Source organism: Cariama cristata, unplaced genomic scaffold (genome assembly GCF_000690535.1).
Source record: "Cariama cristata isolate BGI_N322 unplaced genomic scaffold, ASM69053v1 scaffold18613, whole genome shotgun sequence".
NCBI lineage: Eukaryota > Metazoa > Chordata > Aves > Cariamiformes > Cariamidae > Cariama > Cariama cristata.
In genome coordinates, this window is record NW_009610370.1 from 19,085 (window position 1) to 72,809 (window position 53,725).

Here is a 53,725-nt window from a genome sequence, read left to right on the forward strand (position 1 = left end):
TGCTTTGTAAGTGGCTGTTCCTCTCACTGTTACCGTGATTCTTGATTCATTCCATTTTTTGACATTCTTGTACATATGTATTCATTGGCTACATGGGGGCTTGAAAGAACAGCACATTAAACTGTTTGCTCAAGTGGTCTGTTACAACGTTTTCTGATAATAAGAGAGCATGAAATCATCCAGCTATCTGCTGGAAAATGTACTAATTATTTTCTGAGTGGGTAAAAGGTCACAGCCGACAGGGCAAACGAAAGACAAGCAAGCTCCACATAACTGTGCATTGGAATTATGCCTAGGGAGGGAAAATAATATTTATAAATACAGTCCATAAAAATAATTGTAAAGCTTTCCTAAAGGCTTTTCCATGTTGTCAAACAGGAAATTTAAGAATTATTTTGTGTCAAGACCAGAAAGACCTGCTCATAGAAGCAGAGTTTTGGTACTAGCAAAGAACAGGAACATTTTATTTTCAAATTTGTAAAGCAAACTTTGATCATCATGCAGGAAATAGACCAGACTTAAGAAATCCTATGGCAGAACAAAACTAAGAGAGAAGGGGAAATAACTCACCAATTTTTTAATTACTATTATTCCAAGACTTTTAAGAGAGTTTGAATCCCAAATGTGCATTCTAAGAAAGGAAAACATTTTCTTTCATTGAACAACCCTGGGGGGGCTGTGGGCTTTTTCTATCCCCCCCACCCCACCCCTTGCTGAGAGCCTTTTTTTTAATTTTTCTTGCAAGTACGTGTAAAAATACAAAGTCATTTGCAAGAAGTTCACTTAATTCCTCACTCTCAGCTCACATTTGTTACAGATTTTGTTTGGCTTCCAGTTTGCCAGAAGGGAAGGGAAGAGTGTGCTCCAGCCAGGAATGCTGCTGTCCACTGAAAAATGTGTTTGGATGGAGGAGCTCTTTTTCATGGCTGGATTGTGGATTTTGCAGCAGAGGGGGCAGGAAGCAGTTGCCATAACTACTATACCATTAAAAAAAAAAAAAGTCTCTAAGTAAAGAGATATTTTTGAAATTATGCTTTTATTAACAATCCTGGTAGAATCAATCGGTTCAATATGATGGGTACAGGATACTGGATGTGGTCTGTCGAGTGTATGCTAAGGATATGCTTTTAGGGCTATATTGAGGCATTGGCTTGTAAGGTACGTAGGGGAGGAAAAATATGTAGACAGCCAGAGAACCGAACATAATCTGCCTTGCGTGGGATTTCAGGGCTTGGCTAGAATCACACTATGGTGTTAAATAGCAGACTAAAAAAATAATAATATATGTTTTTCCAAAACTGTAAGTACAGGATTTACAAATTCACTGAAGTGATTTAGAAACATGAGCTGCATTTTAAGTCAACACTAAGGACTCTGCCTTAAGTGTAGACACAATTTAATATTTATCTATATTCAAGTGACAGATACTACTCAGATATAGTTGGTTAACACTAAATATGACTGGAGTAGACCCAGGGATGGTTTACACTGGGTCAAACTCAGCCGAAGGTTTTTCATCCTCAACATTACACCACACATTATTATCACTGGCAAATTGCTTTGGCACTTCTTTTGTATGCTGTTGGAATCAGAAAACATTTCACACTGCTAAAATAACCTCTGCCTATTGCTATATAGACACCAACGTCATTTTTGTGGTCCTCTAGCTACTTTCCTGCAGTGCTTTGAGACATGTCCCAAATGACCAAGCTATTTATTTACTCGCGGGACCTTTACTGAACTAGTCAGGTGAATTGGACTCATGCCCCTGCTTAAACACTGGCTCCCAGGCAGGCTTTCTCCCTTCATTCTCATGAATTTCTGGGATCAGCACCTACGAGACTGTCCCTCAATGAGCCTTTGCGACCCATGGTCATGGTGCACCTTCAGCCGGGACCCTTGCTCTGGTCCCACGGGGAGGAGAAGCGCTCTCACGTCCCCGTTTCATTCAGCCAGTGCCTTTCTCTTGTGTAACAACACCAAGAACCCTTGGGGCATTTGTTAATCAAGCTTAAGTCTAAAGCCCTTGTCCGTGAGGTGCCCATCTTCCTGAGCACATGTATGAAAGAAACTTTCTAGTCTACCTACCAACGCTTTGCTTTAAAAGCAGGTGTTTTAGGAGGAGGTACATTGGGAATGACCGATCCACTCCCACCGTGCTGTGAGTTGTAATGCGTATTATGGCTACCGTTGCTTCCATGCAAGAGTAGGAACCTCCTGGCGTATCTGATTGAATGAATCAACTAAGACTTTATTTTGAGCTTTAAAAAGGCTTAAAATGATAAACCCATCTGGGCTGCAATCTTCAGGTTTTTTAGTAACAATATCTACATTCCCATAAACAATTGGGCTGTTAAGTCTTCAGCTACTACTTCTAATGGGAATCCATATTTATCCTTACAGAATCGAAAATTTTTGTTCCTTACCTTTATCTGAGAAGTTTAATCTTGTATGAAATTATCCTTAACTACCCGAGTTCCCTTCTTAGTCACTTCTTGTCCCTCGCTGTATCTAACTGAAAAATAAACCGTTTTTTCCTCTCTCGCTACTCCATTCTCTTATTTTAGCTGTTCTGCTTTGTATTTTAAAGTTTACTCCAATATATGGATTTCTATGAGAGCTAAATTAACTGTCTGAGTTTTCCACAGTTTTTGGATGCTGCCTGTCTATGGCTCACATCCAGAGTCAAGACAGAAGAGATGCTGTTCATAGATACATGGAGTCACCATCCCTGGAGGTGTTCAAAAAACGTTTAGATGTGGCACTTCAAGACATGGTTTAGCGGACATGATGGCATCAGGTATACGGTTGGACTTGATGATCTTTGAGGTCTCTTCCAACCATAATGATTCTATGAGTCTATGATTCTATACGGTTCCTTCTTGGAGATTTTTCCCCTCTTTTTTCTTTTGTAGTTGTAAATGAGAAGTAACTACGTCTCCTAATTTTTTTGCCAATGTCTTCCCCCCTAATCTACTGGGTCTTTAACATCCTTTTTTACATATTTCTAGAAACCCAACTATCTCTGGAAACAAACCAGGTGATGATTTAAGTGGGCATTATAAATGGAGCCAAAGGAACTCGCTCCTGGGGTAGAACGTGGAGACTCTGGGGAAGAGGAGCCGGAGCCCGCAGCCATCCTGGAAGGGCCTTCAGCAGGCTGAGGCAGGCAGAGACCTTTTGGAGGCAAAGTTGTTCCACAGTAACCTCACAACTTGTCTTAGGTTCTGGCTCTGTCTCTGCCTTGCCTGAAGACACTATTTTGGGGGAGGAAAAAAAAAAAAAAGCCCAAAATTTCACAACTAACACATCCCAAAATAATAATTATTCTGATGGAGAGAGAAACAACACATCCTTTTGTTCTTCCTCCTCTCCTCCAGAGGAAGGGTTTTTCATATACAATACTTTAGTTCACCGTTTCGTTTTAATGGGATGAAGGGCCAACGTTTTGATGCTGATTGCCTGCATGCACGAAGAGGCTGAAGTTTTCACAGAGAGGTTCTGCAACTTCCCTTCTCCCTTTGAAGCGAAGCTGAAGAGCATTACAGCGTGCCCGTACGGCCAAGAGTCTGACTGTGTATTTTGGCGTTTGGATGCCAGACTGGTTGGTAATTTCCCCTTAAATCCCTTCATAGCTCAAATTCCTGTCGAAAGAACCTATGTCTCCGTAGCCTCTGGTTTACCATATGGAGCCTGTCTCCGCTATCTGCAGCCGCTCTGCCATTCGGTTTGCCCCTCAGAAGCAATGCCATTTCACGTGCTTTTATTCGGTTGGGTGCAGCATATATTTAAAATGAAATATTGGCCGAAACCCCTCTGGATAGCTGTCAGATCTTAGCATGCCACATAAATATCAGTGTGAAAACATTCCTCCCAGCCCACACAGAATGCATCTAACACTGTTTTTTCTGGACAAAACCAGCCCTAGTACAGCGAGACCTTCAGCAAAGCACCACTTCCAGTGGGCAGGGCCCGGTCTTAAACTGACCACTTTAAAGTGCTCTGAACGTTTCCAGTATAATTTTCGTTACCCTTTAGTTACAGACCACCTTTACTAGGTAACTAAGCGTGTTTGCCAACCCGTTGGGTAGCTGCCATCTCAGCAATTGCCTCGGTAGCCTGCTGCCAGCTTTCAACTATTTCAAGATGTGAGTTACCTGATGCTCTCAGGCACTCCGGGACCGTGGCGATGTTCCCTGCGCCGGTGCCTTCCTGCTTACCAAGCAGATGTTTCTCTGTGGTACCTTCACGGCTTTACGGCTCCATGGGTTTGGTTTCCAACGGGCCTCTCTGCTGGGTTGCCAGTCGAGTGCAATTTGCACATTTTTTTGCAAGGATGTGCACTTTATGCGCCCGAACACATGCACACAGCCCTTCTGCGGTTACCGGCACGGCTAGAGCAGAATTTACATCTGCAAACCTCACCGGGGCGTATGGCCTTCAGTCTTTACAGCAGATAAGCAAAATTATCAACGGGCACGAGAACACCCAGCTCCCATCAGCCCGGGCACAGCACCTGCTACCGCAGCAACCTACACCTTAAAAGGAGTGAATGCCTTGGTGCCTCCGGAGCAAAAAATGTAAAATCTCTTTTGATGGTGCTATAAAAAGAATTAATTTCTGATGCACAGCGGTGGGAAGCACTGAGATGAGCTGGAGATGGGCATGTCCTTGCACATACACAGGATCTGAAAGTTCAGCCGGGTTCACCCCTTGAGGCAGTCCGAGAGCCGATGCCAGCGACTTACCGGGAAGCCTTGCTGCTAAGGCAGGTCTGTGTAGCAGAGCTCAGGCTTATGCAGTCAGAGACGTGCGGGAGGGTTGGGCTTTAAGTCTACAGATTCGGGTCCTTTAGGTAAAGTCTGACAGAGAGGAATAGATGGAAGAAATAAAATAAAGACACACCAGTGAACCAAATTACAGGTAGGTGGAAATACGGGCTTATGAGCTTCCAGGGGCAAAACGCATTAAGGCTAATAAAGATTACAGAATGCAACACTTCCTACCCCTTACGCCTCCCGAGACCCCTCTCTCTCCCCCATACCTAAATCACATGTGTCCTCCAGGATTTCATCCGACTATCTTGTCTGTTTGTTTAGCAACACTTGGAGCAGTGAGATGATGGTGGCCATGGCCACTATGGCTGTCTTGATGAGCTCATCCTGAGGTTCCACACGGTGGCTACAACAAAGCTTTCTTGAGCAGCTGCTTAAGAAAACGTCTGTACGCTTTCACTTAGTCATACTTTTCCCAGGATAATCAAGGGAAAGCAAAGAGGTTGCCGCCCTGGTCCTCCAAACATGGAAAATAATAATTTTTCCTTGCCTTTTGTTAAATTATTTTTCCCACGCATTTACTCTTCAACCCTATCCTTGGGTTAGCTTAGAATGCCATAAGTATGATAAATTTACTACTTTAAACTTTGCAGAGCACTGCATAAGGAGAGTGAGGAAATGGTGTAAGCAATGTGGAAAGACTTGAACATTTTCTAGTTTAATTATTGGATATATTTTGAGTTTCCAAAACTTATGAGTTTTTTTTAAAGGATCAGTTTGGCTAGAGGACTGAAATTGGATCAAATCCATCTCACGTCCCCACCTAAAAATGAGAGTTGGGTCTACAAGTTCAGACTCTTGGGAACAGAAGTCTCCCTCCTCGCATGTAATTACGTATAGTTTCTGAAGAGGTGAAATGTCACATTATGAAGAGATGGAAAATACATTAAGAGAGAATGAGTTCATCTCCCTGATACAGAACAGTCCCTGCACAGTAATGGGATTATGACAGCGTTGGACATTTGAGGAAGTCTATGCTCTGTGCCTGCTCCATTTGATTTGTATACAAATGGATTTCCATTCCCAGTAATGGCTTTCTCTGAGCTACTGCAAACTCTAAAATGGGAAATAAAAATGGAATTTTGGGAAGATAGGACCTGCCATGGTCACTCACTGAATTGCAGCTTGCTATGCAGACAAAAATACAGAGGAGGTAGTGGTGTATCTCTAAGGCAGTGACACTTGTGGAGTTCTCCAAGACAAAAAAATATCTAAAAGTAGAGGAGGAAGCTGCGGCATAGTTTGCATGTCTGCTCCTTCTACCTGCAGGTGGGCAGGAGAAGACAAGGAGCTGGTGGTGGTTTTCCTCTGCTCCAGGACCCTGGCTGAGGAAAGATGCAGGGAGGGATGAAAACCTGTTAGGTAATTTTTACTGAAGAGCGTAGCAGATGCCTTGTCTCCCTCAACCCTTTAGGCAGGGTAAATGGTAAAACTGCCTCCTAGCAGGGGGTTTTTACTGCACCCTTCACGGATGTTGACCACCGTATGCTTTCTGATGGGCCGCAACCACTCTTGTAACCACCTAATGTACACGAGTAAGCAAGATTTTCCGAAACATCTTTACCTGCATATAGACTACGTAGCAGTAATATTACAAATATGTGATATTATGCATATATATGACATATACTGTACCAAGCACTAGCAGGACAGCTCTCTCGCAATGTGGTTCAAGCAGATTCATATGTAGTGTAACAGATTATCAGACAAATTTTTCTGAAGACCTTCGGCCTCTCTATAGGTACTGGCAGCTCTGTAAAGCTTCACTACTGATGTCTGAACAACCTAGGAAGAAAAGCTATTCCTAGGCATATATAAATTGTTTCTGTAAACAAGAACCAATTATTTCATTTACAACTTGTAAAACAAAATAAAGCAAAAACTCCACATTAATAAAAGGCAAAATCCCAAATTCATAAAAATTCCAGCAATCAACAGATTAGACACACACATGGGGTAAGATTTAGACAGGATGAGTTTGCTTTCATTTTGGAAAGAAAGCATCATTTTGGGGAACAAGAAAAACTCCGACTTAGTGTTGTGGAATGAGAAAGGATAAGGAAGAAACCAGCATGAAGACTGAATTCCAATGCATAATACTACGAGGGAAGGAAATCTTGGTCATAATGTATCTTAAGAGCCCCACTTCAAGTGGGGTGTGTGTGCAACTCTGTCTAACCAGCCCAACCCCGAATTACTGCGCTTACCTTTCCTTTGACGCATACGCTGTGCCACCACTTCTGCACACGCCGTACACTGCCGTTACTCATTCTGGTGGGTTTTTTACTACTCTTAGATTGGTTTATATGGCTAATTATGAATCTCATTCTGAATATCTAATCCACTAATTCTGCAGGATGTTGCTTTTGGACAGATCCCATGGGTTTCATGGGGGCTTTGGGAAGGATCAGGAGATCACCGGTATATGCCTTGTTTCTGAACGGCAGCAAACAGGAACCTTCTCTAAGGCTCTGGAAGGGCACCCAACGCCGCGTTCTGCACCTTTCCCCTTATGTTTCGTGATTCACAAAACCACTTGGACAGAAACTCCACGCCACCACAACCAAAGTGCAGTGTTTTGATACAGAAAGAACATTTACGCCTTAACGGAGAGATCAGCTCAATCTCTTTATGCTCGTCTGTCTATAGTAGGGCACAAATGGCAACCAGTGGCCCACAAATACACCATATAGAACAAATATTTTGGACCTAGGATACAGTTTGTATTTATTACTTTTACTGAGATCACAGAATCAAATGTTTTAAGATTACAACTGGAAAATTATACATATGTAATAGTTCACAAAACAAAATATTGGCCTTCAATGTGTCATAGTACAGTGCAGACCTGGTACAATTCAGTTCAAATGAATGTCTATTTTGCGTAACATATTATTTGTGATGTAAACTGACTGACATAGTAGTGCTCTAAAAATGTTAACTCTCTTCGATTAGACACATACTAGAATGAAAAAAAGTTTTGTGACCCATCTTGGTTTTTCAAAGGGTACTGGTATTTCAGCCAAGTTACCTGTAATGCACAAAGTGACACGTCCCAGAATATGCCGATGCCGCTAAGAGTGTATAAAGAGGCACGTGAAATAAATTAAGCGAAACCAAACGGTGTGCTTTCCTGTTAAGTCTTCCCTACAATACCTCTCTTGTTTTATCTTATCTGATGTTAGGCAGATGACCTGGCAATAGAAATTAAATTGATTTATTGCTAAACAGGAGCATACACTGTCTCCAGCTTACTTGAATTCAGTGTATTCTTTCCCGTACCTGATGGGATTTTAACAATGCATATATGCTTGACTGTCAGTGAGAATATTTCATAGGATAAACTATCTGAAAATTTCACAGTTCATATGATAAATTGTGTAAACCAGTTCCTATAAATTAAAACACAAATTATGCTGTCACCTAAAGTGGTATAAGTCTAAAGCAGCTCCTGCAAAGCCAAATGATGTAATGAAGTTACTCTGAATTTACGTAGGTATAACTAAACCCCGTGTAACTATTTTGCCTTCTGAGTGGGAGTAATGTAGACCCACATACTCGTTTGTGTATATACGTACACGTATGTGTTTATACGTACACAAGTATACACATGCGCGCACAAAAACTATGCATTTGCATTTAGCCACAGTTACGTTCTACACGTGCCCACGTACGTGTTTCAACACGGACGATGCAAGGCTGATGTATGTGGAAATTATTTTAGGGTCCTCCCAGTGCCCGTGAGCCCCTGTAGACAATTTTCAGGGCAAATGCCATTGTGGGTTTGGTTTTTGACCCCCAACTCTGCGGCGTGCGGAGCAGCGGGACGGTATCGAGGTGTTTGGTGCGGTCTGTCCGGAGAGAAGTTCTTACACCACTCACCTGCCAGGCCAAGAATACGTCTGGGGTGTTACAAATTTTGTACGCTATCACTGAAAACTGGCACTTGTAATAAAGTCTGCTAAACCCCAAAGCTACATTTTGTGGTGCCAGCTGAGGACCTAATAATTTCTCTTATGTTAAGAGTCATTACCGGTACACATGATAAAAGAGAAATATTGCAAAGTTATTCGAAACAAGAAGAGCTTGTTTCGAATAATAATAATAATAATAATAGCAATTTTGAATAATCATAATAGCTTTGAAACAAACTAGCTTTACTATACAAGCTAGTATCAGCGTACCCACAGTAAAAAACCCACTTGAAAATGTTACAAATGACAAGTATGAATGCAGTGATGCACTCCGGCAACTCCATAAAAACTTAATTATTACAAATTAATTTTTAAAAATTAATAAATCAAAAAAAGGAACAAACCCCTCAAAACCAGCAAATTTTGTTCTGAAAATTGCAGCCCATGCTCAGAGAATTCAATTTTGGCTCTTGCCATAGGCTCCAGCTGCCTCAGTGACAAAGAGCAGCAAGGCATTCGATAGCATGAGGAGAAACACTCACCTAAACATATTGCTGAAACCTCACGATTATTAACGTTCCATCCTCACAAACCCTGTTTAAAGCCTGCCCTAAAGATCATCAAAGTCAAGGCTTATGGTCATTCCCTGGCATTTTGGAGTGGGTTTTAAGTGATGAAGCATCACCCACTGCCCATCACAAATTAATTTAAAGCTCCAGGTCTTTGGTGGTGCCCGGACAGCAGCAGGTGCTGGGCAGAAAGGCTGAGCTGGGATTTAACTTGGGTGAGTGTGGGCACCCAGAAGCAAGATAACTTTCAACAGCTTCAAACAGATTATTTGCAGTCTGTAGTACTGCCCTTACGGTGAAGTGTCTACAGAAGGCGTTTGTATTGTTGAACTAACTGACGGTCAACAAGCTGTAGGTTTGTTCAGCTTGTGTTTTTTTTTCCTTAGGCTGGACCCAATACAAGTTCCCTTGAGAAATGGACTGGATGAAAAGTGGAAGCAAACAGATAGTGCTATTTTCAAGGACACACTGGGAACTCATGCTTTGCTGGCTTTTTTGCATCTAACGTTGCCTGATGTGGTGCAAAGAGCTAGGATACATTGCAAAGCCTTCCAAATTGGGCTTTTGATTTTTAATAGCCTTGTATACATATTTATGTATGTATATAAACAGTGGAAAGACTGAAAAAGTAGCTTTTTTAATGGTTCAGTCTCCGTCAACCAAATGGTACATTGTTTCAGCTATATTTTTAAAGAGGCACGCAAGAGTTTCATAGAATCGTTGAGGTTGGAAAGGACCTTTAAGAGCATCGAGTCCAACCATAGTCTATACGTTTCTCTGTCGCTTTTTCACTTAAAGAGAAGAAGCTGCGTGAGCGAAGACTCACTTGCCACCCTGACGACTCAGGGAACCTTCTTGCACAAGGAGAAGACTCCCATTTACTGGAAAACTGAACTGGCTCCCACTGAAGCAAAGGACGAGGTTCCAACCAACGGAGGCATGTGAGCCACTCTGTTGTCCGATTTCTCCAGGAGCTGGTAGGGGGCTTTTTTGGTTTTTTGGTCCACAGACCTTTCTGACTTGCTAGCTGAGAGATTTTTCAAGAGGAGTGTAACAAGGGGCTTTGAGCATGAGGTGTCACCGAATTAAAAATCTACAACTTCTCCAAGAAATAGATAGTAGCAGAAAAAGAATATATATCTATACAGTGTGCGCACGTGTATACACATATACTCCTGTTTCATGCAGAAAGCTTTCTAAATAAAAACAAACAAAAAATAACCAGTGCCATACATTATGTAAACTCACAAGGCGTACTTTCAAAACAAATTTGAAGCATAAATTAAAAGAGAGCTAGAAAGAGAGAGACAGAGACGATAGGAAAACATTTTAAATATAGAATTTGCACAATTGGTATTTTTGTTAAATAAGAATAAATAAATTCATTACATCCGTTCACATACCAGTTGTAAAAACAATAAATTATTTTATTTTTTTCAGTGCTGTGTTGCTTTTTTTTTTTTTTACAGTTGTGATTAATCCACAAGATTATTCCCATTCCCCCTTGTGATAAAACTGTTTCCACAGGAGGGCAGCTAAATTTAATTTCTTGTATACAGTCAAACCAAAGACGACAGGCTTTTCCCTAATGAGAATGTCTTATTTAAAAAGCAGATGCTCTAAAACCCACCGATGCTTAGGGGTCCAACTCCACCTTAGGGCTCTGGAGATGTGTCCTCAGAAGTCAGGAGTGAATTTAACACTGAGGATTGTTTCCTTCTGTGTGAAGAGCAATACTCCAGCTTTCTATCCCCGAGATGCATTTCAGGAATCCTGTTTGGCAACACTCGGTAGTAATGGCAAACAATGGCATCAGAGGGTGAGTGACAAGGGATTTAGTTGAGACCAGAAGTTGAAATGACAAAGAAGTCACATCCCTCGCACCAATTCCTCATTCATCAGTTACATGGGAGAGCTCCGACTGACAAAAGCAAGGTCTGGAATTGGAATCTGATTACAAAGAACCGCTAAAAAGCAAGGTTTTTAGAGGAGGCTGACCTAGTGCATCCTACACTTTGAGCATTGCTTCCTTGGTCTGTCCCCTTTGCCCTCTAACCACATAAAGGCAACTGCTTTTTGCTCATGTTAATTTGCTTCATTTACTATGCTGGTGATAAGGGAAAAAGTCACTATAGTGGTTTGTTCTCATACTTACTCATTTTTTATAAATAAACTCTTTCTATGAAAAAGATACTCTTGAGCTAGGGAAGCTTTAAATTTATACCCGCATATGGTATTACTCTTCTGGAGCCTGAATAGCATCCAAAAGCTTTACTCATCCCGTCGAATATATAATAAATTATTACTATGATGCAAACACAAATACTTGCACATTCTGTCTCTACTATGATAAAACACAGGAAAAACAAATGCCACTTATTACAGCAGCTGTATGCCGAGACAAAGGTTAAATCTATGCTGAGACACACTAAGTCTCCTTGTTTTTCCTCTCATGCTGCTTTCTACTTGTTATGAACTTTCTGAGAGGTTCTAGAACATGTGTAATATATATATCTGAATACAAAAATTAGATTACTTGAAAGGAAAATAAGACACTTCAAAGTTATCTTATTTTAATAGGTAGAGAAGGCATAAATTTTAACTTTCCAGAACTCTGCAAACATTCAGAGTCTTGATCTCGGTTCTCAGGGTGGGATCAGAGATTAAGTGGGGAATTTTCCTCAAGATCCACAGTTTTGCATACGACTGCTCCTAAAAAGAAGGCCACGCTGTTTTTGAAAGCTGAAGATGACTAGTAACATCCGCTGGCAATTCATTTTGACAGAAGAGCAGGCCCTGCCCCTATTCCTGTTTATTTAGAACAGGTTACAAAAATAGATACTTCTCCAGGTTTCACACTTGCAGATGTAGCAATGCAACGCTGTTTTGAAATCATCACATGCTTTCTAAGAGTTCATAACAAACACGCCGCAGTTGCAAAAACATGTTTGTGTCAGCCTGGAGCGAGACCTGCCCTTCTTGCTACGCATGCCAAGGAGTTTTCTCTACTGATTTCATGACCGGGATTTTCAGAAGAGCCTCGGGTACTTCAGTGCTCACGTACCATGGACTTACAGCTTTGTCTGAAAATCCTCCTGCAGTCTCAAACTCTCCTGTGTGGACGAACGGAGGAATAAAAGACAGACGGGATTTTATTTTCATCAGTGTTTCCTTCGGTACCTGTTATCCTCGGGCTTAATTCAAAGCCTGCTGATGTAAAAGGAAGTGATTTTAACAGGGTTGCTTTCAGGCCCCCACCTCTTACCTGCGTGAGGTGAGATGCCCACCCTCAGTCACAGAACTACCGGACAACGAGGGGATACAGAAGCTGCTGCCAATTGCAGACTGCTGCCAGGTACTGCCTGTACTGTGGAAACAGTCTTATTGATAGTGGGCAAGCCCTCCACATCCCGATGTGGTCTGACTTCCTAGCGATCCCTCTTCCTCCCAAGTGGGGTAGATGATACACAAAACATGAATGCCTTCGATCGCTTTAAACCCCCCCCAAAACACACACAAAACAATCACAAAGGACAAACAGTTACAAACTTTTGCTGGTAAGATGAATACCAGAGTTAGACATGATGGACAAAACAGTGATAAAATATTAACTGCTTGCTGTGTTTTTTTGACCTTTATAGCCTCTTCAAAGGATGCAGGTACATTACACGTTGTGAGATTCAAGGTGGAAGGAAGCCATAGAGAAAATAACAGAGAAAGCAGTTGAACACAGCCTCAGAATATCTGAGTTAGAAGACACTTGATTATCTTACCTGTAATTTTTGGTTCTCTAACTAGTTTCTACAAAATACAGTATGCCTTTGTTTTACGGAAAGAAGCAGCTAGCAGCTCTTGCTCATCGACAACAAGGACCTCAAGCTGTGACACAGCTGGAACCAGGGGAAGGTTGACAAGCAGAGTGTACACAAATTCCTCCGAGCAGCCAAATCCTCCTTCTGCCTGTGTCTGACATACACGTGGTGAGGAGTCGCTGACGGTGCCGGTGTTTGAGCAGTGTACACGTGGGGATCCCTGGTCTGCAAGCTGCTGCCAACGCTCCTTCTGAGAATTTCTTGGTGGAAACACAGTATTTGTCATAGAACAATGACCTGCTGTCAGGAAATTCCTAGCGTGAAAACGTGTTTCCTTTTGTCAAAACCAAAAGGTATTACTTTTGAAAACCAGCAGCAAGCTCTTCATTTTCCAGTAAAACATCTGCGGCCCTTTCTGAAGAACAGACTAAGTCCACAAGGGCTGCAGATATACTTTGGTCAATCACTTTGCTTATGTAGTTTGTCTTTCGATTTTTTCATAGGACCAAGAGATATAAAGTGACATACCAAATGAAAGATATTTATAAGACAGTACAAAATAAGCTACTGTGGTATCATGGGTAGATGTGACGTTTTCTAAGGACATACTGTATTAGAGGTAGGTGAAAAAGGGGAGATGATTCTGTAACCTTCAAATATCCCAGGATCCTCCATTCGCTAGTTTTTCTTCTTTTGCTTTATTTTGTGTTATATTTTTGCAGACACAGAGGGCTTATAACAAATTTAATGCTTAGTTTTGTGACATATTAAGATCACCCTACTATTATTTAAAGCAGTGCACATCTTCATTTGGTCCAAATAGGCAGATTCTGCCCATAATTTGAGACTGTATGTAAGTACGTTGAAGCCTTTGCTTCTCTCTGTCTGGGCAGACCTAATACCAGTATGTCAACAATGGCTTAATCAAACCTCTTTTAAAGAAGATCAGAACCACAGGTTAACACTTTTTCAACAAGCACTGTTTAAATGCTGAGGGTCTCTGAGAGAGAAGACATCCCTTCGCTAATTTTCCATGCCCATCTTTGCACTGGACAGTCCTGGTGTGCCATCCTGTGTCGCACGTTCGAGAACAAGAAAGCCACGGCCCCGTAACCCAGCGGGGTTGCGTGAGCTGGGGAGTTACTTTGCTGCTGCTGCCGCTGCTGCTGCCGCCGCTGCCGGTGACAGAGTTAGTCATTTGCCCTTGCTTCTTTGGCACGAAGAAACTATAGCGGACGTCCACTGGTTGAGTCGGATCGGTCGCAAGTATCTGCACAATAAGAATCTCTTTTGTGGCAGAGTGTCCCATTGTGTGCAAGAAATCGTCTTTGTGACTCCAGCCGCTGTAGTTCATGACAGTCCCGTTGATGTCAATGATCGTTTCGGAAGTGGAGATCATGTATTTTCCGTTGACAAGGTACTCACCGTTTTTCTTTTTCAGGGCCAGGTACGCGGTGAACCTGCTCTGGTCCTTAGTCTTGAACTGCCGAACTTTGATGTGGGTTGCCCCTTCGGGGATTTTCACAACGTCTGTGTAGCCCTTGCTGAATGAAGGGAAAGAAAAAAAAGAAGAGAGTATTCAGTAGCTAGCATGAAATAAGCCCCAAGTCTTACTGCAACGCCTACTGAAGCCACTGGCATGTCACATCTTGCTTCGTTTCAGTACAGGCCCTGAATCCATCTGGCTTGAGGCTCATCTGAGATGAATTTAACCAGGTTCCACTGTTTGCATTGTTCTTTTGGTTCTTGAAGAAATCTCTACCGCACTTATTTCAAATTGCTTAATCTTTAGCTTTAGTAGCAATTTTACATGAATCACATACAAGAGGAATGAAAAATAACAGAGAGCTGATACATTTCAGCAAAGGGTAGGAGAGATGAAATACGACGCACGCTTTGCCTGCCAAGGAAAAGATAATGAGATATGCATTGGTTACAGCTGTTTCTTGCTGTCTTTGCTATGATGATGATTAAGAAAAGCAGGAGCAGAGTAACAGCTGGGCAGAGGTACCTTGGGAACATTTAAAAATAATCTTGATCACTGAGAAAAAATTAATTTACTTTGAAATTCATAAGGCCAAAGATTAATTGTCAAGTGTCTAATATGAGGTGCACCCAAATGTTTAATTTGTACCATCACAGAGTTGTCTCTGTTGCTACTTATGAAGTATCTTAATTCAGATTTTTAAAAAGGTATTTAGCTCTTCTGCTGAAAGTGATAAGCATTCAAAACCTGCAAGTATGCTGGAACTTACCACTCTCTCGAGTATGTTATTTATTTTAACTTTATTGATCCACAGAAGAATCTAAAGACTACACATAGCTATAAGCTACCAGCTGGACTTTGGAGACATGTATTTTCTTTCTACACCTGTGAGAAAACCATCCTGCAAGTATCTCCTATCTGAAAAGTTTAGTGCTGAAACTTCTAGAAAAGAAGGAATGAGAAAATATACCAAAAATATATGAGTGAAGGGTTCTCCTTTGGGATGGTTTAAAGAACAGACTGCTAATTTTGAGCATTTTTGGCTGCACAAGTAGAGACTGCACAGACTACAGATTAAACGCTAGTGCTAGTCCCCGGCTATTTCCAGCAGTTACGGGACAACGACTAAAGCTCTATTGATTTAGCACCTCCATAAAGCCGAAGGAATATGGTGCGAAAAACAGGCTAGGGGGGAACTCTGCTCTACAGCACTGCACAAATATTTTTACATAACAGTTACCAAGATAACTCTGTTAAAACATGTTATTAAAGTTACTAAATCATTTGTTCAAAAACCAAAAGCAATGCTGGAGAATTCAAGTCGTCTGCATAAAGAACTGTAACACTCCACGCGCATGAAGAAGCACGTGCAGCCTTAATTCTCCTCTTTCCCAACTTCTGACAATTTGGCTTTACGGTCTTTTAAAAAAAGTTCTTAGGAAGCAAGTTTTCCAGAAGATTGTGTTTTGACTGCTTTAAAAGAAAAAAGTACAAGCAAATGTTGTTATGGCAGTTGTCTGCAATGGGAAATATTAATTTCCCCTCGTACATTTAGTAGTTTCCCGGTACATTTAATGTACAGATTACTACAGCTTGGTTTATAATGCAGAGCAATGCAGGAGCTGCTATTTTTCAGTGGAGGAAGATAATGTACTACAGCCACTACCCTTTCATATGTTAAAAGAGTTTAGAGACAATTAAGAATTGATTATTTTAACGAAGGGTTTACTTTAAAGTCAGTTACTTGCGTAAGGGAATTGTCTCAAACAGTACTTCCAGTAAAAAATAAATCCTCGTCACTCCAAAATTCAATCAAAATCAAGTTAGAACATACTTGTTACTTACAGGTTGACTATTACTGTCTAAATGGGGCGACTTTTTGAATGCATTGAGGTTGATTTAATATTTTACTCCCTGACCAGTCTCATTTCAGTTAAAGGCATGATTTGAGGAGTAAGATGGTAACTTCATAGGAATAATTATAATAGAATCTCTTCATTTCCAAGTATATCTGTGCTACAAATCTGGCCGCACTGAAATTCATGGTGTCCCTTTAACATTGTTGCTGGAGCCTGGATTCTAGCGCAAGCATCATTACTGAATCACACGAAGTGTATCATCTCACACTGTCTTCTTCATTTAGACATCCCAGACATTTCAATATTTATAAACTGGAAAAGATTTGGTTTATATAATTACTAATTTGGATGGAAAGTCATTCTTTTTGGCAGAGGTGTTTTGGCATCCTTAGGTGAGTAATCATTGGTTTACCAGGAAGAAGATTAGTTATGTTTAGTTTTAGAATAAATTCACTCTCAAAGTCATTTTTGACTGTTATTAATCAGTATGTCGAAATGTATAGAAATAAAAGGTCACTTCAGGAGTCAGATTCCAACTTCTGGTAGCTTTCAATATGCTAGGTAAGAATTTGGAAAATACAAAGCAAAACAGAGTTTATGTACATTTTAAAAGATGGCACACTAATGCAGTCACAGGTACTGAGCAGAAATTGTCAACTGAACGTTTCTGCAAGTAGATCGCTACAGCAGTCCTTTGAGACCTTGGAAGGTATATAAATTATAATTAAAAATCCTCATTTTTCTATGAATCTTAAGACTTGAAGAGGGAAGGAAACAAGAGTGCAGACAGAAAGCAGACTTACTCGACATTGGTGTCTCAGTAGAAAGCTTACTCCTGCCCTCAGTGTGGTCAGGGAAAACCACAGGGGCCGGTTCCTTTTATTTTACTTGTATAATTACAGTTAAAAGCTGAACTCTGGCAGAAAAATGTCTTATGGATAACTGCTATAAATATTTTGCCTTAAACAAAAAAATCCATCTGGAGATCAACATTCTGCCAATGGACATGAAGGGATAGAGCAAATGCCATGCTTAAGCCTATGTGTACTTCTGACATCTCATCCAGTCATCCAAGCTCCACCTACACTCAGCAGTATGAAAAGGTCCTTTTCGGGTACAATCCCTCTCGGCTATTATGGAAGACTTTTACAGCTCTGCTCTCATGCTGTCTGCTTCTCTCCACTAACCACACAAGGGATCCGTGTCACTATATCAGGTGGAATGTCCTTCTTGTTCTTCAAAGTTAAATGAGATGAAACACATTTTCAGTGTGTAACTTGCTAACACAGCATTATCTGGGAAATGCCAAGTTTCAGAGATACCCAGATTACTCTGACCCCAACAGTTTTCTGATTCACTTCTCTCTTCCCTTTCCTCTCTCCTCGAGAAACCACAAGCCATGGGACACAGCAAGACGAGCAAGCAGCACAAGATGCTATGCCTTATTCTAGGCAGACTTCCCATTAACGGGGTGCTCACCTGTATCACCGGCACTTTGTGTCAGAAATGAACGGGGTACAGTGTTTTGCCAGGTGATTTTTTGCCAGTTTCGGGGTAATGCTAAGATGCCAGCTGTAAACATCTGGCAAGTGCAATAAAGCACAGGCAATGTACTTTTTGGCTGAGTCTTCATATAAAAGTAAATTGCATTTTGAGATAGAAAGCAAGCAAGCACATAGCAGTTACTATGTGTACAACAAGATGCATTTACTAATACTCAAGATCAATACCTCTTTTTGGTGAAGGTTCCCATGACTTTTGTGCAGCTGGAGTTGTCTCCTCCACACACCCCGCATTTGTCATACTGGAGCTTTGAACCGATGATGCCATCGCAACCAGTTCGGATGCATTTTCCCCGGACGCAGACTGAATTACTGTACGGTCGGCATTCAGTACCATCAGTTACCTAGGCAAGCAAAGGACCGTTAGTTAAAACTACCATGGAAAGGATTTGCTTTTGTGAATCTGACTGCCAAAAACCTACTCAGAGCAGAGTGCCTACGCTTACAGACCAGACGGAGTTTCTTTAACATTCCCAGCACAAAAGCAGATGAAATTTAGCAAAGGGCTGAAAGCAATGACAGATAACTCCACCGTAAGACACTAAAATGACCTTGGCTTTAATGACGATCTCGCAGCTTATTAATAATAACAACAACAGTACTTGTAGATAGCCGTGCATTTGAGCTCTCTACATCTCCACGTTACCTTCGTAACATCTAGAAGCAGAAAACTGCAAGTATAAGCATGGGAGACATTTCAGTTTGACTTGCATCTGATATAACAAACTGACCGCAAGTCACATCTATACTAATTGGCTAATTATTCCATATTAATTGGCTCCCATAGAGTTACTCTGGACTCCCTTAACATAAGTCAGGGTAAAACTTACTCTTTTACTCATAGTACTCTTTCTCCTCCAGAAAACCCCAGAATGACAGATGACTCTCCAGGCAGAAACCCCTTTATCCGCTACTGAAAACAAACCAGTGCAGAGCACACCGAGAGGCCCGTATTTTTCATGAATCCACATACTGAGATGTGGAAAAACTTCTCTCATTTTAGAGGCCAGTTCTGGTCCTAATGTATAACCAGTGGATCAAACCATTAAATCTAATCACAGTTAAATCTTTGAATCATATGATTAACTTCTTTTCCTTGGAAGATTTCTAAGATACAGGACACTTCCAAACTGGAGCACGAAATCACGACTGGAGATGCCATTACCTTCTGAGAAAATACCACATAATAGCCAGTTCCTTTGGCTCGGCAGGTGAGCTTGCAAACGTCTCCGGGAAGTACTCCAGCATACTTGGGGACCCATTCAACAAATGTCTTGACACCCTTTGCGTCAGACTGATAGCCATTCCTTGCTTCACACTGCTCTTGTCGAAAAGATTTAGCTGTAGAATTATTCACAGCATTAGTGACTATTTCAGACCACGCTGCAAATATCATTATGCCCATCTATTATTCCAATTTCTTTTTAAAATAGTTTTTAAGTTGCGTCACTTCACCTCTTTACTTAGAACTGGCCTTCAACTGTTTCAGCTTGGAAATCTTCCCATGACACCATATGCATTAAAGCACTAAAGTTTGCATTACGGTTCATTTTCCAGGACTGAAATTTCTTTTCATTCAGGTGTCCTTCCCGAATGGCATCAGGGTGGGGATGGGGGAAGAATTACGGTATTGTATTAATGACAAGTGTCTCGGTAAATACATTTTGGAGGAACCACAATGGACCTTTGTTGTTTCTTTTCACAGTAGATGTTCACTATTTACTATCTATGAACACAGAGGCACTTTGGCAGGAGGGCACTCACCATTTGCCGGGCAGGGTGCGACGTTGCAGGAGCGGTAGATAGCCCTCTTGCCAGTGCAGTACCGGCCGTTGTTTCTCGGAGCTGGGTTATTGCAGTGACGATAAGCAAACTGAACTCCTCCGCCACAGGTACGGGAGCACTGTCCCCAAGGTCCCCAGGACCCCCAGTTACCGTGGCTTGAAGCCTGAAATATATGGAACAGTGGGAGGTAAGGACATCATCCCAGGATGAATAAAGGTGCTACATCTCACAGACACTGCTAATGTTTTCTGCAACTGAAGGCGACTCCTTGGTCAATTTAATCAGGGGTAACAGGTCTTAGCAGCCTTCTCTCTCCCAGTCTGTCTTTTATCTGCGTATTGATGACATCTCATTTGGCACCTTGCTCTGCACACCTGCCTTCAGCCTGTTTCACAGAGGACACCCATGCACCAGAAATAGCACCTGTAGTCTCATGTGCTGCTCTCTTATTTTTTGCTATTCCTACCAACAGGGCCCCTTAAACTAGCTCCAGGGGATTCGGCTCCCAGAATATGTTCATCAGGCTAATCTATGATGAATTAAATGCAATTATTGTGATGTGTAGGTATTGCTCTGAATTACTGCAAGAGATGGAGTTGTCAGATACAGTTTGCAACTCTGCTAAACTGGCTACCAAGAAAGAGTATTGCAACAGCATGTAGAAGTGTGTAATTCCATAAAAAAAGGGCGTTAAAGGGCTGTACCTTGATTTGAGTGACTCTGATAGTTTGCAAATATCTCCACAAAGCCCTACAAGTCCATACCTTTTCTGTGGGTGTAACGGACGCAGCAGTGCTACTGTCTACCCAGTAAATGTAGAAGCACCAGAACTGTGCAGTTGACAGTTCTCATGAGTCTGGGCACACCCCAGATGTATAAAGTTGACAGAGGGGACTCTGTCATTGGAGTTACAAACTTTTCTGCTCCAGGAATTATATTCTGGATGAACTTCATTCACTTTTCTCTTCACTACAGTTAGGGCCTTGGGGCCTTTCAGATGAGGGCTGTAGATTAAATTTACAGATTTAATTTATCTCACAGTCCATTGCCAAGAAGTCAGGAAACTAAGAATAGGTCCTTGACAATCTTTCCGTATGTCCTGAGACCTGACCTACCAAATGGGCAAATCCTCTGCTCTGAAGGGATGCTCCCAGTTTCCCTAGGAATGAAGGCTTCCATACTTCAAGAAGAAAACACGCTTCCTGAAACTCAGCAGCGTTTTTCCTCTATCCCTCACCAATAACACTCCAATTACATGCTCAAAAATAAGGCAGCTTTCAATCTGACTTCCACAAAGTCCCTTTCACTCCCACAAAAATCAGCGCCTTTGAGGATCATGCCTTCTGAAGTTCCCCGGTAACTTACTGAGTAGTATTTCTTCTTGGTTTTGTCAACACATTTTCCCTGGAGGCAGATCCTCCCTTTTCCGCACGGTGTTCCCTCCACGGCAGGCAGCTTCTTAGTCAGACAAACCATCTGCCCTTGGCGCACGACCGCACACCAGAGGCGAGAGCACACATCCATACCGGGACACACCGTGTATTCAGCTCCAAACGCCAGTTTGCACTGACGAATGGCATCGTAGGTTTGTCCCGGCAGCTCCTCGGGGCCCAGGATCTGCTTTCTTGGTTGGTCCAGCAAACAGTTACCTAAAAGAGCAAACCAACTTATTATTACTCGTTGCCCAGTTTCCTCTGCAGTGCTGCAAACCTGTCATTCAAGTTCGGCAGACCAGTATTGACAAGGAATCTCATTCAAAGGATGCTGACGTGAACAGAAAGGCTCTCTGAGGTGTCATCAGGTTTTGGACAAGGTCATACTATTGCACCCAGCAGTGCACCGGGTGTTGAGCTGCCTGTTTCCAATCTGAGGGTGTAAATGAGTTTTACTTGGGTCCCTTTGGCCTTTTATCCCTTTATTTGAATTGACTCTGAACACACTCCACTCTATTTATCAGTTTGTGATTTAAGCAACGATCAGGACTCATGGCAAAGTAAGCAAAGTTGTCATTTGAATTTTGAGATAGAACGTCAGACGTGGTAAAGCTTCTAAAGAGATGCCAGAAAAGTCACAGAAACCAGACTTGTAGCCAATGAGGCATGCACTTAGCAAAAAAAGAAAAAAAAAACAAAAAGAAAAAAAACTCAACAGATCAAAGGAAAAATCGAAGCTGCATATCAAAACTCATGCTGGCAGTAAATCTGGACTGGGGTTTCCTTGTAAGGAATGATACTTGGCTGCTTCTGGAATTAGTCTGAAAAGGGCTATCCATTTTATACAGAAATACATAAATAACAGAAAGAAAAGAAAAAAATAGCATAAACATAAAAAATTGTACATATATTTTGAGATATATTGCAGAGGTCAAGATTTGTCTGGCACACTCTAAACATGGAATTCACATTTACGTTCCAGAGGATCTACCAATAGATTTTTTTTTTTTTTTACTACTATTGGAAACCTCACTTGTTGACACACAGAACTATTTAGTCAGTGTAACCTCTTTTACACTTCATGAAAGGGATATGTGGTCTGGGCAAGCTTCACTTATCCTTGGCCAAAATAACTTACCACGATTTACCTCACTTTGGAACCTACACCAGTATTCTTCAGTTGGCTCATGGGTGAAAAGAGGCTATCTATAAAACCCTCACTTTTTACACAAAATGGAATAGAATTTCAAGTTATGGCAGTGAATTTAAACAAACCAAATACCCCATCTCTCAGTGGCTTGGGTTTTTTCTGCATAACGCACATTTACTGTAATTGTTCTTCTTTTCCTCTAAAGACTAAGGCCAATTAGCCAAATCAGTGAAAAATTCTTTCTGCATCATCCCTTACTACCAAAAAACTCTCTGTCTTGTTAAACCTGTTCCATTTGTCCTTTGCTGACCTCGATCTACCCTAGCCTTATCTTTAATCTGGATTATGCTGACTTTTTTTAATGCAGACAAGGTGTGCCAATGCTAACTGATGAGCTGAGTGCCATGAGATAAAGATAATTAAAAGTACCCATAGCGCTCAAAGTCTGTTGTAGTGTAAAATATTAGAGACATGCTGAGGAGTGAGGAAGCACAGATTTTTCTTCCGGAATTTCTGTAAATGACAAAATTGGGAAACGTTGCTGTCAAAAATCCACTTTGTAAAAGTAACAGCAGAAGTCCTACCTCACATGCCTTGTGATGAAGGAGGAAGCTAATAGTACAGTGTTAGGGCGGTGATGGGAAGGCATGAGCATGTCAACGTTCAGTAGTATATGCTACTATTGTGTACATACTGCAGTTGATCAAATTCCCAAGTGGAACCGTTATTCAGTATTTTAAACCATCGTAATAACACTTAATTTCGCCATGACAGACACTGCTGCCCATCACTGAGATCTACCCCATGACTGACATGACTGGAAATATAAATTTAGAGAAAAAGAAAAAAAAGTCATATCCTTGCATAGACTTGATCTGTCAATCATTTTAGTTAACACTCATTTGAATATCTTTCACATGTGAAAAACAAACAGGTTTCACAACCTTACATAGCAAATAAAGCATTTTTTCCCCTCCAGAACGCAAGGCAATGAGATCCAAACTTCTCCTTAACCGATACCGCTCTGAGGAAACACATATAATTTCTACAAAGCCAGGTGTTCCAGCTGATCTCGGATGATAAATTCAAAACTGAAGATAGCAAAGGCCCCTGAGGAATCCCCACAGGGAAAAAAAAAGAAAAAAAAAAGGTCTTTACATTTACAGGTAGTGGCAGTGTCTCTGTTTAGACAGGTTGCAATGAAGTGCAGGTGTTTTTACCACCAGCTGGTCGAACCTCCTACTTGTAATGGTAAGAAAAGAGTTGAGAAGTTGGGGCATGGTTTGCCCTGGGCCCCCTGGTTGAGAGGGCAGAGACAGCTTCAATTCACTACGTGACATTGCAACGTACAGAGCACGTATATACTGCTACTCCCGTTTGTTTGTCCCCTGTACCAAAGAACATCTGTGTGCCTTGGAACAGAGCAACATTGTTGGCTGATGACAGTGTTAATTAAACCATCTCATTATCTCTCCTCAATGTTATGTGTAATATATCTTGGGAAAAAAAAAGGCAGCGTAGGATCTGTGCAGGAAACAGATAACGAGAATATAAATTAATTAAAATAGAAATAGTCCGTGTTTCAGGTTGCAGAGAGCATGCAGCACTCTGACTAACCACAATAAACAGCAAGCAATCATACCATAGCCTCCTGGCTGGCATGGCAAGAAAGGCAATTAGTACCTCAGGAGAGGGCTGGCGAAAAGCAGATGGAAATAAATGTCACCGTCTTCTGGGTACACTAACTGAACCTTTTCTTCCTAAATGTCAAACTGCTGGCTGGGGTCATCTCATGAGCATAAAACGAATGGTGATATCATGACAATGATGTTTATGGTTCTCAGAGTGGGCCTCAGGAGACAGGGAATCAGCACCTTGATCCTCCCCAGACCTCCTGGTTGACCTTGGACGAGACATTTATATCGGGATTTATTTAGCTGACTTTAACCTGTGTAATGCTGGTGTCTGCAATTCAGTCAGCTTTCAGATGTTTCACTACTCAGGCAAACGAGTTTCTGGTGTAATTCAGCACCACTGATGAGATCAGTCAAACCACTGATGCCATTCATTAGACCCCTCTGCACTACGACGGGAACTCAAAATACCCAGTTTAGGAGTACCTACCTATATAGTAAATACTCACATTTTATAAGATGAGACCAGTCCCCAACATCACTTTCCAAATTTAGAAAACAGGAACATCAGTACTTGACAATGTGATGTTAAGGACTTAGGGAGTCAAGACTGTGATGTTTTCTGTTACAGCAGTATGGGGTGAATACCCAAATCTATATGGGAAATTTACTTAAAGCTTTGGTAAGACACTGACTGTGCTTTGGTAATCGAATAGTGCTCACAGATCCAAACTTCTGGACTTCGTTCACATTTCATTTTGCTTACCCATAAGGAGCAGCAGATGAAGCACGCGATTGATTTCCTGACCCCAATGCTGCCATGCCCCGTTTGTCACAAAGCACACTTCATAAGCTCATGCCCACTCAGACCAAAAGCCCAATGCAAACTGCTTTTGCTGCCTATCAGAGAATGGAAGAGTCTCCTCTGGCTCGGTGTTTCCCACCTAAGCTTCCCATGACTATGTAAAATCCGGTCACAAACATCCTAAAAGAAAGCCTGGTACGTGAACATCTTTATTCTTTTGTTGCAACTCCTATTTTATGCCTTCCTTATCTACATTACGCCTGCAGCACGGCTCAAAATTATACCTGAATGGTTAAGGTTTTTTTCTTCTGCCTAGCAGCACTTGAGAGAGGATTTTCTTTTTTCTATGGGAAGATTGCAGGGGAGCTTGTTCCTGAAAGCAAAAAGGGAGGGAAACCACTGCAACTATACGGCAGTACATCTGCCCCAGCTAAGGAAAAAAATGAGCAACCCAAAAAGCAGACAGACACATGCTTCTTGTGAAGGAAACAGGGAAATATGGCACGTTTGCACTGTTTTATGATCAGCCCAAAGCAGTCTGAAAGGCAGCGTCATGCTCTACTAGGATCCTGTGGTTTCTGGTACACTCAGCGTACATTACAAATGGGAATTATGGAGCTATGGATTCATTCACTGGCTGGAAGAAGAAAATAAAACCAGAAGTTCCCTTCCTAAAATAACGCATGTCCTTTCAGCACAATAATTTGAAGAAACTGCAATTTAAATCATTGGCTTCCATTTTTACTTCATAGATAGCATTTGTGTTCTGTTAAAACAAATCTTTGGTTTAAACTAAATAACTGAAAAATTATAAACTTCAACAGAGAAGGAAGACTCTTACTTAGAAAAGGTCTCTGAAGGCCTGATCTGTCAAGAAGAGAGATTCCCTAAACTTTGAAAACATATCAATAGCATCAGTAATAGAATTAATTCCCAGAGGACTATGGACCTCTATGACGAGAGGTTCAAATTTTCTATGAATTATTTCATCACATCGATAACTCTTTGAGACTGCATGCCTGAGTGATAACTACTCATGAGTATTAGAAAGGGCAATGTACCCTAACCCATCCGTTACCAGACTGACAGATCCTAAGCCCTTTATGTGCAGCAAAGAACAGATGACTTTGTGAGAAGTGTCGGCGGCTGAGGACTGCCAAACCTCTTGTACAGGAGTCGGCACTCATGATGAGCAAGGAGACCGTAATGCAGCTCTGAAGGATGTGAAGCTCCTACCTACTTTTACTGAAAAATGCTGGCAGACTTATATTCTTAGACCTGTAGCGCTGATTGTTACAGACCCCTCTTACTTCCACATTGAGCCTGGGCCAGGCTCATGGATAAGGGTCCAAATTTCAAGGATCCCCCCAGGTACCAACGAGCCAAAGGTGAGGTGAGTGGGAGAAATGCGCTCTCTGCCTTCTTTACTGTCGGAGAAAGTAGCTAGCTGGATACACAGTAAAGAGAAGTCAGGTCACAAAAAAAAGGCAAAAAATGAGAACAACCTTTCTACTGGCCTGCAGCAGGAGAGGATCAGAAGAGAAAATGTAGTTCAGAGTTTTTTGTGCTCTCCTAGAGGTCATTCGTGGATGGCGAGGGAGGTCCCTTTTTGTTACCCCAGTGCACTGTATTGTGCCTCAGTAATTAAACTCGAAAAGGAAAGTTCTCTTTGTATGTGGAAACTAACTTGGTAATATTAAGTCAATGCCAGAGCAATATGGACCATAAAACAGGACAGTACAGATTAATGGATCTAATAAAACTGAGAGAAAAAATGAAGTCATTCTCCAGTAGAGGAAAACAGGAGAAAATATTTCAGAGGACTGAAATTAGCCGACAAAATTTTTAAAAGCAAAAACCCCTTTACATTCAGCAGACATACCACACTTTTTATCCATAAGCATTTTGGTTACCATAACAACTTGATCCATTCACTCAATTATGTCATTTTTATCTCAGCATTTTGGAATTTGAATGGTTTGGTTAAGAACTGCAGTTGCTTTGGGAGCACAATGAAGACTTTAAAATTCATTAAAGAGAGAAGACTATGCTTTTTTATTACTGCCTTCAGAAAATGAAAGTTTTGCACTTATTCTCCAAAGGGTAAATGACATATTTAACAAACATTAGTTACATGACTTGGAAGGTAAGCTCCTGGGGCAGAAGTAATCTTTTATCATAAAGAGCTCAGAGGAGTCTTAATTCTTGCTTACAGCCCCTCTACATAAACATAATAAATACAATGGCATTATAATGTAATAAATATAATGACATTATAAACATAGTTGATGTCATTAATGGTAACAAGAACACATACACTCCACTCGTATCTGTAGGCTAATGCTAAGGAGACGGTATCACCCATTTTAATTTCTGTGAGGAAAAAGCCATTTCCTGGTGTCCTCTGTTTAAAGTACTCTCTGAGCTCATATCTGTGGCATTTGGGAAGACAAGACTGATTTCATGCTTTTAAAAAAACCTCTCCTTGTTCCAAACCAAATTATTGCCAACACGCACTTCATCAACTCTTTCTTTTCTCCTCCATTTGAACCACGCAAAAGGAGGGTGAGACTCTGCCAGCCTTTCAGACTTTTGCTTTGTTTTGCAAGCACTTCTGACATAGTCCTGAAGATGAGCAAGGAATGAACAAGCTTGAACAAGAACAATAAAATGTTCTTATTAAAAAAATAGATCACAGTAAAAACTAACATGCAGCTGACACAAGGCGTGACGATACATACCATGACCATCATCGAAAAATTCTGTTATAGTTGCTGAAGTGCACTTGGACCAGGGTTTTGAAGCATCGATGCTCGTCAGAATGGAGGACATCAGGCGCTTATCTTCCATGGAGCCGAAGTTCTCCTCACAAAATTTTGAGTCATCATGGGAAAGCCCAAGCAAATGCCCTATAGAAATGAAAGAAATAAATATCCGTGACAGAGTTTAGCAGCTGGAGCTCATAGTCAGGGTAAAATGGATTGTATAATTCATTCTCAAATTTTGAACAGCAGCGCAAAGCAGGATGCTTGAAATGTGGTCTCTCTGCTTGAAGGCAAAAAAGCTGTGACAGTTTACACCATTACATATAGCAAGGAAGTAATGCCGTCAGCTGACATCATCGAACTGTGCTGAATCCTGATGAGGACTAAAGTGAACTGTACTTGTTTCTATTAGTCAACAATTTAGTTCTTACTGTTTTTCCAAATCATCTCCAGCAAGAAAGACTAATACTTCACTCTGTAAAGATGTTCTGCAACTGTCGAGAAAGGAGCTACAATATCATTCTAAATGGACAAAAATGCCAGTATTTATGGAGCAACTAAACAAACTGTATGTGCATTCTTAAAGTGCACTCCTCGCTGAAGTGCGAGGACCCTCTACAATACATCAAACAATCTGAATCATGTTTTCAGTCTCTTCCATGTAGAGAGTCTTGTTTTGTGGGAAAGTGGTTTTTAGTATTGTTTTCGTTAGGGTTTTAGTTTTGCTGGTTTTTATTTTTAAATGTATATGGAATTGGATATTTCCATTTGGACTGTATTCCAGTTGGATATTGGAACACAAAATAATGTGCACACAAAGCAGCACATGATGGAACTTGCAAAAATCCTTAATGTCCAGGGGAGGTCGGTCCAGGGCCAGATGGGTTCTTTTAAGTGTGACAGCAACTTTTTCTGTAGATGAGTCATCCCCATCTTCTCTAGTCTCTGGGCAACAATAATAGATTTCAGGCAACACGTTGTTCCCTCTGTAAACATCAGGTTTAATTTTAATTTCTGTGCACACACTGGATTATTTCACAGCCAACTCCCTATCCAAGAGGTAGAAGACTGAATGGGAACCAAAGCTGCAAGGAGCTCAAGCCTGAACTTTACGCTCACAGTCTTCAACCTAGGCCAGGAGATGATTAACCAGACATCCAGGGCTAGACCAAGAGTGCTTTAATAATAAGGACAAAGACCACCTGTCAAAGCCACTGCACAGAAATAAACCTGATGCCCTCAAATAGCAGCTGAAGAGACACCTTGTACTATTCTGCAGTAACTAAAAGCCTTCTACATACCATCGGCTTCGTATTTTGGTGAAATTGCTGTAGACTAGCTGCAAGGTGACACAAGGAGGGACACTGATGGCAGGGCATTGTATTCTGATATCCATAGTAATAGGCATGACAAGAGCAATAACTATAATAAAACCTACAATATAGGCTGGGAAAGAAGAAAATCAGTAAATTTTACCTTACCTAAACTTGCTATTATGTTGTTTTCATCTGTTTTGGGGGAGAAGCCAAGAGGAAAGAGATGAAGGTAGCACTCACTGCTGCGCTGTATCTGAGATTAGGGAAGTAGCCACCTGACCAGAAGTCTGCGTTAAGGCTGCAGGAGATCAGAAATCAGGGTTTCTGTCCTCTGAGAGAAGCCAAGGTAGCACCTGGCAGCCTTACTCAGATGCTGGCTTCCCGACCTAAGGATGGAGCTCCAGGAAAAGCCACCAGAGGACTTTGATCTGTCATTTCTGTTTGTACCAGCAATGACTGGGAACAGCCAGTCGGTCTGCTGCGGCTACTGAACCCCCATGGGGGAGCAGGTGGGAAGGAGAATGAAAAGGGCATTTCTCTTTTTTCCTCTCTTCCCCTGACGGGCACACATTTACCAACATCATTCCAATACAGCTACTATTTGAATAAAAGGCCCTGTAGTATTATAAATGCTAGAAAGAATTGGTTCAAGGAACCTGGGTTAACACTGATCGGAGGTAATACTCCTTTCCCTGTTACTACTGTTGCTAATTGCTACTGCAATGCTGTACCACAAGGACGTTGCCGCAAAAACACAATGAATCAAACTTTCATACCGAAGGCACGTCTAATTACCGGTGTGTTTTATATGCAAGATTATCTTTTTCTGATAGGTAAAACCACTTTCCTTTGGCAATACTTACTATATATGGAATATATAGTATATATGCTAAATGCTATTTTTATTCTGCACCGAGACACGGCTGAATATCAGTAGGTTCATGTCAAGTTTCAATCTGATATAGCACGATATAAATACTTACTCTGAAGAGGTGACAACATCTTTGTTTTATTTAAGCCAAATGCTGGTGCTGAGCAAAATAATTCACTAGTAAGGTGGTTATTTCAAACAGACACATTTCCCTGACAGAGTAACCAAATAATCAGTGCATCACTTCTAACCTACAGAGCAAACTCTGTGGAAGCGCCACAGGCTAAGCGTTTAATGAATCAGCGGCTACCGTGCCAATGAGGACTACCTCTGACTTTCCCAAAGTCCTAGACACCGACAATGAGCACCCTCAGGAAACGCAAAGACGATGTTATTTGTTCCATACCGTGTTATCGCTAAGCTTGTGTTCAGGCGGACGCACTGAATGGCACCGGTCACACCTCATGCCTGAGAACTGTGAGCAGAGCTGACAGGTTAATGAACCTCAACACATGCCGAGTAGTCATGTAACTAGAACCATTTTCTGCTGACATTAAATAACTCCTTGTAGCATGTTTCACCAGCGTTCTGCTAACTTAAGCAAACATTTACTAGAGAGGGCTTTAGGCCTCTCCTCCAGCTTTTGTTGATGGACCCCTCAATATGCGGCGCAGCTCCTCATGGAGATCGGGACCACACACTGCTTCGCAGAGCTGCTCAGGGGTTTCAGCCAGTTTCTTATATTTTACTTGAATACATGCACTTGAATATGCATACACTACCCATCAATTAAACAGAAATATTTGCAAAAAATTAGCCCAGCAAGCAAGAAAACGCTATGCCGGTTAGACCTAAGCCTCACTATAGCAGTCTTCTCTGAGACAACTTGTATGCTCAAAGGTTGCAGGAAGAATGCTGTTGTATTTAATGTCCCAAGACTGCTCATAGTTGTAGAACTACTTCACTGCAGCATGCTTGTGAAATAAGGTAATGAGGTTTTGTCAGTGGAAAAGCAGTTTCATTTCTAAGTCATTGGACTTGGTACTAAACAGCTCGGGGTAAGTAACAAAAGCTGGAGAATTGTTCTAAAAAGTTTGGCTGGATAACATCACGTGGCACACAATGCATGTTCAGTGTAGGACATGAATAATAGTTGAGCACAAACCAGCAATTTGAGAACTTAATTTTTCAGAGCGCTCAACATTTTACAGCACCATCCATAACTACCCAAATCTCTGTGACATGAAGGATGCAGTCTTGCAACACAGAATTCAAGTTTCTTAACCTTAACACCCTCGGCTACCGCTCTGCGACACTCCACCCATGTAAGATACAACTTTGCTCTCTATACAAATCCCCTTCTTGCATAACCGTACTTCACCTTTCGTAACTTTGTTCATCTTCCATGACAGACATCCCAGATGAGCCCGCAGTAAAAGACTTAATACAGCGCAGAAACGCACGGGGCCCGTTAACGCTGATGCTTCTGAATGTGCAACTTGGACATCTCTTGAGTGTCTCTCCTGCCTATGACATTCTTTTAACACAGTTTTTGCAGGTCTAAGTTCCTCCTTGCACCAACTTCATCAGCCCTGGCTTTGGAAAGATCTCTTTGTCTTTCCTACCTGCGTTTTTCAGCCCCGGCTCCTCCTGCAGTGCGATTGGTAAGCACCCTCTAGTTTAGACTACCCACTGCCAGAGCAAGGGGGTCACAGCACATCAAACCACGGGAATCCCACAGCCACGCAATGCCAACGCCCCTGGAGCAGGCCAGGGAGTAGACTGTGCTTTAACTTGCTCCTGGCTTCCCTGCCTAAAGATGCTGTAGTTTCCTTCCCTCTCTGCTCTGAGAGACAACGGGCTGACTCTGCCGAAAATGGAACCGCTGAACTGTGGACTGAAGCTGTTCTTCTTCCTTTCTTTTTCCTCCTTTAGACACAAAAAAAATAAATAAGTACCCTTCAGATATGAGAAAGCTTGTGGCCAAATTTCAAGCTCTTCACTTTGAGCAGAGAGACTGAAAATTTTTCCATGAAATGATTGCAAATCAATCTCCCTCTCAGAAATGGCTGAGCCGTCTCTGCGGAGAAGTTCCGAGTAGGTAAATAAAAAGAAATCCTCCTCAGGTGACTGTTCAGCACAGAGCATTTCATCCCAAATACTTTCGCAAAAGCACAAGAAACTGAAACAGGGTCATCTTCTGGAAAGTGCCAAGCTACTGGCTCCACCTTTAATTAGACTGCAGCATCACTTCTACACTTTACGGGGATAAATGGGGTGAACTGAGGACATACCTCATTAACAGTGTCTACTTTGTCATATTAAATCAGGCCATTGTTCTAATGCATGACGAGTACTAAGTCATTTACTTGGCAGACTTCAGCTTTTTGAGGAGCAGCTTCCCAAAGTATTTGTGAGTTTCTCCTGTTATTTTTAAATTTTTCAAAAATTATTTAAAAAGAAATCACGACAAAGAAAGAAGTAGTGAATAATTTCCAAAATACATAATTCTGATTGTCAGTATTGGAGCTTCTAAATTAACCACCAATGATGTTAGTGAGGAAAACAGCTGTTTATAGCATTAAATATATGGTTTCTAGCTCTCCCTACTGATTTGCCAGTTAACTTTGTATACATGCTTACAAACACTGCGAATGCAACTTTCAAAGAATTTTATGGAATGAAAATTCCTAATTCTTATCACAACCTAAATTTCTCTCCATCCTACCTTTGCCTTCTAAGGCACTCTGACCAGACTTAAAACAGATTAACGCATATGACAAATGACTCTTAAAACTGGTTTTGCATTTCATTAAAAATAATAAAAATCAAAAATATCACAGTGATCCGTAATCTCTAAATACCACCTAGCTAAGGTATGCTCTTTTTAGCACAGAAGTGAGAACAACAAAGTACTTTTGCACCTGTGCCTTTTGTCCTTTTGCATCCGTGAATTAAAGAAGGGACATTTCCCTTCCCACCTGAAAAGTCTCCCCCTCCCACGACCCCTCGCATCCATGAACATGCTGGCATTATCACATACATGGTGGTACTACCACATATTGCTCAGGTCACGAGGGTGGTTTCTGGCATTTACTGGTGGGGTGCTTCTTTTCATAAGAACCAACATGAAAAGGTTACAGGTGATCCTTCAAGTGATCCTGTACGTAAGCATACTTCCAGAGAAAGCTTTGGGCGAAAGCAAAGACTTAAGGAACACAAATCTTAGAAAGAAGGCTTTTAAAAACAATGCCAATTTTAGCACCACGCCATTTTGTACTACTATGAACTTCAGGCTATTGAAGGAAGAAAAAACAAAAAGGCTCCCAGCAGCTGTGCAAAATGATGACTGATTGAGAATGGGCCAGTACATCATCTCATGTTTTCTACTTAATGAAGCATCTTACTGGTGTTGACAGTTCCCACTGAGTGAAAATGACATAATTTTACCAGCAGGATGGTGTTTAGTTAAGTTATGCTGTAGGAATGCACAAAATGGTAAAAGAAACAGATGGTGAGGAGGCAGGGTTTACCCTCATGCAAGTGAAGAGGAGCTAGCCGCCTTCTAAATTGGTTCCTTCCCAAACAGCAAAAAGACCAACCACCGAAATGGACTGACAGCCTTTCCTCGCAGCCTTCCTTCTCCCCGCGAGGTTGGACACAGCGTGACTACATCAGTAAATTGTTGAAAGCAGTAGGAAAGCAACCTGCAGACTTTGGACCCTAGTAGATCTTGGAACATCAGCTGCAAGGGGCTCTGGGCACAGCTCAGGCTGTTTAGACCCTGAAGAAGAAATGAAGGAGTCAACAGCAGACACCAGCCCCTGGATCCCAGTTCACCTGCACCGTCTGCATTCCTGGCAGTGGGACCTTGCCCTGCACAAGCCGGGGTGGGAATACTCCAAAGGAGTTATGATGAGTCAGCTAAAACATAACTCTCAGCATCAGGACACAAAGAGCTCTGCAGGTAAATCAGGAGCACAAGAGCCGTGTCGGATGTGTGGTGAAGCACATCGCACTGCACCTATCTTCTTCCCAGGAGCGCTTGGAAAAAAACCAGAAGTTCAGATATTTCTGAATTTTCTTAAAATATGTTGCCAGACTATGGGTAGAGGGTCTCTGAGCAAACAGCATGCAAAAATTACTCTCATCTCTTTTATTTTCCACTGGGATCTCAAGCATAGAGATAAAGAAAACAAAAAGTGTCCCCAGTGTACAGCAAGTTAAACCCAGCTTTTGCTGAAGCACAAATTGTGATGCCTCTTCTGGGAAAAAAAACCCCAATAACCTTGTTTATGGACATACCCAGATCTCTAGTGCTTGAACTGAACAGCATGTCAAAGCACAGCTCTTGCACTGAATGAGACCACAGGACACATGAAAAGTGACACAGCACACTAAAAAATGCTGCAGGCGTTGTAATTTGTTTTCTTAGAAAAGCTCAGCTCTGATGAAGCATGAGTTTTTCAGTGAGGTCATGCCTTTCACCTCATTTTCAGTGGGGATGACTGGGGTACAAAAGAAGGTCAAGTGCTTTGCCCAAGGTTACCCGGCGAGTCCTGATCTCACGGGATCAGGATTCAGGAAGCTCCTGGCTCAACATTCCTTGGTCTAATCACCAGCCCATACCTTCTGCACGAGCCTCTCGCTCCCTCCTTTGCTAAATAAAGATCGCATGCGGTAACTCTTTTCAAATAAAACTGTTTCTTTCTGCGTGTACTGTTTTTCTAACTTGTGCAAGTACTTGACTCCTCGTTAAGAACTGCATACTGAAATCACTCAGAAATCCTCTTGAAGTCATGGGACTTTTGCATAAAAAATGATGGACTTAAGAAATAACGATTAATAAAGTTGTTTTTTTTGAAACACAGAAGTGTTTTGAAACACACAAGCTTACAAAAACATGCATAGAATTTAAAACTGCCTATCCCTCTTTCTTCATACTTGAACTTTCCTTCCAGTTTTCTTTCTTTGACTGCTATCCATCACTTATGAAAGAAAAATGAAAAAAAAAAACCCCAACACTCACTCTTTTAAATCTCCAGCCCAGAGGCAGTTTTTAATATTTCTGGCTTAAAAGAGTTCTTCAGACTGAATGAAACAATAGTCTGAAGTGCAGCTTCTTTTCAGGAGTAGACATTAAAAAAAAAGCCACAATCAGACATTCATACACCAATCCTGCAGACTTTACACAAAACAAACTTCTGCTGAAACAGCTTGTTGTAACAGACTTCTGTGGGAGAGCACAGATACATCACCCCCGTCAGACAGACAATTTGCAGGCAAGATTCTGTCCAGGCAGTGCGGAGTAGGCAATCAGAAACTACTATGTCCACACAGACTCAAATCATTGTTAAAAAGATGTGGTCTTGGAGGTCCACGCTACATCTCCTATGCTAATTAATGGGGCATGTAGAAGGTAAATATTAATTTCAATGAAAAAGTGGGAGATAGTGACACCCATTTCACATCTGTCCAACTTGGAGTAACTCGCAAATATAATTCATTACAGCTCATGGTAAATGAATGAACTCTGGGAGAGCAGATAGCGCACGAATGTAAAAATTACATTGCCTGCTGCCTGTTTATTGGGTAATTCTGCCTTCCTCTCTGTACCAGGAGTACTTTCCGCACAAAACCTGTATGATCATATCAGTAGTATTTGTTTACCTGCCAAGGAGGAAAGTAATCCCGACTTTCCCCTGCAATCTGGGGGTTCAGGGGCACACAGCCGAAGCGGACTTCTTTTAGAATCACAGACTCATTTAGGTTGCAAAAGACCGTTAAGATCACCGAGTCCAACTGTAAACCTAACACTGTCAAGTCCACCAATAAACCATGTCCCTAAAATAATTTTTGATAATGATTGTTCTGAAACATTAGGCAAAACACAGTTTCATTCTCAGTTCCCTTGCGGTTGTAGAGACGCTGATATTTCACTCTATGTATTTGCCTTTAAGTTGCGATGTTTCAGGACCCGTAGCAGCTTTTCAAAGCATAGCGCTTGTTTAATCTCATTCTCCATGAGGTTACACGTACACAAGGATCAGCACAACTCCAGAAAACCTCTGAAAACTCAGGCAATGTCAGCGCTGTGTCTGAGTCACTTCCCGAAGGCTCCTCTGTCAGAATCGCTTCACGGACATTAAAAAGGCAAAGATCCCCAATCTACTCAGACTTAAAACTACGTGGTAGATAAAGAAAAGCTCAAGCAATATTCAGAACCTGAGGATTCAGTTTCTCTACATCATATCAATGTCCCCCTTCCATCTCTCCGCTTTTCCATCCAAACTGCCTCAGCCTCACTAAAAATGTTTTTTTTTTTAAGCACTCTGTGTGCTGCAGGTGGAACAATTATATATTACATATAAGTTAATCAAACTATTGTTGGGCAAGCCAAGAATTTTTACCCAGAATTTTAACCAGAAACCTTTTGTACAGTTCATGGGTTTTTTTTTTTAAGCATCAGTTAAATTTTCTGCCCCACGCTTCACCTCTCATGAAGGCTTAGCTTTGACTGCCCATCTTTTCTCTTAACCAAAGGGCATATGTTGATGAGGGCTTAATTCAAGAGCTTTTGCAAGCAGAAGTTTGGATAGAACTTTGAAAACGGTTCAAAGGGAAGGAATCAAGCAATTTTCCTGATGTATGTCATCAGAGAAGACTTGGATGAATGTACTCTCTCTCTTTTTTGTTGTTTTAAGAAAGCAAATCTGCCTAATTATGATTACCTGGATATTTGCCTAAACTTTGTCTGTCATGAAGGAAACTTAATACAGAAGTCAGACAACCTTCACCATTTTCTCATGCACCTATGAGATTCTGTGCCCTTGGCAACGTATCCCCCTCGAAATGAAAGGCTACAAAAGACTGGTACCTGTCAAATCTGAAGCTTGTCTTTATCTGCTTTATCTTGAAAACCTTGAAATCAAAGGGCTACAAGTTCAGCAGCGGAAAAGAAAAGATGACTGTATTTAGTTACTTTTGAGTGGATACAAAATGAGCACATGTGGTAAAATGTGGAATGAGAGCATTTTTTGACTCTTCTATGGACATCAAAGGCAAGACTACCATTTAAACATCATACGCATTGTTCTTGGTTTCATTTTTCTCTGAAGAAGGGTCAGAATCACACAATTTACTATAAAGGTTACGTAGTTTGGACACGGTAGACTTGGCCCCCTTTCTACAGAGGCCTACAACTCAAATACAGGCTCATGCTCTGATTAAACACTTTCAATTCACTCAGAATTCAGCAAAATGGTATTTTGATGTATTTCAGTGAGCCACCTGAGTAGGGACCCCAGGAGCGATACCTCACTTCTAAAATGGCTTCTTTACATAAAACCATGCTCTCTAATAAAGCACTACAGTTTGCTGACAGCGCTTGCAATTTTTGTGTCCTCAGCGGTGGCAGACGCCACAAAATGACAGCATGCCGAACAAGATTTGGTATGAAACACGTTATTTTCCAGTCTGAGCTTCTGTACAGTTCCTTGACTTTAGGTGTTACAGAGTTGTATGGAATAACTTCACATAACTATAGAAAAGGAGGCTGAGAGGAGGCCGTGAAAAGCCATTTTGTGCGTCCCTCTGCCCTAGGGTAGGATCAGGCCCCCCCTGAGCCACAGCCATGCTAGCCCGCCGGCTCCCATGAACCTCCACTAACGGAGATTTCACAGCCTCCCCAAGCAATTCATTCCTGCCCTTAACTGTCCTCCTCGTTAGACGATTTTGGCTAATGCTTAAAGTAAACCTCCCTTGCTGCAATTTAAGGCCATTACCCCTAGTGCCGTCCCAGGCGGACATGGAGAATGATTTATGACGTAAATTTTTGCAATGATTTTTTAGATATATTTGAAGACTGCTTTTATGGCCCCCCTTTGGCCTCCCCTTCTCTAAAGTCACATGTAAAAGATAAAAGAAAACTAATGAACAGAGGTTTAATTAGTTCCGTGTCGCAATTTTTAAGCTATATTCTAAAAATAAAATACTTGGAAAGAACATCAGTAAACGATATTACCCAGGAGGATAGAAGGAGTAATAGCATGCCAGCGTGGTTGCATAACAGAGAAATAGGAACTTTGCAAAAGGTCAAATGAACATTACCACTGAGCAAAAAGGCAGCGGTTTCTCTGTATCTCCTCTCGAAAAAAAAAAAAAAAACAAAAAAGAAAAAAAGAAAGTTCTTCAAGATTGATGGAAAGAGTAAAGATACATATAATTTAAGTTATTAGACCCATGTAACTCTCACTGAACTAAACTGGAGCTTTGCCCGCTTAAAGACTGCAGGAAGGATGCTTTTGTATTTAAGGACTACATCAAAACTCAAGAGACAAGTTTAATCCTTGGCTTTCCTTGAGACTTCCTCTGTGATTTTGAGCAAATACCTATTGATAAAATGAGCAGTAGCTCCACTTGCTTGCTCCTGAACTCTTCTCATTTTGTTTTTGTAGATGGCAAACCCTTTAGGGCGGTAGGGCTGCCTGTACCGAAGCTTGCAGGCCTGCGGCACAGGAGGGGCCAAAGTCAGCAGAAATTTCTGACCGTGACTGCATCACAAAATGCAACACCAGGCTACTAAACAAGGAATTGTCAGGTACTGGATATATCCCATCGCAAGAGATGTTAAACGTAACTTCAAATTGATTGACTGTGTCTGTTGGTGATGTTGCATCATGCTTATCTCCACGGGATGCACAGGTTGACTTATAATTCAACACTGTAAAAGCAACAGATCTCCAACCCAAAAGTCCCAAGTATCACCGTGAGAATCTAGTTATTTTTGTTTCCTGATGGTTATTTTAATAAGGGGTACATGGAAAAGCAATATGCTAGTGCTGACCTATGAAAAACATTAACTAAATGTTGAGATTATGAGCAATCCCAGGTTCTTTAATGCTTTTCTCCAGATGTCTCTGTGAAGCAGGGAAGTGCATGAAATAAGGAAACATCATTCCTTTACAGACAATAGCCTGATGATAACAAAGACTTGGACAATGTCTACATACTGTGCCTGAGCTAGTTTAGATATCCCTGCAAAGCTGGAAGCTTAGCTGAAGGAGTTGCTTAAAGCCAAAAAAGACATCCATAGGCCACAACATGGAGCTGAACGGAGGATTTCAGGCAAGAATCCAGAAGACTATTTTTGTGACATCAAAAGTGACACCAAACTGATAGCAGCATGTCCCCTGCTAGAAAATAACCATATGCGGATTTACTATTAGTGGCTGGAGGTCTTGACAGGCTATGATTTAAAAATAACATTTATGCTGTTAGCACTGCTTCCGTGTATTCTGAGGAGAAGCTGGATTATCACCTTCAAAGTTACAAGGCTTCCTCCTGGTTTTTGCTGCATTATCCTAATTTTCTGCATTTGACATTGGAGACAAATTATTCCTGATTTTCCTACATCCAGGTAGGACAAGATTCAGGTCCTACCTCGTCACTCTTTTTGTATGGATCTCCACCTCTTATTGTCAGCTAATCAGTTGTGCTAAGATTTGGGTTGCACCTATTTCTTTCTGTGCTGTCATTTACAGCTCTTTGGAGATTTTGCCTGTTATTGCTGCTCATTCATACACTCCCCCTGAAAAACCAGTGCTAAAAATCCACCTATTTTATCTGAAGGAAAGAAAATAAACATCTAACACATAATGCAGTAGAAATCCCGGCAACAGAAGCAGCAGGCTTTATTCTGTAGCCGGCTGCTTTTCGGCTTCCTATGCACGTATCCAACCTGAGCCCCTGGGCTGGGCATCGGCCTGTTGGGTTGAGCTGCAGTTCCATTTATTTTGGTTGCCTTCCAGAGAAAGAATCTGATCCTCAAAAATGCTCTTGGATCCTTCAGAGAGGAAACAAGAGCATTCAGATCCCCTTGGAAGTCAAAGTGAGGACACACAGCCATTCCCCAGATCAAGTCCATGTTACTGATGCTGCATCTGCTACCCCTTCAACATGCAACAGGGTTATTTAAAAACCTGTGGATGATAACTCCGATTCACTTAGCGGCTCACCTTCCTCTTCCTCCTGACAGAAAGGAGCATCTTAGGCTTAGAGCCCTTAGCATCCCCTCTCTCTTGCAGGGCATCTCCTACGTTGCCAGGTGAATTCCACCAACTAACTTAAGCCGCTGTAAAATTAAAGCTACGCCCTAGCCACAGGACAGGGGGAACTTTAAGACTTCTGACTTGTAGGAAGAAATCTGGTCTCCAAATAAAATAAAGCAAGGTTTTCCCCAAAGTGCTTAACTAAAGAGTATCTATGCCACACTTTTATTTTTCATCCTTTTTTGACCTTTAATTTAATGTAAGTACTCAAGCAATTTTAGCTATGTTTTCTTCTCAACTTCTCCCACTTCAGGCCACACACACAAAGACCATTCTGTGACTTGACACCCCTCCTTCCTTAAAATCTTACAGTGAGGAGGGAAAAAAAGGGATGTTATTTTAAACAACCTCAAACTAGAGTTTTTTTGCCCATTAGGGTACTTATTTATTCGTTTCAATTCATACCTTTTTTACATTGAAAATTACAGCTTTTACAGATGCCTGTAAACGTCTAGGTATGAAAATGGCTCTTTTTCAAAAATGTGCTTCTAGATCACTAAAAATAATTCACTTTTGTTTACATTTTTTGTGGGGAATTCAAGGTAATAACACGTATATTTACTCTTCATCCCTATCTTTATTGATCTATGTTCTTTCATGTTTAATGTATCTAGACATGTACTTATTGCTGATAAAATGGCAGTGGAGACACATTACTCACCTCTTCACACACCAACTATACCAACCCTGGCAGCACGAGAAGGTCCCTCAACCCAACCTCACCGATGCCCACTAACCTTCAGCAGCGGGCATCGCTTCTGGATGCAAGCAGACACAAGTGGTCCCTCCAGCAGACTGGCCTTTGAGTGACGGGCTCAGTCTGCCAATCTACCTCCTTCTCCCAGTCCTAGACCAGGGTCGTGATGGGCCATTACCTTCACACCATCCAGGTTTGATGCCACTAAACTCATCTGATGTGAAGCTGTATTTGATGTATTGCTGTACTTATCTCCAAAGGCTCTGAATTAGTGATTTCAGAGGGCTCTTTCTTTTATAATTATACTCTCGTTTATTAAAATAAAATTTCTCTTTAGGGGACTCATTCTGCCACAACATTTTATGTTTTCATGCAACACGTGATCCCTCTCCAGCCACGACTGATTTCCTTCCTTTGTAGCACCGTAAGAGCAGTAGGATTAGGTGCGCTACTCGTTGAAGGGTCAGGTCACCGACATGCCAGCTGCTTTTTCATACTTGGTCACCTCTGGTTGCTGAGCCAGAGGTATATATGCGGCACACCAATTCTTGGGCTTTACCTGCTAGCTACTTGAAAATTGAACTACTGCAATGATACTCCCAAAGCAAACTTTACTTTGGTTTGGCATGAGGTATAAGGCAATTCAGCAACTGGCTCTCTCTGAAAGTTCTCCTTTCCTTGTTATTTCCTTCCAAGAATGTTTAAAAAAAAAACAACAAAAAAAACCCCAAACGTTCTCCACTGCTAAATTGTTGTTCACTCACCGAAGTGAATAGCCCTCATACAGAATGTATTTCCAGTGAACACAGCTCACAAAACATTACTAGATTAAAACTAATCAAGATGGCAGCAGTCTCTCTGAAGGAATGTATCATGACAGACATAATATCCCAGAATATGAACTTTCTGCTGTCACTAATTCTATCTTAAATCCTTCTGAAGGGTACATGTAAGGTTCCTGTATTAAACGGCTGTCCACTGAGGTGGAAACTGAAACAAAGCTAAACAGTTTTTTTGACCAAACCTTTATTACCTAAATACTATTGTTTCACCTATTTCAGGATTCACATTAGTACCATATTTTACCATAAATCTCCATACACTTAGAAGAAGATTAGAATTCTATTTTTTTCCACAAAAGCCGCCTTCTGCAGGTAACACGTTGTCCCAAGAAAAAGTTTCGTGGCAGTAGAGCGTGCAAGTAGTTCAAAAAGGTGAGTTATTGTCCATTGTGTATGGACTAAATGCATGGGAATGACAACAGATGGGCCAAGGGCTTTCTCAGGAGGGACACGCATTGGCATCTTTGGACAGTAGCAGCAGCCTTTGAATTTTCACTTCAACTACTGCTTAGAAACGACACTGTCAGAAAGGAAACACCTACTGTGCGCCTTCACTTGCCTTCTGATCCCTTATTAGTTAACCCTGAAGTGCCTATGTATACAGCCTTAATCCCCAAGCGAGTATCTGGACCAGGGGAAATCTGGAATTAATTGCGAAGTATTTTGGTTACTAATGCAGCTGTTACAAGTGTTTGATTTGGCAAGGGAACAGAAAAGGCACTGCATACCAATTTCGTGAGCCACTGTAAAAGCTGCATGGAGGCCGTCATCTTCAATCACTGCACAGCTGCGCTCAGGAGAGCATATGGTCCCAACGTCTGCCATTCCCAGAGTATCACAGGAATGATGCCCACATAAATCCTGCCCAGGAAGGGAAAAAAAAAAAAAAATTCATTAAAATAAATTTTTACACCCATAGGTAACAACCGGTTAAAGTCACCAGCCCTTCGCAAACAGCAGAACCTGGATAAAAACATCAAGATAAGCTTCCATCTGAAGATGTCAATGGAGTTTAAAAGCACGCTGCCCCAAGCCCACCCCTGGTAAAGTCAGCGGGAGTATTTTCATTGACTTTAACAGGATTTGCATACGTTCTGTAATTAATTATTGTTAGTTAAATTTGTATTTCTGCAACGCATACGGAGGCTCAAACTTGCATTGAGTTAGGCACTCAAAATACAGGCCATGGCAGCATTTCTTCATTGACAATGAAAATCCAATATTCTTTTTATTTACAGAAGGTGAACCAAGGCACAGAGAGAAAGCTTCAGGTTCCTGCTCGGTCCTTGAACCAGAGATCGCCTTTCTTTTCCAAAGGCAAGTCTTACGTTTGCAGTTAAAGAAATGAGATTGTTATATATTAAACCTCGTGTCACATCTGTCAAGTAGTACAATGATTAATAAAGTATTACCCAAAATACCAAGTATTTAAGCAATTCTCGGAGGTTGCTTAAAGAGTCAGCGATATGACAGACTAAAATCCCATCACTCCAAGTCGTACTAGCGCAACAACTCCATCACGTTTCCTACTTGTAGGTACAGGCTGTCTCCAAAAACCATGCAGACAGCATTAGGTTTTTTCTTTCTGTTCGAGGATGCTAATGCTAATAATAAAGATAATTATGATAATGATGAAGGCAGCTTTGGTCAGACATAGCGTTTTAATCATCAGCAGTAACTTTTCTGTGCTTCTGCTGAAGCAGAGGGAAGAATACTAGTCTGAATGTACATATATATGCTTTTTTGGTTGAGAAGGAAAAGTAGGCACCGTGCTATTTGGAACACTTCAACGTTTCACTGCGGATGAATGAAACTGTCATTTGCAAGGCACGACAGTATTATCAAATGTTATTATCAAAATGATCAGAGAGTACCTTTTTTTCCCTTCATTTTTAAGACTCTCTGCTCCCCTTCAGATCCCTTCTTATAATGACTTTCTTTTACAAAGCCTTTTGTAATTAATCAGCCTCCTCTATGAGGCTTCAGGTCAACAATGTTCACTGATTATGAAGGTTTCAAATTCAGGCAAACTTGAAAATGCACAGGATTCAAATCTCACTAAAGTCAAAGAAAAACACGCTGAGTTTACAGATACTGTGAGAGAGCATCTCTTTGGAAAAAAAAAAAAAAAAGTGTATTTTTTTTTCCCCAAGATGAAATAAAGAATTTTTCAAGCCAAAATTACATACATATACCGAGCAAGAATTTTGGGATCAGTTCTGGCTTCCAGGTATCTGGGAACTCTTTTTGGTAAGTGCACTCTTGGTGCTACTTAATATCAAGATTTAAATGCCGCAGTACCAATGAACAAAACAGCCTCACAAGAAAAGAAGGAATGAAGTTCAAAAGTATTTCAATTCCGGAATTTTCACAGGTATAACCCATGGTTTAAGAAAAACTTCCATTCTGTAGCAATGCAGACAATATGCAGACAGTTTTCTCTCTAACCCACTGGCTCCTACCCTCGACATCCAATTAGCTCCTCAGACCTTGCTTCTGGCTCTGCATGGGTTATGGGAAGGTACAGAATAAGGATGCCCATTTGCAAGTACTTTAAAGGAAATGCGATTTTTTTTCCATTTTTGTTTAGGCAAATAAACTTCGTATCATTTTCAGCACCTCTGGACCAATGTTATAGCGTCAAACATCTCGGGCATATTCAACAAGGAAGATACAGTCCTTAAGCTTCAAAATTATTTTTGCTTGGCTTCATATCCATTTAGCCCTTCATGTACCACTTCTGAATCTGGCCCTTTCAGTCTAAGGGTAATTTTACACAGGGTAAAGGCTACGTAAATGTAACTGTTAGTGGTTTACCTACAGCAGCATGAGTAACAAAACTCAGGAAAAATGCACGTGCGTGGCACCAATAAAAATACCTTTTCATGGTGATATAACTGGTCTAAATAAATGAGTGCGAGCTGTATAGGAAGTAAGATACGTTTATACTAGTGCAATTCGAACTGAATCCACACAAGCAGTTGAACTGAAATTCTTACACAAGTACCAAAAAGTACACAAATCAGGCAGAAAGCAGATTACTGGAGGAGTTCTAAATTACTCTCAGGTTGACAGTGCCAATAACAGTATAAAATGCATTAATTCAGGCCTTGTCTCTGCCTGCAGATTCTGTGTCATTTGGTCTTTTCTGGTATTTGGGTGTCATTATTACGTAGATACTTACATCAGCACTAATCCCAGTGTGGGCACAATTGTATCAGCACACAGATGTCTTATGCCAGAGCATGATTTATTTCCATTTGCATACAACAGCAGCTCTGCCAGCGATACGGCTGTGATGCTATACCAGCAGATGCTACCAGACCTCACAGTGATTTTCTGGATTTGATGACACAAGTATAAATAAAAGAATACAATCTTTCTAAGCAAGCAATCTCATAAACTTCCTTCGAGTTACTTCTGATGGGATGTGCGGAGTATGGAAAATTACGACAGGGATGTTAACCGTAAGCAGCCCTTCTGACTCTTGGCTGGTTAGTACTCCCACCCTCAAAAATTTCAAAAGCTATCCACAGGATTGTGTTAACACCACCTTCGTTAGACATCACAAAAATAGCTATGTACATATGCAAGCGCTAACAGACCTAGCCATGTTTGGTCACTTTGCATGTGTCACGTGTTACCGACATTGCATCACGCTGCATGCCTGGGTCTTCCTCAGAAATCCAACCACTTCATCAAACCACTGCTCCTCCACTTCCATCGCTTCCCAGCGTATGACACATAGGCACACATCTCAGCATCCCACTAGGAACTCGCAAGGCAGGGCTCACGTGCATAACCGTTGTCTGGACAAAACAAAGCAGGCTTTACGCTTTCTTTATGAAATGCCTTAACTTCAGGTCAGATAAAATCAATTTCCTGAAGGGCTGTATTAGTTAAAGGTTGCTCCTAGGAAATCCCACAGCAGCAAGTAAGTGATTCTGAAAATTGGTTATCTGTAAAACTACCTAGCTCGTCCAACGCACCCCAGACAGCGGGAAAGCAGCTGTCCTCAGATGGTGTGGGACCAACGGTCCCCAGAAATGAGAAGAGAGGAGAGTGACCGCACCACGGTCAGAAAGCGGTGGACATGGTGGAGTAAATCCCTGTTCCCTTCAGGCAGCTCCATCACCGCATCCCCGCTGCCTCCCCGGCAGCTGCCCGCCGAACCCCAGCCAGGAAGCGGTGGAGGAGGCTTGTGAAGGATCTGGGAAACGAGGACAGGAAATATTTTCTGGTGTTAGCTTCTTTGTATGAAGGTGCTACTGGGGAGGGATGTCTACGGGTTGCCCATCCGCTGCTAGAGGAGGGCATGCCTTGGCTACGCTTCGATCGGAGAGCGTGTGCTGAGCCTTCTGGCTTTCGTCGCAGACTTCGGTTCTCAGTGACTGCGTGGGGATCCTTTTTTTAAGCTAATGCTGACATTGCCAATAACCACGGAGGCAGATTACTGAAGACTAAGCTCCATTATGTGCTCAACTCATAGCCTCATTTATTCTGTATTTCTCTTGCCTCTGCATGATCTGAACTTCAAGATACTTCTATTCATAGCATCCCATAGTACAGACTATATACACAATTCAAGCCTATCAAGCGGCATCTCTGAGACAAATACTCTGAAAAGTTTGCTATCGGGTCAGCTCACCATTCCCTAGCTACACGTTCCTCCCCAACAAATGGTTTTGAGTGATGTTATTGAAAATCACGTCTGTTTACCCTTCCACTGATTTAAATCTTTATGGCAAATTTCTTTTGATTTAAACCTCCTGTAGCTGTACTGGCCATGGATTATTTGTCACCAGCATCAATGGTTATATTTTTAGTTTTCCTGGGCAGTCTTAGAAAGCAGTCTCAGAAAGCAATCTCAGACTTCTAAGAAGTAAAGTTTCTGGGAGTACAGTAAAGTTTTTATTTCCCTTGAAAATCTTTTTTTGTTGTTAAAAACAAGCCCTGATGTAATGATGCAATCTGAAAAATCTGTGTGGGTCTCTTCAACTTCTCACACTCCAGCTAAAGCACTAAGAAAGTGGGGACTCACATGATACTTAAATTCAGTTTCCAATGATTATTCTGCTCTGCTGCGTGGCATCTATTTGAAAAGTTAATCGCTTACTCAGCTCTGTATACTCATGTAATCGCCTCCGAAGAGCAGCAGAAGTTTCGAAGAGTAAATGTTTCTTGCTATTTCTAAAGAAGGAATGCGGAGTCCGGCCCTCGATCTGCATTACAGTAGTTCCAAAATAGAAGAATGACTAGGAAACGCGTTTGCTACACAGGAGGCAATAGATGTTAAGACATAAGCTTTGGCAAAGGAATGGCTTAGGAAAACTGAGCCGTACATCATAAGACTAGTAGTTAATTAGCTGATTAAAGGCCAAGTTTTCTTGGCATTCATAAGTACATCAAGAGCAGCTGGCGGTTTGCCATGGATACGTGGCATTGTTGCGAATGAAGATAACCGTCGTGGCTCCCTGCTGGAGCAGTTAATTTATTTTACCTGGAATTCTTTGATTTGTGCAGTAGGCTTAAAAACAAGAATAAACTCTTTAGTGAAACCCAGTATTAGGCCAGAGCCTGTGGACTGGGTCCAAAATAGGATTTAAGCACCAAGGCGGACAGTTTGGAGGAATGTTAAGGGCAGAAGAACAAAAGTGGCTCACATGTCCTCTGGTCTTTGAGTTATCTGCCCTTCACAGGGCTTGCCCCAAAGTGCCACAGTTTTACACTTCTGAGCAGCTTAGCACTTAGCTTACACTAAAGCTTGATTGGGGTTGAGATGTTTAACGTTTCTCCATCTTTGCCCCTGAGGGAAGCTAAGCCGACAGACGTTCTCAGATCAGATGTACGAGAAACCAACAGGATTAGGTTTTCTATCGGGCACAGCTGCACAGCACCTTCTTTTAAAGCCCAGCTAACAGCTTTTACATCTCTGTGTGTTTGTTCGCTTGCTTTTCTGGTTTCTTTGCAATAGCTCATCAGTTAAAGCCTTTGCCCAGTATGAAGGTGATCCAGCTTCAAATCCCTTTCAGGGATGAGGATACTTTAGAAGCATCTGTCTTAGGAGAACGCCCTATGGTCTACACCAGACTGCGGTCTACAGGGAAGGTCCGTGCGTGTCCGAGCAGGCAGGGAGCTGTGGCTTCTCCTCCTTTCTCCAGCCCACGTGCCAAAGGCTTCCCTAGCCCCGGCTGCAGATAGTGCTCACGGTGCTTGGCCAGGGGACCTAATTTTCAGTCCCGATTCCTCAGCCTGCTTCTGTATTTTACACTGAACAGTCCTGCGGTAAATTAGAGAAACAGTCTTCTCTCCGTGCTCTGGGAACCCAGATGGCCTTGCTCTAAGCGGTGCGCTCCAGTCAGCAGCTTCAGGTCACAATTTCTCTCCTTCCCACCATATGAATCTTGAATTACTTGGCTAAACAGTGACATAGCTTTGGTCAGAGGGGTGGAAAGTTTCCTTAACACCTGGAACAGCTTACAACCTACCGGTTAAGGGCCTCTCCTGGGAGGTGGGCGATACAGACCTAAAATCCCTCAAGCAGAGGAAGGAATTAAATACGACTTTCCGACTTCCTGCAGCAGGGTTCCCACCGCAGTCCTGCAAGGGGAGGTTGGGGTCGGGCGGTATTTGGGACCCACGCATCCACCCTCCCGCACACCCCTCTGCAAAGTGGGTGAAACTTTATTAATGTCACATCAACGTGGAACGGCGCATGTCAGGGAAAGTAAGGTTCACCCAAACAGGAAGGATGACGGGTATCACCCAAGGAGTGCACGATGTCTGGAAGGCAAAAGGAGCATGAGATCGAAGTCGACAGCCTGCAAAAGTTATACTGGAAATAAGGGCTAACCCGTGAACAAAGTCCTTAGGGCATGGTCTATTTCCCCCCTCAGCCGATACTGTGACACTTAAAAGAGAGGTTTTACAAGCCAAAACGGTGGAACGCTGCCCTGGAGGAAGCCTGCTGTGAAAAGTCCTCTTCCTGAGACACTGGTGGGTCCTGCTGATGGGGATGTCCAGGTTAGGGCATCGGGGAGGGGGCCTGGCCATCGCCGCGGGGCGAGGAAGGACTCACTACAGCCTCACTGGGACACTGCCCTGTCCTCCTCCCTGGCCATATTTTGAGCGGATGACCGAAGCCTGGTTACCTTTTGTGGCAAACCGGAATGGTGATACCTGCCATACCTACCAAAGGAAAAATTACATATGTTCCTCCAGTAGTTTAACTTAACAATTGAGTTAACTTAAAAATTAACTTTAAAATTGTCTTCCTTTCAGGTTAATACGATAAATACAGGCCTGAGTTTTGGGCATTTGAACATCACATGTACAGAGCTGTCTTTCTGAATTCTAAGAAAGATGAAATTGAAGAAAACCCAATGTATGCATGACGTCGTCTTGGGCTCAGTTAAGCACGTATATCCTACACTTGCAGGCTTCAGAAACTACCTCCTCACCAGACTGGATATTTAGGCATGTTCTTATTCTTCCCGTGTACGGTACAGGGGCCCTAGGCACTCACCGTCCAAGGATGCTCTACAGCAAAGTCTCGGAAATAAAGCCTAAACTGGATTAAGCTTTTATGCTCTGAATGGACAGATTAACAAACCTCTTTTTCCTAAAGCACAGAAAGAAAACACAGCAGCATTATGCAAACCACAGATTATTTATAAATATTGACAAAACACACAAAAAGCATTTGGACTCTGCATGGGGAGGGGAAGGGCAAACGAAGTTTCAGCTATGAAACGGGTGACTGGTGAATAAGGAAAAATGTGCAATTTAACTTGCCTAACCCATAGTTCCTCTGCGGGGAAACTCCACACCGTCTCTGTAGATTAGCGTGAATCACACTACTTCTCCTGCACAAATTACGTCCCACTTTAATTTTCCCCAGGCACACTATCTAAACGTGTTAGATTTGCAACAGAATTGGTGAAAACGCTATGAAACTGGTAGACACATCACGTTATAATTTCTTCAGAGTAATAATAATAAACATTAGTGAAATATATTCTATTGACCACTGGCACAGTGACCTGTTCTACTCATGGGATAATAACTGTGGGAAGATGATAATATAGAAAAGAAAAAAAGAAGAACTAGAGCCAAAGAAAGCACGTGCTCCACGCAATGATCATCGATAGAGCTGAGATAATCCAAAGCTGGCTGTTAAATTTCAACGGCACTGTCAGATTGACAGTTAAACTAAATCACACACACAAGACCCATACAATTACTGGGCAGAAAAAGGCAGGACAGCGGCCTTTGGCTCTAGCATTAACTTTTTGTTAGAGCCAGGCATGATGGTACTATCACAGATGATGCTGACAAGCACTTCGGAAAGTCTTTTTTCTTGCTCTTCTTGTCTGTATCTACTTTGAGAAATATCTATTTTCATTTTCATACGATTCAGAACTGGGGGGAACGGAAAGGAAGAGAACTGGATTTTGCCCAAATGCATCCAATAGTTCACTTGAAATTTATCTAAGGGCCACTAATGAAATAGACTGGATGAATTCTAGAGGATTATTGCAGAGCCGGCTAGACCTCGGAAAAGAACAGTCCGAGTTCAAGTGCCATTTGTAAGTCACGTCTAATAGGTTTTTCTACTGTGACAAATAACCTGGCAAGCATTTTGTTGCACCCATAAAAACCTGAGACTGAAGATAACCTGCTTCCAGCTTCCGAGAAGCGTTCACAACAAAAAAGCCTGAAACGGACTAAATTCTGAATTTGCTGACAGTGTTGCCTTCACTGCCATTGAGAACCAAGGGAGGTAATCTCCGGGGGAAGAGGGCTTTACAACCTCTTCCTCCTCCCCACCACAGAGCCGCTTCTCTCTTGCCGGACGGGGCGAAGGACTCACCTGGCCACCAGACCATCGAGTCCTTGCACCACCATATCCCACCCACCCAGCATGCTCTGAGGATGCAGGCGGTCCAAAAATTTACAGCTGCTGTCAAGGACTCAACCACAAAGCAGTCCAACAGCAGGGGACCCGTGTGTTCCCTAAGGCTGTTAAGGCCACGCCGCCTTCATGAGAGCTCCCACCGGATTTATTAGAAAAACGATCACCTTTTGGTACTGAGAAGTCAGACCTCTGTCAGGCTTGATACTGGCCATCCTGGGTCAAAATGAGAGCTTGAGACCGCCGGGAAAATATACGTCTCCTTATTAGATTTGGGGAATTTAAATAATCACTGTGGAACCCAACGAAGCGTCTGCAGTGTTTAGTGACAGATCATTTTGGTGCTCGCTGAAGGTGTTCACAATCTCCTACGCAGGGGATAGTAACGGCCAGACACGCTACTGCAGCCTTCCTTGCAGTTGCAGAGTACACGTGGGATTTACTGCAGCTAATGGATAGTCACCCCACTGAGAAGCAATACAGAGCCTTAAAATAGCTTTAACATCTTGCCTGTATCACCCAAAACTGAACGCGTGATCATACTTATTTACTATTTACTACGCTCTGCAGCATGACTGCTTTAAAGGCCTTATCAAATTAAATACAGATTATGACTGAAAGGGAGCGGATGTTTTAATCCAGAATCAGTAAGTCTCCTTCTAAATATCTTTTTCCACGGGAAGTACTTGCTAGTACAAATGATGATGGGGATCACAACTTGAACTGCCAGTACTAATTTTATAATAAGGGAGAGCTGCCAGCACACTCTTAGTCTATCAATGGTTATTAATTTATCGTTAAACAAGCAATGACAACAGAAGAGGAGGAAGCGATGGTGCCAAATTCTGGCGGGACTCTTCCTTTATAAGGAACTCAAGTAAAGCTGCTGTCTTTTCAGAGAGCCTCTTTTGGTGTCAAAAACAACACCCAAGTAAATGTCACTCCAGAACGAAGATAATTGTTATATTAGAGACTCGTATGGCAACAGGCATGCATAATTTAGATTCCAACTACACATAAACAGTTACATACAGCTGAGGACACGCGTTCAGCTGACAAACGATTTGCAAATATTATTCTGTTGACGCAGAGACACAAAGTTCAAGGTGGCCTCGGTTAGTAAACAAAGACGGAAAATGTACCTCACACGTTTACCCCATGCCTAAAACCCAAGCCATTTAGAAGAAGACATCTGGATGTTCAAAAATTAGCATGACGGTATTCAGAGCCCATCAAAACACGCAGCCATGGCTTGGCGTCTAGTAGCTAAGCAACGTACTTCATACATTCAAAACACAGTTGTAAAAGTTGGATCCTCCTGCCAGTTGCTGCCACTCTCACTGAAAAGCTAAACTGGAAAAAATCTCTCTTTAGTTCAAAGTGGGGCTGTTTTCTCCGGGAAACATCTCTACTTGCTTTTTCATCCTTTAACCCTTTTCGTGTTTACATTCCAAGAGGAGCAAACAGATTCGTGTTGACATTTCAAGCGTAAGCATATAAAAAGCGTGTGGACTCAGACATACTCCCTGCAAAGAACATCGTGAACACATGTAGCCAGAAACTGCAGTCTCGGTCTTACTGAGTCAAATACTGAAATGGAATGCCAAACAATGTGCGTGTGCACACAGCAAATCATTAAAGCAGATTAAGTTATACTGAATCGCACTGAGGAGCTAATCCCACAGCTAAATGTGTTAAAATGTAAACCAAGAAGGCGGAAGCCTGTGCTTTCTTCTTGCAAAGCATTTACATCCCTAAGTAACAGTGCAAGCGATATTTGCATCTTAAGAGTGGAAGGAGACCACAGGAACTCTGACATTTTCTTTAGTTTAGGTACTGCTGACATCCCAAAGAAGTAACTCTGCGCATGGAAGGCGCATTGCTCGGGAGTCTTTGAAAGCAGATGACCGATGAGCAGCACCCTCTTATTCTGGCAGGAGGGCACCCATGCGAAGAATTACAGATAAGCATCTGTAAAGCAAGCGCACTTTAAATTCACATCCTATCTCAATCCAAATTAACTTAATAATTGATGTTAAGATTCACAGCCTGCCGCCCTAAGAGTTTCTGAATTGTAATAAATCCCAGGGAAATAAATGGGAATACTGGCAGAGAAAAACACTTCTTTAGCAAAAAGTGATGGATTCTAGCCCAGGCTTAATTAATAAGCCATTAGAAAGGATGTTTATAGCAAAAAGCAAGAGCATTCTGACCCAGGCTAGGTAGTCTGCTTTCATTCAGATTATAACGATAAAAAAATGAAAGCTTGCAAACTGGAGCGACGGGCTTTAAACTGCTAAAAAAGGGTCCTGCTGTACAAGTGATGCCTGACTGACACAGAACCTAATGTTTCAACTATTTACAGCTATAAAAGCAAGCCAGGCGCTTTTTTTTCCCCCTTCTGGAGCAACTCCTTCCACAAACCATCCAAAGCATCCTTTTTGGCAGGCTCCTACGATGTAGAAAAGCCGGAGAACTCAAACGAACGGAAAGTCATGCAGTTATTTTTTTCGTACTCGGGGAAGGGAAAAAAAGAAAACACCAAACCCAAACCGCTGAAGGGATATTCTTACAGAAGAACTTCATTGCATAAACTCGGCCACATGTCTACTAGAGCAATGTCCCTTAACGACCTCTGGCAATGCAATCGATTAACGACCGGGCAGGGAGCAAGGCACAGCTCTGCATGGGTAACACTGGCCGGACCCGACCCACAGTTGATCAGGACGCCCGTTTTTCACTTGGGGAATGAGAAAAGAGACTGCATCCCCCCGCCACCCGCCCCGCTGTTTACCTGCGGTTTGCATTTACGTCCTACCCTTGAACCACAAGCGCTGCTGGCTTCCAGCGCGGTGGAGCTATTCTTGCTGGAAATAGCATCTCAACACGCTCAACAAGGAAGTCGCGTGTACTTTTAAGGTGCTCTCCACCATCCTCCCTAGCGGGTTTGTTTGGGGGCTAATTTAGGCGAGGGACCGCTATCAGCCCTTTTTTTTTGCCTGGACGACTCTCCCTGGAGAGAGAAGGGCTGTGTGTGAAACATCTCACTGGGAAAGATGGAACATCTCCCAAGCAGAGAGAAGTCAGGTGGCCTCAGCCGAGTCCCTCGATCAGGCAAATTACCACCTCTCCACCCTAGCAGGAGTCCCAGCGCCGCACTGGCACGAATGCCTGTGTACCTGCAGTGGGGATGACCTCCCAAGGGCGAGGGCGCACACAAACACAAAGGCAATTTGTCGGGTTTTCGAGCCCTCTTCCATCCCCAGCAGCTGTGCCGGTGGGTGCCGGTCCCTGAGGCGCGGTGTGACCCAAGGGAAAGGCCGAAGGGGTGAGCAGGGAGGCAACTGCCGGGCAAAGCAGGACAAGG

The 53,725-nt window shown here is 42.0% G+C and overlaps 1 protein-coding gene across 1 annotated transcript; it reads right to left on the minus strand.

Moving 5' to 3' along the window:
- Nucleotides 1-14,088: 14,088 nt before the first annotated feature.
- On the minus strand, nt 14,089-42,305 carry ADAMTS5 (ADAM metallopeptidase with thrombospondin type 1 motif, 5; the record flags this gene model as incomplete). Its single annotated transcript, XM_009697869.1, has 7 exons — nt 14,089-14,674; nt 18,206-18,381; nt 19,203-19,378; nt 19,802-19,985; nt 21,188-21,471; nt 27,586-27,753; nt 42,173-42,305. Coding segments are annotated over 7 exons (1,707 nt in total), but the record flags the coding sequence as incomplete, so codon positions are not given.
- Between the last annotated feature and the right edge of the window lie 11,420 nt (nt 42,306-53,725).